A 72,089-nucleotide genomic window follows, 5' to 3' on the forward strand; every position below is an offset into this window, starting at 1 on the left:
AAAATTTTAAAGCCTCCTGTTAGGCCATCATCTACACGGCATAGCCCTGAATTTTCCAATGCGCAGCTCTTTGCAAAAGAGAGATATTGGCAAGGAAAAGCTGTCTTGTACCTTTGCATTTTTCTCCCAAACGAAGGACACTAGAAAGAAAATTTTAAAGCCTCCTGTTAGGCCATCATCTACACGGCATAGCCCTGAATTTTCCAATGCGCAGCTCTTTGCAAAAGAGAGATATTGGCAAGGAAAAGCTGTCTTGTACCTTTGCATTTTTCTCCCAAACGAAGGACACTAGAAAGAAAATTTTAAAGCCTCCTGTTAGGCCATCATCTACACGGCATAGCCCTGAATTTTCCAATGCGCAGCTCTTTGCAAAAGAGAGATATTGGCAAGGAAAAGCTGTCTTGTACCATTGGATTTTTCTCCCAAACGAAGGACACTAGAATGAAAATTTTAAAGCCTCCTGTTAGTGCTATATCTACACGGTATAGCCCTGAATTTTCCAAAGCGTAGCTCTTTGCAAAAGAGAGATATTGGCAAGGAAAAGCTGTCTTGTACCTTTGCATTTTTCTCGCAAACGAAGGACACTAGAAAGAAAATTTTAAAGCCTCCTGTTAGGCCATCATCTACACGGCATAGCCCTGAATTTTCCAATGCGCAGCTCTTTGCAAAAGAGAGATATTGGCAAGGAAAAGCTGTCTTGTACCTTTGCATTTTTCTCCCAAACGAAGGACACTAGAAAGAAAATTTTAAAGCCTCCTGTTAGGCCATCATCTACACGGCATAGCCCTGAATTTTCCAATGCGCAGCTCTTTGCAAAAGAGAGATATTGGCAAGGAAAAGCTGTCTTGTACCTTTGCATTTTTCTCCCAAACGAAGGACACTAGAAAGAAAATTTTAAAGCCTCCTGTTAGGCCATCATCTACACGGCATAGCCCTGAATTTTCCAATGCGCAGCTCTTTGCAAAAGAGAGATATTGGCAAGGAAAAGCTGTCTTGTACCATTGGATTTTTCTCCCAAACGAAGGACACTAGAATGAAAATTTTAAAGCCTCCTGTTAGTGCTATATCTACACGGTATAGCCCTGAATTTTCCAATGCGTAGCTCTTTGCAAAAGAGAGATATTGGCAAGGAAAAGCTGTCTTGTACCTTTGCATTTTTCTCGCAAACGAAGGACACTAGAAAGAAAATTTTAAAGCCTCCTGTTAGGCCATCATCTACACGGCATAGCCCTGAATTTTCCAATGCGCAGCTCTTTGCAAAAGAGAGATATTGGCAAGGAAAAGCTGTCTTGTACCTTTGCATTTTTCTCCCAAACGAAGGACACTAGAAAGAAAATTTTAAAGCCTCCTGTTAGGCCATCATCTACACGGCATAGCCCTGAATTTTCCAATGCGCAGCTCTTTGCAAAAGAGAGATATTGGCAAGGAAAAGCTGTCTTGTACCTTTGCATTTTTCTCCCAAACGAAGGACACTAGAAAGAAAATTTTAAAGCCTCCTGTTAGGCCATCATCTACACGGCATAGCCCTGAATTTTCCAATGCGCAGCTCTTTGCAAAAGAGAGATATTGGCAAGGAAAAGCTGTCTTGTACCTTTGCATTTTTCTCCCAAACGAAGGACACTAGAAAGAAAATTTTAAAGCCTCCTGTTAGGCCATCATCTACACGGCATAGCCCTGAATTTTCCAATGCGCAGCTCTTTGCAAAAGAGAGATATTGGCAAGGAAAACCTGTCTTGTACCTTTGCATTTTTCTCCCAAACGAAGGACACTAGAAAGAAAATTTTAAAGCCTCCTGTTAGGCCATCATCTACACGGCATAGCCCTGAATTTTCCAATGCGCAGCTCTTTGCAAAAGAGAGATATTGGCAAGGAAAAGCTGTCTTGTACCTTTGCATTTTTCTCGCAAACGAAGGACACTAGAAAGAAAATTTTAAAGCCTCCTGTTAGGCCATCATCTACACGGCATAGCCCTGAATTTTCCAATGCGCAGCTCTTTGCAAAAGAGAGATATTGGCAAGGAAAAGCTGTCTTGTACCTTTGCATTTTTCTCCCAAACGAAGGACACTAGAAAGAAAATTTTAAAGCCTCCTGTTAGGCCATCATCTACACGGCATAGCCCTGAATTTTCCAATGCGCAGCTCTTTGCAAAAGAGAGATATTGGCAAGGAAAAGCTGTCTTGTACCTTTGCATTTTTCTCCCAAACGAAGGACACTAGAAAGACAATTTTAAAGCCTCCTGTTAGGCCATCATCTACACGGCATAGCCCTGAATTTTCCAATGCGCAGCTCTTTGCAAAAGAGAGATATTGGCAAGGAAAAGCTGTCTTGTACCTTTGCATTTTTCTCCCAAACGAAGGACACTAGAAAGAAAATTTTAAAGCCTCCTGTTAGGCCATCATCTACACGGCATAGCCCTGAATTTTCCAATGCGCAGCTCTTTGCAAAAGAGAGATATTGGCAAGGAAAAGCTGTCTTGTACCATTGGATTTTTCTCCCAAACGAAGGACACTAGAATGAAAATTTTAAAGCCTCCTGTTAGTGCTATATATACTAGAGATGAGCGCCTGAAATTTTTCGGGTTTTGTGTTTTGGTTTTGGGTTCGGTTCCGCGGCCGTGTTTTGGGTTCGACCGCGTTTTGGCAAAACCTCACCGAATTTTTTTTGTCGGATTCGGGTGTGTTTTGGATTCGGGTGTTTTTTTCAAAAAACCCTAAAAAACAGCTTAAATCATAGAATTTGGGGGTCATTTTGATCCCATATTATTATTAACCTCAAAGACCATAATTTCCACTCATTTTCAGTCTATTCTGAATACCTCACACCTCACAATATTATTTTTAGTCCTAAAATTTGCACCGAGGTCGCTGGATGACTAAGCTAAGCGACCCTAGTGGCCGACACAAACACCTGGCCCTTCTAGGAGTGGCACTGCAGTGTCACGCAGGATGGCCCTTCCAAAAAACACTCCCCAAACAGCACATGACGCAAAGAAAAAAAGAGGTGCAATGAGGTAGCTGTGTGACTAAGCTCAGCGACCCAAGTGCCCGACACAAACACCTGGCCCATCTAGGAGTGGCACTGCAGTGTCACGCAGGATGTCCCTTCCATAAAACCCTCCCCAAACAGCACATGACGCAAAGAAAAAAAGAGGCGCAATGAGGTAGCTGTGTGAGTAAGATTAGCGACCCTAGTGGCCGACACAAACACCGGGCCCATCTAGGAGTGGCACTGCAGTGTCACGCAGGATGTCCCTTCCAAAAAACCCTCCCCAAACAGCACATGACGCAAAGAAAAATAAAAGAAAAAAGAGGTGCAAGATGGAATTGTCCTTGGGCCCTCCCACCCACCCTTATGTTGTATAAACAGGACATGCACACTTTAACCAACCCATCATTTCAGTGACAGGGTCTGCCACACGACTGTGACTGATATGACGGGTTGGTTTGGACCCCCACCAAAAAAGAAGCAATTAATCTCTCCTTGCACAAACTGGCTCTACAGAGGCAAGATGTCCACCTCATCATCATCCTCCGATATATCACCGTGTACATCCCCCTCCTCACAGATTATCAATTCGTCCCCACTGGAATCCACCATCTCAGCTCCCTGTGTACTTTGTGGAGGCAATTGCTGCTGGTCAATGTCTCCGCGGAGGAATTGATTATAATTCATTTTAATGAACATCATCTTCTCCACATTTTCTGGATGTAACCTCGTACGCCGATTGCTGACAAGGTGAGCGGCGGCACTAAACACTCTTTCGGAGTACACACTTGTGGGAGGGCAACTTAGGTAGAATAAAGCCAGTTTGTGCAAGGGCCTCCAAATTGCCTCTTTTTCCTGCCAGTATAAGTACGGACTGTGTGACGTGCCTACTTGGATGCGGTCACTCATATAATCCTCCACCATTCTTTCAATGTTGAGAGAATCATATGCAGTGACAGTAGACGACATGTCCGTAATCGTTGTCAGGTCCTTCAGTCCGGACCAGATGTCAGCATCAGCAGTCGCTCCAGACTGCCCTGCATCACCGCCAGCGGGTGGGCTCGGAATTCTGAGCCTTTTCCTCGCACCCCCAGTTGCAGGAGAATGTGAAGGAGGAGATGTTGACAGGTCGCGTTCCGCTTGACTTGACAATTTTGTCACCAGCAGGTCTTTGCACCCCAGCAGACTTGTGTCTGCCGGAAAGAGAGATCCAAGGTAGGTTTTAAATCTAGGATCGAGCACGGTGGCCAAAATGTAGTGCTCTGATTTCAACAGATTGACCACCCGTGAATCCTTGTTAAGCGAATTAAGGGCTGCATCCACAAGTCCCACATGCCTAGCGGAATCGCTCCCTTTTAGCTCCTTCTTCAATGCCTCCAGCTTCTTCTGCAAAAGCCTGATGAGGGGAATGACCTGACTCAGGCTGGCAGTGTCTGAACTGACTTCACGTGTGGCAAGTTCAAAGGGCATCAGAACCTTGCACAACGTTGAAATCATTCTCCACTGCACTTGAGACAGGTGCATTCCACCTCCTATATCGTGCTCAATTGTATAGGCTTGAATGGCCTTTTGCTGCTCCTCCAACCTCTGAAGCATATAGAGGGTTGAATTCCACCTCGTTACCACTTCTTGCTTCAGATGATGGCAGGGCAGGTTCAGTAGTTTTTGGTGGTGCTCCAGTCTTCTGTACGTGGTGCCTGTACGCCGAAAGTGTCCCGCAATTTTTCTGGCCACCGACAGCATCTCTTGCACGCCCCTGTCGTTTTTTAAAAAATTCTGCACCACCAAATTCAAGGTATGTGCAAAACATGGGACGTGCTGGAATTTGCCCATATTTAATGCACACACAATATTGCTGGCGTTGTCCGATGCCACAAATCCACAGGAGAGTCCAATTGGGGTAAGCCATTCTGCGATGATCTTCCTCAGTTGCCGTAAGAGGTTTTCAGCTGTGTGCGTATTCTGGAAAGCGGTGATACAAAGCGTAGCCTGCCTAGGAAAGAGTTGGCATTTGCGAGATGCTGCTACTGGTGCCGCCGCTGCTGTTCTTGCGGCGGGAGTCCATACACCTACCCAGTGGGCTGTCACAGTCATATAGTCCTGACCCTGCCCTGCTCCACTTGTCCACATGTCCGTGGTTAAGTGGACATTGGGTACAACTGCATTTTTTAGGACACAGGTGAGTCTTTTTCTGACGTCCGTGTACATTCTCGGTATCGCCTGCCTACAGAAGTGGAACCTAGATGGTATTTGGTAACGGGGGCACACTGCCTCAATAAATTGTCTAGTTCCCTGTGAACTAACGGCGGATACCGGACGTACGTCTAACACCAACATAGTTGTCAAGGACTCAGTTATCCGCTTTGCAACAGGATGACTGCTGTGATATTTCATCTTCCTCGCAAAGGACTGTTGGACAGTCAATTGCTTACTGGAAGTAGTACAAGTGGGCTTACGACTTCCCCTCTTGGATGACCATCGACTCCCAGCAGCAACAACAGCAGCGCCAGCAGCAGTAGGCGTTACACGCAAGGATGCATCGGAGGAATCCCAGGCAGGAGAGGACTCGTCAGAATTGCCAGTGACATGGCCTGCAGGACTATTGGCATTCCTGGGGAAGGAGGAAATTGACACTGAGGGAGTTGGTGGGGTGGTTTGTGTGAGCTTGGTTACAAGAGGAAGGGATTTACTGGTCAGTGGACTGCTTCCGCTGTCGGCCCAAGTTTTTGAACTTGTCACTGACTTATTATGAATGCGCTGCAGGTGACGTATAAGGGAGGATGTTCCGAGGTGGTTAACGTCCTTACCCCTACTTATTACAGCTTGACAAAGGGAACACACGGCTTGACACCTGTTGTCCGCATTTCTGGTGAAATACTTCCACACCGAAGAGCTGATTTTTTTGGTATTTTCACCAGGCATGTCAACGGCCCTATTCCTCCCACGGACAACAGGTGTCTCCCCGGGTGCCTGACTTAAACAAACCACCTCACCATCAGAATCCTCCTGGTCAATTTCCTCCCCAGCGCCAGCAACACCCATATCCTCCTCATCCTGGTGTACTTCAACACTGACATCTTCAATCTGACTATCAGGAACTGGACTGCGGGTGCTCCTTCCAGCACTTGCAGGGGGCGTGCAAATGGTGGAAGGCGCATGCTCTTCACGTCCAGTGTTGGGAAGGTCAGGCATCGCAACCGACACAATTGGACTCTCCTTGTGGATTTGGGATTTCGAAGAACGCACAGTTCTTTGCGGTGCTACTGCTTTTGCCAGCTTGAGTCTTTTCATTTTTCTAGCGAGAGGCTGAGTGCCTCTATCCTCATGTGAAGCTGAACCACTAGCCATGAACATAGGCCAGGGCCTCAGCCGTTCCTTGCCACTCCGTGTGGTAAATGGCATATTGGCAAGTTTACGCTTCTCCTCCGACAATTTTATTTTAGGTTTTGGAGTCCTTTTTTTACTGATATTTGGTGTTTTGGATTTGACATGCTCTGTACTATGACATTGGGCATCGGCCTTGGCAGACGACGTTGCTGGCATTTCATCGTCTCGGCCATGACTAGTGGCAGCAGCTTCAGCACGAGGTGGAAGTGGATCTTGATCTTTCCCTAATTTTGGAACCTCAACATTTTTGTTCTCCATATTTTAATAGGCACAACTAAAAGGCACCTCAGGTAAACAATGGAGATGGATGGATACTAGTATACAATTATGGATGGACTGCCGAGTGCCGACACAGAGGTAGCTACAGCCGTGGACTACCGTACTGTACTGTGTCTGCTGCTAATATAGACTGGTTGATAAAGAGATGTAGTAGTAGTATGTATGTATAAAGAAGAAAGAAAAAAAAACCACGGGTAGGTGGTATACAATTATGGACGGACTGCCGAGTGCGAACACAGAGGTAGCTACAGCCGTGGACTACCGTACTGTACTGTGTCTGCTGCTAATATAGACTGGTTGATAAAGAGATGTAGTAGTAGTATGTATGTATAAAGAAGAAAGAAAAAAAAACCACGGGTAGGTGGTATACAATTATGGACGGACTGCCCAGTGCCGACACAGAGGTAGCTACAGCCGTGGACTACCGTACTGTACTGTGTCTGCTGCTAATATAGACTGGTTGATAAAGAGATGTAGTAGTAGTATGTATGTATAAAGAAGAAAGAAAAAAAAACCACGGGTAGGTGGTATACAATTATGGACGGACTGCCGAGTGCCGACACAGAGGTAGCTACAGCCGTGGACTACCGTACTGTACTGTGTCTGCTGCTAATATAGACTGGTTGATAAAGAGATGTAGTAGTAGTATGTATAAAGAAGAAAGAAAAAAAAACCATGGGTAGGTGGTATACAATTATGGACGGACTGCCCAGTGCCGACACAGAGGTAGCTACAGCCGTGGACTACCGTACTGTACTGTGTCTGCTGCTAATATAGACTGGTTGATAAAGAGATGTAGTAGTAGTATGTATGTATAAAGAAGAAAGAAAAAAAAACCACGGGTAGGTGGTATACAATTATGGACGGACTGCCGAGTGCCGACACAGAGGTAGCTACAGCCGTGGACTACCGTACTGTACTGTGTCTGCTGCTAATATAGACTGGTTGATAAAGAGATGTAGTAGTAGTATGTATGTATAAAGAAGAAAGAAAAAAAAACCACGGGTAGGTGGTATACAATTATGGACGGACTGCCCAGTGCCGACACAGAGGTAGCTACAGCCGTGGACTACCGTACTGTACTGTGTCTGCTGCTAATATAGACTGGTTGATAAAGAGATGTAGTAGTAGTATGTATGTATAAAGAAGAAAGAAAAAAAAAACATGGGTAGGTGGTATACAATTATGGACGGACTGCCCAGTGCCGACACAGAGGTAGCTACAGCCGTGGACTACCGTACTGTACTGTGTCTGCTGCTAATATAGACTGGTTGATAAAGAGATGTAGTAGTAGTAGTATGTATGTATAATATAAAGAAGAAAGAAAAAAAAAACACGGGTAGGTGGTATACAATTATGGACGGACTGCCCAGTGCCGACACTGAGGTAGCTACAGCCGTGGACTACCGTACTGTACTGTGTCTGCTGCTAATATAGACTGGTTGATAAAGAGATGTAGTAGTAGTATGTATGTATAAAGAAGAAAGAAAAAAAAAAAACCACGGGTAGGTGGTATACAATTATGGACGGACTGCCCAGTGCCGACACAGAGGTAGCTACAGCCGTGGACTACCGTACTGTACTGTGTCTGCTGCTAATATAGACTGGTTGATAAAGAGATGTAGTAGTAGTATGTATGTATAAAGAAGAAAGAAAAAAAAACCACGGGTAGGTGGTATACAATTATGGACGGACTGCCGAGTGCCGACACAGAGGTAGCTACAGCATTGAACTACCGTACTGTGTCTGCTGCGACTGGATGATAAATAATTATATAAAAAATATATATATATCACTACTGCAGCCGGACAGGTATATATTATATAATGACGGACCTGCTGGACACTGTCTGTCAGCAGAATGAGTTTTTTATAGAATAAAAAAAAAAACACCACACAAGTGAAGTCACACGACGAGTGTTTAACTTTTTCAGGCAATCACAATATAGTATACTATACTACTAACTATACTGGTGGTCAGTGTGGTCAGGTGGTCACTGGTCAGTCACACTGGCAGTGGCACTCCTGCAGCAAAAGTGTGCACTGTTTAATTTTAATAATAATATGTACTCCTGGCTCCTGCTATAACCTATAACTGGCACTGCAGTGCTCCCCAGTCTCCCCCACAATTATAAGATGTGTGAGCTGAGCACAGTCAGATACGAGTGTTTAACTTTTTCAGGCAATCACAATATAGTATACTATACTACTAACTATACTGGTGGTCAGTGTGGTCAGGTCACTGGTCAGTCACACTGGCAGTGGCACTCCTGCAGCAAAAGTGTGCACTGTTTAATTTTAATAATAATATGTACTCCTGGCTCCTGCTATAACCTATAACTGGCACTGCAGTGCTCCCCAGTCTCCCCCACAATTATAAGATGTGTGAGCTGAGCACAGTCAGATATATACATAGATGATGCAGCACACTGGGCTGAGCAGTGCACACAGATATGGTATGTGACTGAGTCACTGTGTATCGTTTTTTTCAGGCAGAGAACGGATATATTAAATAAAACTGCACTGTCTGGTGTTCACTGTGGTCAGTCACTAGTAAACTCTGCACTCTCTACAGTTCTACAGTACTCCTAAGCTCCAGTAAATCAGGTCAATCTCTCTCTCTCTTCTAATCTAAATGGAGAGGACGCCAGCCACGTCCTCTCCCTATCAATCTCAATGCACGTGTGAAAATGGCGGCGACGCGCGGCTCCTTATATAGAATCCGAGTCTCGCGAGAATCCGACAGCGTCATGATGACGTTCGGGCGCGCTCGGGTTAACCGAGCAAGGCGGGAAGATCCGAGTCGCTCGGACCCGTGAAAAAAAACATGAAGTTCGTGCGGGTTCGGATTCAGAGAAACCGAACCCGCTCATCTCTAATATCTACACGGTATAGCCCTGAATTTTCCAATGCGTAGCTCTTTGCAAAAGAGAGATATTGGCAAGGAAAAGCTGTCTTGTACCTTTGCATTTTTCTCGCAAACGAAGGACACTAGAAAGAAAATTTTAAAGCCTCCTGTTAGGCCATCATTTACACGGCATAGCCCTGAATTTTCCAATGCGCAGCTCTTTGCAAAAGAGAGATATTGGCAAGGAAAAGCTGTCTTGTACCTTTGCATTTTTCTCCCAAACGAAGGACACTAGAAAGAAAATTTTAAAGCCTCCTGTTAGGCCATCATCTACATTGCTGTACTCTGCTGCACATGTAAGTGCAAGAGATCCTGAAGCACTCACTCATCATGGGAAAGTACCAATGTGTTTCTTCGTTGGTTGATGGAAGAAACATTTTACAAAAACTCTCCAGATTATTGACTTTTTAAAGTTTTTCTAGGAAACGTTTTAGATGAATGCTTATTAGCCTTTGTCAGTATGGACTTTTGCAAAGTGTCTCTGTGGCGCAATCAGTTAGTGTGCACGGCTATTAACCAAAAGGTTGGTGGTTCAATCCCACCCAGGGACGTAATTGACCTTGTTATTTGATTTTGGTGATCTTTAAGTAGACAAGTCAAAATTTCAAACGCCCTGTTCTGGTGTAGGGTACCTGGCCTTCTCTGATGTAATCAGAGTTAGATTTGATTCAGTGATTTTATAAAAACAGCTAGGAAGCACAATTTAGCAGTGGGTTGCAGAGAAAAAGAAATATGCTGGCAAAAAAAATCCAATTGAGTGATTAAACAGCTCTTAATTTTCTGGCTTTATTTTTATGCTAACAAATTTGTTCTCTGAAAAGTGTCCACAAAGCCAAGTCTCTGATTAACACCTTTGTAAGGATGGTTTTTCACCTATTATAAAATTAAACTTGCTTCATTGGAAAGGCAGCAAGATGCATCCTCATTTCAATGTCTACTGAAATAATACAGGTTGACACCAGGAAACATTAACGCCACTGCATCCTTGCTGCTTTCTCATGTGGAAGTCTGTTTAATGTGAAAACAAGGTGATATCTAATTAGCACACAGGTAAGGAATTAAGAAAATCTTTATTTAAGGGTGAAAATGTTTCTCACAAAATCGTTGCCCCAATGCATCATTGAAATTCAAGCTGGAAAGATGATTTTAATATATCACTTGTACATTTTGTATTGCTCTTCTGGTGACAATGTAGTTTGTTTTTGTCAATTACCATTTTAATAATAGGGTAAAGAAAATTAAGTGGATTTTTAAAAGAAAACAATACTTTCAATATACTATTAAAACAAATTAAAATGGTAAAAGTTATTGTACTTTAATGAAAAATAAAAGAGCAAAAATATCAATCCCAGTTTTGGATTACTTTAATTAACAAAAAAAATGCATATAGCAGAGGATAGTTTTAATCTGCCTACCTCTGGGTTATGGGCCCAGCATGCTTCCATTGCAGTACTCTGCTGCACATGTAAGTGCAAGAGATCCTGAAGCACTCACTCATCATGGGAAAGTACCAATGTGTTTCTTCGTTGGTGGATGGAAGAAACATCTTACAAAAACTCTCCAGATTATTGACTTTTTAAAGTTTTTCTAGGAAACGTTTTAGATGAATGCTTATTAGCCTTTGTCAGTATGTACTTTTGCAAAGTGTCTCTGTGGCACAATCAGTTAGTGTGTACGGCTATAAACCAAAAGGTTGGTGGTTCAATCCCACCCAGGGACGTAATTGACCTTGTTATCAGATTTTGGTGATCTTTAAGTAGACAAGTCAAAATTTCAAACCCCCTCTTATGGTGTAGGGTACCTGGCCTTCTCTGATGTAATCAGAGTTAGATTTGATTCAGTGATTTTATAAAAACAGCTAGGAAGCACAATTTAGCAGTGAGTTGCAGAGAAAAAGAAATATGCTGGCAAAAAAATCCAATTGAGTGATTAAACAGCTCTTAATTTTCTGGCTTTATTTTTATGCTAACAAATTTGTTCTCTGAAAAGTGTCGACAAAGCCAAGTCTCTGATTAACACCTTTGTAGGGATGGTTTTTCACCTATTACTAAATTAAACTTGCTTCATTGGAAAGGCAGCAAGATGCATCCTCATTTCAATGTCTACTGAAATAATACGGGTTGATACCAGGAAACATTAATGCCACTGCATCCTTGCTGATTTCTCATGTGGAAGTCTGTTTAATGTGAAAACAAGGTGATATCTAATTAGCACACAGGTAAGGAATTAAGAAAATCTTTATTTAAGGGTGAAGATGTTTCTCACAAAATCGTTGCCCCAATGCATCATTGAAATTCAAGCTGGAAAGATGATTTTAATATATCACTTGTACATTTTGTATTGCTCTTCTGGTGACAATGTAGTTTGTTTTTGTCAATTACCATTTTAATAATAGGGTAAAGAAAATTAAGTGGCTTTTTAAAAGAAAACAATACTTTCAATATACTATTAAAACAAATTAAAATGGTAAAATTTATTGTACTTTAATGAAAAATAAAAGAGCAAAAATATCAATCCCAGTTTTGGATTACTTTAATTAACAAAAAAAAATGCATATAGCAGAGGATAGTTTTAATCTGCCTACCTCTGGGTTATGGGCCCAGCATGCTTCCATTGCAGTACTCTGCTGCACATGTAAGTGCAAGAGATCCTGAAGCACTCACTCATCATGGGAAAGTACCAATGTGTTTCTTCGTTGGTGGATGGAAGAAACATCTTACAAAAACTCTCCAGATTACTGACTTTTTAAAGTTTTTCTAGGAAACGTTTTAGATGAATGCTTATTAGCCTTTGTCAGTATCCACTTTTGCAAAGTGTCTCTGTGGTGCAATCAGTTAGTGTGTTTGGCTACTAACCAAAAGGTTGGTGGTTCAATCCCACCCAGGGATGTAAGTGACCTTGTGATCAGGTTTTGGTGATCTTTAAGTGGACAAGTCAAAATTTCAAACCCCCTCTTATGATGTAGGGTACCTGGCCTTCTCTGATGTAATCAGAGTTAGATTTGATTAAGTGATTTTATAAAAAACAGCTAGGAAGCACAATTTAGCAGTGGGTTGCAGAGAAAAAAAATATGCTGGCAGAAAAATCCAATTGAGTGATTAAACAGCTCTTCATTTTCTGGCTTTATTTTTATGCTAACAAATTTGTTCTCTGAAAAGTGTCCACAAAGCCAAGTCTCTGATGAACACCTATGTAAGGATGTTTTTTCACCTATTACTAAATTAAACTTGCTTCATTGGAAAGGCAGCAAGATGCATCCTCATTTCAATTTCTACTGAAATAATACAGGTTGACACCAGGAAACATTAACGCCACTGCATCCTTGCTGCTTTCTCAAGTAGAAGTCTGTTTAATGTGAAAACAAGGTGATATCTAATTAGCACACAGGTAAGGAATTCAGAAAATCTTTATTTAAGGGTGAAGATGTTTCTCACAAAATCGTTGCCCCAATGCATCATTGAAATTCAAGCTGGAAAGATGATTTTAATATATCACTTGTACATTTTGTATTGCTCTTCTGGTGACAATGTAGTTTGTTTTTGTCAATTACCATTTTAATAATAGGGTAAAGAAAATTAAGTGGATTTTTGAAAAAAAACAATACTGTCAATATACTATTAAAACAAATTAAAATGGTAAAAGTTATTGTACTTTAAGTAAACATAAAATAGCTAACATATCAATCCCAGTTTTGGATTACTTTAATTAACAAAAAAAATGCATATAGCAGAGGATAGTTTCAATCTGCCTACCTCTGGGTAATGGGCCCAGCATGCTTCCATTGCAGTACTCTGCTGCACATGTAAGTGCAAGAGATCCTGAAGCACTCACTCATCATGGGAAAGTACCAATGTGTTTCTTCGTTGGTTGATTTAAGAAAATTCTTACAAAAACTCTCCAGATTATTGACTTTTTAAAGTTTTTCTAGGAAACGTTCTAGATGAATGCTTATTAGCCTTTGTCAGGATGTACTTTTTGCAAAGTGTCTCTGTGGCGCAATCGGTTAGTGTGTCTGGCTACTAACCAAAAGGTTGGTGGTTCAATCCCACCCAGGGACATAATTGACCTTGTGATCAGGTTTTGGTGATCTTTAAGTAGACAAGTCAAAATTTCAAACCCCATTTTATGGTGTAGGGTACCTGGCCTTCTCTGATGTAATCAGAGTTAGATTTGATTCAGTGATTTTATAAAAAACAGCTAGGAAGCACAATTTAGCAATGGGTTGCAGAGAAAAAAAATATGCTGGCAGAAAAATCCAATTGAGTGATTAAACAGCTCTTCATTTTCTGCCTTTATTTTTATGCTAACAAATTTGTTCTCTAAAAGTGTCCACAAAGCCAAGTCTCTGATTAACACCTTTGTAGGGATGGTTTTTCACCTATAACTAAATTAAACTTGCTTCATTGGAAAGGCAGCAAGATGCATCCTCATTTCAATGTCTACTGAAATAATACAGGTTGACACCAGGAAACATAAAACGCCACTGCATCCTTGCTGCTTTCTCATGTAGAAGTCTGTTTAATGTGAAAACAAGGTGATATCTAATTAGCACACAGGTAAGGAATTAAGAAAATCTTTATTTAAGGGTGAAGATGTTTCTCACAAAATCGTTGCCCCAATGCATCATTGAAATTCAAGCTGGAAAGATGATTTTAATATATCACTTGTACATTTTGTATTGCTCTTCTGGTGACAATGTAGTTTGTTTTTGTCAATTACCCTTTTAATAATAGGGTAAAGAAAATTAAGTGGATTTTTTAAAGAAAACTATACTGTCAATACACTATTAAAACAAATTAAAATGGTAAAAGTTATTGTACTTTAAGTAAAAATAAAAGAGCTAAAATATCAATCCCAGTTTTGGATTACTTTAATAAAAAAAAAATGCATATAGCAGAGGATAGTTTTAATCTGCCTACCTCTGGGTTATGGGCCCAGCATGCTTCCATTGCAGTACTCTGCTGCACATGTAAGTGCAAGAGATCCTGAAGCACTCACTCATCATGGGAAAGTACCAATGTGTTTCTTCGTTGGTTGATCTAAGAAACATCTTACAAAAACTCTCCAGATTATTGACTTTTTAAAGTTTTTCTAGGAAACGTTCTAGATGAATGCTTATTAGCCTTTGTCAGTATCCACTTTTGCAAAGTGTCTCTGTGGTGCAATCAGTTAGTGTGTTTGGCTACTAACCAAAAGGTTGGTGGTTTAATCCCACCCAGGGACATAATTGACCTTGTTATCAGATTTTGGTGATCTTTAAGTAGACAAGTCAAAATTTCAAACCCCCTCTTATGGTGTAGAGTACCTGGCCTTCTCTGATGTAATCAGAGTTAGATTTGATTCAGTGATTTTATAAAAACAGCTAGGAAGCACAATTTAGCAGTGAGTTGCAGAGAAAAAGAAATATGCTGGCAAAAAAATCCAATCAGTACTCTGCTGCACATGTAAGTGCAAGAGATCCTGAAGCACTCAGTCATCATGGGAAAGTACCAATGTGTTTCTTCGTTGGTGGATGGAAGAAACATCTTACAAAAACTCTCCAGATTATTGACTTTTTAAAGTTTTTCTAGGAAACGTTTTAGATGAATGCTTATTAGCCTTTGTCAGTATGTACTTTTGCAAAGTGTCTCTGTGGCGCAATCAGTTAATGTGTACGGCTATAAACCAAAAGGTTGGTGGTTCAATCCCACCCAGGGACGTAATTGACCTTGTTATCAGATTTTGGTGATCTTTAAGTAGACAAGTCAAAATTTCAAACCCCCTCTTATGGTGTAGGGTACCTGGCCTTCTCTGATGTAATCAGAGTTAGATTTGATTCAGTGATTTTATAAAAACAGCTAGGAAGCACAATTTAGCAGTGGGTTGCAGAGAAAAAGAAATATGCTGGCAAAAAAATCCAATTGAGTGATTAAACAGCTCTTCATTTTCTGGCTTTATTTTTATGCTAACAAATTTGTTCTCTGAAAAGTGTCCACAAAGCCAAGTCTCTGATTAACACCTTTGTAAGGATGGTTTTTCACCTATTACTAAATTAAACTTGCTTCATTGGAAAGGCAGCAAGATGCATCCTCATTTCAATGTCTACTGAAATAATACAGGTTGACACCAGGAAACATTAACGCCACTGCATCCTTGCTGCTTTCTCATGTGGAAGTCTGTTTAATGTGAAAACAAGGTGATATCTAATTAGCACACAGGTAAGGAATTAAGAAAATCTTTATTTAAGGGTGAAAATGTTTCTCACAAAATCGTTGCCCCAATGCATCATTGAAATTCAAGCTGGAAAGATGATTTTAATATATCACTTGTACATTTTGTATTGCTCTTCTGGTGACAATGTAGTTTGTTTTTGTCAATTACCATTTTAATAATAGGGTAAAGAAAATTAAGTGGATTTTTAAAAGAAAACAATACTTTCAATATACTATTAAAACAAATTAAAATGGTAAAAGTTATTGTACTTTAATGAAAAATAAAAGATCAAAAATATCAATCCCAGTTTTGGATTACTTTAATTAACAAAAAAAATGCATATAGCAGAGGATAGTTTTAATCTGCCTACCTCTGATTTATGGGCCCAGCATGCTTCCATTGCAGTACTCTGCTGCACATGTAAGTGCAAGAGATCCTGAAGCACTCACTCATCATGGGAAAGTACCAATGTGTTTCTTCGTTGGTGGATGGAAGAAACATCTTACAAAAACTCTCCAGATTATTGACTTTTTAAAGTTTTTCTAGGAAACGTTTTAGATGAATGCTTATTAGCCTTTGTCAGTATGTACTTTTGCAAAGTGTCTCTGAGGTGCAATCAGTTAGTGTGTACGGCTATAAACTAAAAGGTTGGTGGTTCAATCCCACCCAGGGACGTAATTGACCTTGTTATCAGATTTTGGTGATCTTTAAGTAGACAAGTCAAAATTTCAAACCCCCTCTTATGGTGTAGGGTACCTTGCTTTCTCTGATGTAATCAGAGTTAGATTTGATTCAGTGATTTTATAAAAACAGCTAGGAAGCACAATTTAGCAGTGGGTTGCAGAGAAAAAGAAATATGCTGGCAAAAAAATCCAATTGAGTAATTAAACAGCTCTTAATTTTCTGGCTTTATTTTTATGCTAACAAATTTGTTCTTTGAAAAGTGTCCACAAAGCCAAGTCTCTGATTAACACCTTTGTAGGGATGGTTTTTCACCTATTACTAAATTAAATTTGCTTCATTGGAAAGGCAGCAAGATGCATCCTCATTTCAATGTCTACTGAAATAATACGGGTTGACACAAGGAAACATTAACGCCACTGCATCCTTGCTGCTTTCTCATGTAGAAGTCTGTTTAATGTGAAAACAAGGTGATATCTAATTAGCACACAGGTAAGGAATTAAGAAAATCTTTATTTAAGGGTGAAGATGTTTCTCACAAAATCGTTGCCCCAATGCATCATTGAAATTCAAGCTGGAAAGATGATTTTAATATATCACTTGTACATTTTGTATTGCTCTTCTGGTGACAATGTAGTTTGTTTTTGTCAATTACCATTTTAATAATAGGGTAAAGAAAATTAAGTGGATTTTTGAAAGAAAACAATACTGTCAATATACTATTAAAACAAATTAAAATGGTAAAAGTTATTGTACTTTAAGTAAAAATAAAAGAGCCAAAATATCAATCCCAGTTTTGGATTACTTTAATTAACAAAAAAAAATGCATATAGCAGAGGATAGTTTCAATCTGCCTACCGCTGGGTTATGGGCCCAGCATGCTTCCATTGCTGTACTCTGCTGCACATGTAAGTGCAAGAGATCCTGAAGCACTCACTCATCATGGGAAAGTACCAATGTGTTTCTCGTTGGTTGATGGAAGAAACATTTTACAAAAACTCTCCAGATTATTGACTTTTTAAAGTTTTTCTAGGAAACGTTCTAGATGTATGCTTATTAGCCTTTGTCAGTATGTCCTTTTTGCGAAGTGTCTCTGTGGTGCAATCGGTTAGTGTGTCCGGCTACTAACCAAAAGGTTGGTGGTTCAATCCCACCCAGGGACGTAATTGACCTTGTTATCAGATTTTGGTGATCTTTAAGTAGACAAGTCAAAATTTCAAACCCCCTGTTATGGTGTAGGGTACCTGGCCTTTTCTGATGTAATCAGAGTTAGATTTGATTCAGTGATTTAATAAAAACAGCTAGGAAGCACAATTTAGTTGTGGGTTGCAGAGAAAAAGAAATATGCTGGCAAAAAAAATCCAATTGAGTGATTAAACAGCTCTTCATTTTCTGGCTTTATTTTTATGCTAACAAATTTGTTCTCTGAAAAGTGTCCACAAAGCCAAGTCTCTGATTAACACCTTTGTAGGGATGGTTTTTCACCTATTACTAAATTAAATTTGCTTCATTGGAAAGGCAGCAAGATGCATCCTCATTGCAATGTCTACTGAAATAATACGGGTTGACACAAGGAAACATTAACGCCACTGCATCCTTGCTGCTTTCTCATGTGGAAGTCTGTTTAATGTGAAAACAAGGTGATATCTAATTAGCACACAGGTAAGGAATTAAGAAAATCTTTTTTTAAGGGTGAAAATGTTTCTCACAAAATCGTTGCCCCAATGCATCATTGAAATTCAAGCTGAAAAGATGATTTTAATATATCACTTGTACATTTTGTATTGCTCTTCTGATGACAATGTAGTTTGTTTTTGTCAATTACCATTTTAATAATAGGGTAAAGAAAATTAAGTGGATTTTTAAAAGAAAACAATACTTTCAATATACTATTAAAACAAATCAAAATGGTAAAAGTTATTGTACTTTAATGAAAAATAAAAGAGCAAAAATATCAATCCCAGTTTTGGATTACTTTAATTAACAAAAAAAATGCATATAGCAGAGGATAGTTTTAATCTGCCTACCTCTGGGTTATGGGCCCAGCATGCTTCCATTGCAGTACTCTGCTGCACATGTAAGTGCAAGAGATCCTGAAGCACTCACTCATCATGGGAAAGTACCAATGTGTTTCTTCGTTGGTGGATGGAAGAAACATCTTACAAAAACTCTCCAGATTATTGACTTTTTAAAGTTTTTCTAGGAAACGTTTTAGATGAATGCTTATTAGCCTTTGTCAGTATGTACTTTTGCAAAGTGTCTCTGTGGCGCAATCAGTTAGTGTGTACGGCTATAAACCAAAAGGTTGGTGGTTCAATCCTACCCAGGGACGTAATTGACCTTGTTATCAGATTTTGGTGATCTTTAAGTAGACAAGTCAAAATTTCAAACCCCCTCTTATGGTGTAGGGTACCTGGCCTTCTCTGATGTAATCAGAGTTAGATTTGATTCAGTGATTTTATAAAAACAGCTAGGAAGCACAATTTAGCAGTGGGTTGCAGAGAAAAAGAAATATGCTGGCAAAAAAAATCCAATTGAGTGATTAAACAGCTCTTAATTTTCTGGCTTTATTTTTATGCTAACAAATTTGTTCTTTGAAAAGTGTCCACAAAGCCAAGTCTCTGATTAACACCTTTGTAAGGATGGTTTTTCACCTATTACTAAATTAAATTTGCTTCATTGGAAAGGCAGCAAGATGCATCCTCATTTCAATGTCTACTGAAATAATACGGGTTGATACCAGGAAACATTAATGCCACTGCATCCTTGCTGATTTCTCATGTGGAAGTCTGTTTAATGTGAAAACAAGGTGATATCTAATTAGCACACAGGTAAGGAATTAAGAAAATCTTTATTTAAGGGTGAAGATGTTTCTCACAAAATCGTTGCCCCAATGCATCATTGAAAGTCAAGCTGGAAAGATGATTTTAATATATCACTTGTACATTTTGTATTGCTCTTCTGGTGACAATGTAGTTTGTTTTTGTCAATTACCCTTTTAATAATAGGGTAAAGAAAATTAAGTGGATTTTTTAAAGAAAACTATACTGTCAATATACTATTAAAACAAATTAAAATGGTAAAAGTTATTGTACTTTAAGTAAAAATAAAAGAGCAAAAATATCAATCCCAGTTTTGATTACTTAAATTAACAAAAAAATATGCATATAGCAAAGGATAGTTTCATTCTGCCTACCTCTGGGTTATGGGCCCAGCATGCTTCCATTGCAGTACTCTGCTGCACATGTAAGTGCAAGAGATCCTGAAGCACTCAGTCATCATGGGAAAGTACCAATGTGTTTCTTCGTTGGTTGATGGAAGAAACATCTTACAAAAACTCTCCAGATTATTGACTTTTTAAAGTTTTTCTAGGAAACGTTTTAGATGAATGCTTATTAGCCTTTGTCAGTATGTACTTTTGCAAAGTGTCTCTGTGGCGCAATCAGTTAGTGTATATGGCTATTAACCAAAAGGTTGGTGGTTCAATCCCACCCAGGGACGTAATTGACCTTGTTATCAGATTTTGGTGATCTTTAAGTAGACAAGTCAAAATTTCAAACCCCCTCTTATGGTGTAGGGTACCTGGCCTTCTCTGATGTAATCAGAGTTAGATTTGATTCAGTGATTTTATAAAAACAGCTAGGAAGCACAATTTAGCAGTGGGTTGCAGAGAAAAAGAAATATGCTGGCAAAAAAATCCAATTGAGTGATTAAACAGCTCTTCATTTTCTGGCTTTAATTTTATGCTAACAAATTTGTTCTCTGAAAAGTGTCCACAAAGCCAAGTCTCTGATTAACACCTTTGTAAGGATGGTTTTTCACCTATTACTAAATTAAACTTGCTTCATTGGAAAGGCAGCAAGATGCATCCTCATTTCAATGTCTACTGAAATAATACAGGTTGACACCAGGAAACATTAACGCCACTGCATCCTTGCTGCTTTCTCATGTGGAAGTCTGTTTAATGTGAAAACAAGGTGATATCTAATTAGCACACAGGTAAGGAATTAAGAAAATCTCTATTTAAGGGTGAAAATGTTTCTCACAAAATCGTTGCCCCAATGCATCATTGAAATTCAAGCTGGAAAGATGATTTTAATATATCACTTGTACATTTTGTATTGCTCTTCTGATGACAATGTAGTTTGTTTTTGTCAATTACCATTTTAATAATAGGGTAAAGAAAATTAAGTGGATTTTTAAAAGAAAACAATACTTTCAATATACTATTAAAACAAATTAAAATGGTAAAAGTTATTGTACTTTAATGAAAAATAAAAGAGCAAAAATATCAATACCAGTTTTGATTACTTAAATTAACAAAAAAATATGCATATAGCAAAGGATAGTTTTATTCTGCCTACCTCTGGGTTATGGGCCCAGCATGCTTCCATTGCAGTACTCTGCTGCACATGTAAGTGCAAGAGATCCTGAAGCACTCAGTCATCATGGGAAAGTACCAATGTGTTTCTTCGTTGGTTGATGGAAGAAACATCTTACAAAAACTCTCCAGATTATTGACTTTTTAAAGTTTTTCTAGGAAACGTTTTAGATGAATGCTTATTAGCCTTTGTCAGTATTCACTTTTGCAAAGTGTCTCTGTGGCGCAATCAGTTAGTGTATATGGCTATTAACCAAAAGGTTGGTGGTTCAATCCCACCCAGGGACGTAATTGACCTTGTTATCAGATTTTGGTGATCTTTAAGTAGACAAGTCAAAATTTCAAACCCCCTCTTATGGTGTAGGGTACCTGGCCTTCTCTGATGTAATCAGAGTTAGATTTGATTCAGTGATTTTATAAAAACAGCTAGGAAGCACAATTTAGCAGTGGGTTGCAGAGAAAAAGAAATATGCTGGCAAAAAAATCCAATTGAGTGATTAAACAGCTCTTCATTTTCTGGCTTTATTTTTATGCTAACAAATTTGTTCTCTGAAAAGTGTCCACAAAGCCAAGTCTCTGATTAACACCTTTGTAAGGATGGTTTTTCACCTATTACTAAATTAAACTTGCTTCATTGGAAAGGCAGCAAGATGCATCCTCATTTCAATGTCTACTGAAATAATACAGGTTGACACCAGGAAACATTAACGCCACTGCATCCTTGCTGCTTTCTCATGTGGAAGTCTGTTTAATGTGAAAACAAGGTGATATCTAATTAGCACACAGGTAAGGAATTAAGAAAATCTTTATTTAAGGGTGAAAATGTTTCTCACAAAATCGTTGCCCCAATGCATCATTGAAATTCAAGCTGGAAAGATGATTTTAATATATCACTTGTACATTTTGTATTGCTCTTCTGATGACAATGTAGTTTGTTTTTGTCAATTACCATTTTAATAATAGGGTAAAGAAAATTAAGTGGATTTTTAAAAGAAAACAATACTTTCAATATACTATTAAAACAAATTAAAATGGTAAAAGTTATTGTACTTTAATGAAAAATAAAAGAGCAAAAATATCAATCCCAGTTTTGGATTACTTTAATTAACAAAAAAAATGCATATAGCAGAGGATAGTTTTAATCTGCCTACCTCTGGGTTATGGGCCCAGCATGCTTCCATTGCAGTACTCTGCTGCACATGTAAGTGCAAGAGATCCTGAAGCACTCAGTCATCATGGGAAAGTACCAATGTGTTTCTTCGTTGGTGGATGGAAGAAACATCTTACAAAAACTCTCCAGATTATTGACTTTTTAAAGTTTTTCTAGGAAACGTTTTAGATGAATGCTTATTAGCCTTTGTCAGTATGTACTTTTGCAAAGTGTCTCTGTGGCGCAATCAGTTAGTGTGTACGGCTATAAACCAAAAGGTTGGTGGTTCAATCCCACCCAGGGACGTAATTGACCTTGTTATCAGATTTTGGTGATCTTTAAGTAGACAAGTCAAAATTTCAAACCCCCTCTTATGGTGTAGGGTACCTGGCCTTCTCTGATGTAATCAGAGTTAGATTTGATTCAGTGATTTTATAAAAACAGCTAGGAAGCACAATTTAGCAGTGGGTTGCAGAGAAAAAGAAATATGCTGGCAAAAAAAATCCAATTGAGTGATTAAACAGCTCTTAATTTTCTGGATTTATTTTTATGCTAACAAATTTGTTCTTTGAAAAGTGTCCACAAAGCCAAGTCTCTGATTAACACCTTTGTAGGGATGGTTTTTAACCTATTACTAAATTAAATTTGCTTCATTGGAAAGGCAGCAAGATGCATCCTCATTTCAATGTCTACTGAAATAATACGGGTTGACACAAGGAAACATTAACGCCACTGCATCCTTGCTGCTTTCTCATGTGGAAGTCTGTTTAATGTGAAAACAAGGTGATATCTAATTAGCACACAGGTAAGGAATTAAGAAAATCTTTATTTAAGGGTGAAGATGTTTCTCACAAAATCGTTGCCCCAATGCATCATTGAAAGTCAAGCTGGAAAGATGATTTTAATATATCACTTGTACATTTTGTATTGCTCTTCTGGTGACAATGTAGTTTGTTTTTGTCAATTACCCTTTTAATAATAGGGTAAAGAAAATTAAGTGGATTTTTTAAAGAAAACTATACTGTCAATATACTATTAAAACAAATTAAAATGGTAAAAGTTATTGTACTTTAAGTAAAAATAAAAGAGCAAAAATATCAATCCCAGTTTTTATTACTTAAATTAACAAAAAAATATGCATATAGCAAAGGATAGTTTCATTCTGCCTACCTCTGGGTTATGGGCCCAGCATGCTTCCATTGCAGTACTCTGCTGCACATGTAAGTGCAAGAGATCCTGAAGCACTCAGTCATCATGGGAAAGTACCAATGTGTTTCTTCGTTGGTTGATGGAAGAAACATCTTACAAAAACTCTCCAGATTATTGACTTTTTAAAGTTTTTCTAGGAAACGTTTTAGATGAATGCTTATTAGCCTTTGTCAGTATGTACTTTTGCAAAGTGTCTCTGTGGTGCAATCAGTTAGTGTATATGGCTATTAACCAAAAGGTTGGTGGTTCAATCCCACCCAGGGACGTAATTGACCTTGTTATCAGATTTTGGTGATCTTTAAGTAGACAAGTCAAAATTTCAAACCCCCTCTTACGGTGTAGGGTACCTGGCCTTCTCTGATGTAATCAGAGTTAGATTTGATTCAGTGATTTTATAAAAACAGCTAGGAAGCACAATTTAGCAGTGGGTTGCAGAGAAAAAGAAATATGCTGGCAAAAAAATCCAATTGAGTGATTAAACAGCTCTTCATTTTCTGGCTTTATTTTTATGCTAACAAATTTGTTCTCTGAAAAGTGTCCACAAAGCCAAGTCTCTGATTAACACCTTTGTAAGGATGGTTTTTCACCTATTACTAAATTAAACTTGCTTCATTGGAAAGGCAGCAAGATGCATCCTCATTTCAATGTCTACTGAAATAATACAGGTTGACACCAGGAAACATTAACGCCACTGCATCCTTGCTGCTTTCTCATGTGGAAGTCTGTTTAATGTGAAAACAAGGTGATATCTAATTAGCACACAGGTAAGGAATTAAGAAAATCTTTATTTAAGGGTGAAAATGTTTCTCACAAAATCGTTGCCCCAATGCATCATTGAAATTCAAGCTGGAAAGATGATTTTAATATATCACTTGTACATTTTGTATTGCTCTTCTGATGACAATGTAGTTTGTTTTTGTCAATTACCATTTTAATAATAGGGTAAAGAAAATTAAGTGGATTTTTAAAAGAAAACAATACTTTCAATATACTATTAAAACAAATTAAAATGGTAAAAGTTATTGTACTTTAATGAAAAATAAAAGAGCAAAAATATCAATCCCAGTTTTGGATTACTTTAATTAACAAAAAAAATGCATATAGCAGAGGATAGTTTTAATCTGCCTACCTCTGGGTTATGGGCCCAGCATGCTTCCATTGCAGTACTCTGCTGCACATGTAAGTGCAAGAGATCCTGAAGCACTCAGTCATCATGGGAAAGTACCAATGTGTTTCTTCGTTGGTGGATGGAAGAAACATCTTACAAAAACTCTCCAGATTATTGACTTTTTAAAGTTTTTCTAGGAAACGTTTTAGATGAATGCTTATTAGCCTTTGTCAGTATGTACTTTTGCAAAGTGTCTCTGTGGCGCAATCAGTTAGTGTGTACGGCTATAAACCAAAAGGTTGGTGGTTCAATCCCACCCAGGGACGTAATTGACCTTGTTATCAGATTTTGGTGATCTTTAAGTAGACAAGTCAAAATTTCAAACCCCCTCTTATGGTGTAGGGTACCTGGCCTTCTCTGATGTAATCAGAGTTAGATTTGATTCAGTGATTTTATAAAAACAGCTAGGAAGCACAATTTAGCAGTGGGTTGCAGAGAAAAAGAAATATGCTGGCAAAAAAAATCCAATTGAGTGATTAAACAGCTCTTAATTTTCTGGATTTATTTTTATGCTAACAAATTTGTTCTTTGAAAAGTGTCCACAAAGCCAAGTCTCTGATTAACACCTTTGTAGGGATGGTTTTTAACCTATTACTAAATTAAATTTGCTTCATTGGAAAGGCAGCAAGATGCATCCTCATTTCAATGTCTACTGAAATAATACGGGTTGACACAAGGACACATTAACGCCACTGCATCCTTGCTGCTTTCTCATGTGGAAGTCTGTTTAATGTGAAAACAAGGTGATATCTAATTAGCACACAGGTAAGGAATTAAGAATATCTTTATTTAAGGGTGAAGATGTTTCTCACAAAATCGTTGCCCCAATGCATCATTGAAATTCAAGCTGGAAAGATGATTTTAATTTATCACTTGTACATTTTGTATTGCTCTACTGGTGACAATGTAGTTTGTTTTTGTCAATTACCCTTTTAATAATAGGGTAAAGAAAATTAAGTGGATTTTTTAAAGAAAACTATACTGTCAATATGCTATTAAAACAAATTAAAATGGTAAAAGTTATTGTACTTTAAGTAAAAATAAAAGAGCAAAAATATCAATCCCAGTTTTGATTACTTAAATTAACAAAAAAAAATGCATATAGCAAAGGATAGTTTCAATCTGCCTACCTCTGGGTTATGGGCCCAGCATGCTTCCATTGCAGTACTCTGCTGCACATGTAAGTGCAAGAGATCCTGAAGCACTCAGTCATCATGGGAAAGTACCAATGTGTTTCTTCGTTGGTTGATGGAAGAAAAATCTTACAAAAACTCTCCAGATTATTGACTTTTTAAAGTTTTTCTAGGAAACGTTTTAGATGAATGCTTATTAGCCTTTGTCAGTATGTACTTTTGCTAAGTGTCTCTGTGGCGCAATCAGTTAGTGTATATGGCTATTAACCAAAGGGTTGGTGGTTCAATCCCACCCAGGGACGTAATTGACCTTGTTATCAGATTTTGGTGATCTTTAAGTAGACAAGTCAAAATTTCAAACCCCCTCTTATGGTGTAGGGTACCTGGCCTTCTCTGATGTAATCAGAGTTAGATTTGATTCAGTGATTTTATAAAAACAGCTAGGAAGCACAATTTAGCAGTGGGTTGCAGAGAAAAAGAAATATGCTGGCAAAAAAATCCAATTGAGTGATTAAACAGCTCTTCATTTTCTGGCTTTATTTTTATGCTAACAAATTTGTTCTCTGAAAAGTGTCCACAAAGCCAAGTCTCTGATTAACACCTTTGTAAGGATGGTTTTTCACCTATTACTAAATTAAACTTGCTTCATTGGAAAGGCAGCAAGATGCATCCTCATTTCAATGTCTACTGAAATAATACAGGTTGACACCAGGAAATATTAACGCCACTGCATCCTTGCTGCTTTCTCATGTGGAAGTCTGTTTAATGTGAAAACAAGGTGATATCTAATTAGCACACAGGTAAGGAATTAAGAAAATCTTTATTTAAGGGTGAAAATGTTTCTCACAAAATCGTTGCCCCAATGCATCATTGAAATTCAAGCTGGAAAGATGATTTTAATATATCACTTCTACATTTTGTATTGCTCTTCTGGTGACAATGTAGTTTGTTTTTGTCAATTACCATTTTAATAATAGGGTAAAGAAAATTAAGTGGATTTTTAAAAGAAAACAATACTTTCAATATACTATTAAAACAAATTAAAATGGTAAAAGTTATTGTACTTTAATGAAAAATAAAAGAGCAAAAATATCAATCCCAGTTTTGGATTACTTTAATTAACAAAAAAAATGCATATAGCAGAGGATAGTTTTAATCTGCCTACCTCTGGGTTATGGGCCCAGCATGCTTCCACTGCAGTACTCTGCTGCACATGTAAGTGCAAGAGATCCTGAAGCACTCAGTCATCATGGGAAAGTACCAATGTGTTTCTTCGTTGGTGGATGGAAGAAACATCTTACAAAAACTCTCCAGATTATTGACTTTTTAAAGTTTTTCTAGGAAACGTTTTAGATGAATGCTTATTAGCCTTTGTCAGTATTTACTTTTGCTAAGTGTCTCTGTGGCGCAATCAGTTAGTGTATATGGCTATTAACCAAAAGGTTGGTGGTTCAATCCCACCCAGGGACGTAATTGACCTTGTTATCAGATTTTGGTGATCTTTAAGTAGACAAGTCAAAATTTCAAACCCCCTCTTATGGTGTAGGGTACCTGGCCTTCTCTGATGTAATCAGCGTTAGATTTGATTCAGTGATTTTATAAAAACAGCTAGGAAGCACAATTTAGCAGTGGGTTGCAGAGAAAAAGAAATATGCTGGCAAAAAAATCCAATTGAGTGATTAAACAGCTCTTCATTTTCTGGCTTTATTTTTATGCTAACAAATTTGTTCTCTGAAAAGTGTCCACAAAGCCAAGTCTCTGATTAACACCTTTGTAAGGATGGTTTTTCACCTATTACTAAATTAAACTTGCTTCATTGGAAAGGCAGCAAGATGCATCCTCATTTCAATGTCTACTGAAATAATACAGGTTGACACCAGGAAACATTAACGCCACTGCATCCTTGCTGCTTTCTCATGTGGAAGTCTGTTTAATGTGAAAACAAGGTGATATCTAATTAGCACACAGGTAAGGAATTAAGAAAATCTTTATTTAAGGGTGAAAATGTTTCTCACAAAATCGTTGCCCCAATGCATCATTGAAATTCAAGCTGGAAAGATGATTTTAATATATCACTTGTACAATTTGTATTGCTCTTCTGGTGACAATGTAGTTTGTTTTTGTCAATTACCATTTTAATAATAGGGTAAAGAAAATTAAGTGGATTTTTAAAAGAAAACAATACTTTCAATATACTATTAAAACAAATTAAAATGGTAAAAGTTATTGTATTTTAATGAAAAATAAAAGAGCAAAAATATCAATCCCAGTTTTGGATTACTTTAATTAACAAAAAAAATGCATATAGCAGAGGATAGTTTTAATCTGCCTACCTCTGGGTTATGGGCCCAGCATGCTTCCATTGCAGTACTCTGCTGCACATGTAAGTGCAAGAGATCCTGAAGCACTCAGTCATCATGGGAAAGTACCAATGTGTTTCTTCGTTGGTGGATGGAAGAAACATCTTACAAAAACTCTCCAGATTATTGACTTTTTAAAGTTTTTCTAGGAAACGTTTTAGATGAATGCTTATTAGCCTTTGTCAGTATGTACTTTTGCAAAGTGTCTCTGTGGCGCAATCAGTTAGTGTGTACGGCTATAAACCAAAAGGTTGGTGGTTCAATCCCACCCAGGGACGTAATTGACCTTGTTATCAGATTTTGGTGATCTTTAAGTAGACAAGTCAAAATTTCAAACCCCCTCTTATGGTGTAGGGTACCTGGCCTTCTCTGATGTAATCAGAGTTAGATTTGATTCAGTGATTTTATGAAAACAGCTAGGAAGCACAATTTAGCAGTGGGTTGCAGAGAAAAAGAAATATGCTGGCAAAAAAATCCAATTGAGTGATTAAACAGCTCTTCATTTTCTGGCTTTATTTTTATGCTAACAAATTTGTTCTCTGAAAAGTGTCCACAAAGCCAAGTCTCTGATTAACACCTTTGTAAGGATGGTTTTTCACCTATTACTAAATTAAACTTGCTTCATTGGAAAGGCAGCAAGATGCATCCTCATTTCAATGTCTACTGAAATAATACAGGTTGACACCAGGAAACATTAACGCCACTGCATCCTTGCTGCTTTCTCATGTGGAAGTCTGTTTAATGTGAAAACAAGGTGATATCTAATTAGCACACAGGTAAGGAATTAAGAAAATCTTTATTTAAGGGTGAAAATGTTTCTCACAAAATCGTTGCCCCAATGCATCATTGAAATTCAAGCTGGAAAGATGATTTTAATATATCACTTGTACATTTTGTATTGCTCTTCTGGTGACAATGTAGTTTGTTTTTGTCAATTACCATTTTAATAATAGGGTAAAGAAAATTAAGTGGATTTTTAAAAGAAAACAATACTTTCAATATACTATTAAAACAAATTAAAATGGTAAAAGTTATTGTACTTTAATGAAAAATAAAAGAGCAAAAATATCAATCCCAGTTTGGATTACTTTAATTAACAAATAAAATGCATATAGCAGAGGATAGTTTTAATCTGCCTACCTCTGGGTTATGGGCCCAGCATGCTTCCATTGCAGTACTCTGCTGCACATGTAAGTGCAAGAGATCCTGAAGCACTCACTCATCATGGGAAAGTACCAATGTGTTTCTTCGTTGGTGGATGGAAGAAACATCTTACAAAAACTCTCCAGATTATTGACTTTTTAAAGTTTTTCTAGGAAACGTTTTAGATGAATGCTTATTAGCCTTTGTCAGTATGTACTTTTGCAAAGTGTCTCTGAGGCGCAATCAGTTAGTGTGTACGGCTATAAACTAAAAGGTTGGTGGTTCAATCCCACCCAGGGACGTAATTGACCTTGTTATCAGATTTTGGTGATCTTTAAGTAGACAAGTCAAAATTTCAAACCCCCTCTTATGGTGTAGGGTACCTTGCTTTCTCTGATGTAATCAGAGTTAGATTTGATTCAGTGATTTTATAAAAACAGCTAGGAAGCACAATTTAGCAGTGGGTTGCAGAGAAAAAGAAATATGCTGGCAAAAAAATCCAATTGAGTAATTAAACAGCTCTTAATTTTCTGGCTTTATTTTTATGCTAACAAATTTGTTCTCTGAAAAGTGTCCACAAAGCCAAGTCTCTGATTAACACCTTTGTAGGGATGGTTTTTCACCTATTACTAAATTAAATTTGCTTCATTGGAAAGGCAGCAAGATGCATCCTCATTTCAATTTCTACTGAAATAAAACAGATTAACACCAGGAAACATTAACGCCACTGCATCCTTGCTGCTTTCTCATGTGGAAGTCTGTTTAATGTGAAAACAAGGTGATATCTAATTAGCACACAGGTAAGGAATTAAGAAAATCTTTATTTAAGGGTGAAGATGTTTCTCACAAAATCGTTGCCCCAATGCATCATTGAGATTCAAGCTGGAAAGATGATTTTAATATATCACTTGTACATTTTGTATTGCTCTTCTGGTGACAATGTAGTTTGTTTTTGTCAATTACCCTTTTAATAATAGGGTAAAGAAAATTAAGTGGATTTTTTTAAAGAAAACTATACTGTCAATATACTATTCAAACAAATTAAAATGGTAAAAGTTATTGTACTTCAAGTAAAAATAAAAGAGCAAAAATATCAATCCCAGTTTTGATTACTAAAATTAACAAAAAAAATGCATATAGCAAAGGATAGTTTCAATCTGCCTACCTCTGGGTTATGGGCCCAGCATGCTTCCATTGCAGTACTCTGCTGCACATGTAAGTGCAAGAGATCCTGAAGCACTCACTCATCATGGGAAAGTACCAATGTGTTTCTTCGTTGGTTGATGGAAGAAACATTTTACAAAAACTCTCCAGATTATTGACTTTTTAAAGTTTTTCTAGGAAACGTTCTAGATGTATGCTTATTAGCCTTTGTCAGTATGTACTTTTTGCGAAGTGTCTCTGTGGCGCAATCGGTTAGTGTGTCCGGCTACTAACCAAAAGGTTGGTGGTTCAATCCCAACCAGGGACGTAATTGACCTTATCAGATTTTGGTGATCTTTAAGTAGACAAGTCAAAATTTCAAACCCCCTGTTATGATGTAGGGTACCTGGCCTTCTCTGATGTAATCAGAGTTAGAATTGATTCAGTGATTTTATAAAAACAGCTAGGAAGCACAATTTAGCAGTGGGTTGCAGAGAAAAAGAAATATGCTGGCAAAAAAAATCCAATTGAGTGATTAAACAGCTCTTCATTTTCTGGCTTTATTTTTATGCTAACAAATTTGTTCTCTGAAAAGTGTCCACAAAGCCAAGTCTCTGATTAACACCTTTGTAGGGATGGTTTTTCACCTATTACTAAATTAAACTTGCTTCATTGGAAAGGCAGCAAGACGCATCCTCATTTCAATGTCTACTGAAATAATACAGGTTGACACCAGGAAACATTAACGCCACTGCATCCTTGCTGCTTTCTCATGTAGAAGTCTGTTTAATGTGAAAACAAGGTGATATCTAATTATCACACAGGTAAGGAATTAAGAAAATCTTTATTTAAGGGTGAAGATGTTTCTCACAAAATCGTTGCCCCAATGCATCATTGAAATTCAAGCTGGAAATATGATTTTAATATATCACTTGTACATTTTGTATTGCTCTTCTGGTGACAATGTAGTTTGTTTTTGTCAATTACCCTTTTAATAATAGGGTAAAGAAAATTAAGTGGATTTTTTAAAGAAAACTATACTGTCAATATACTATTAAAACAAATTAAAATGGTAAAAGTTATTGTACTTTAAGTAATAATAAAAGAGCAAAAATATCAATCCCAGTTTTGATTACTTAAATTAACAAAAAAAAATGCATATAGCAAAGGATAGTTTCAATCTGCCTACCTCTGGGTTATGGGCCCAGCATGCTTCCATTGCAGTACTCTGCTGCACATGTAAGTGCAAGAGATCCAGAAGCACTCACTCATCATGGGAAAGTACCAATGTGTTTCTTCATTGGTTGATGGAAGAAACATCTTACAAAAACTCTCCAGATTATTGACTTTTTAAAGTTTTTCTAGGAAACGTTCTAGATGTATGCTTATTAGACTTTGTCAGTATGTACTTTTTGCAAAGTGTCTCTGTGGCGCAATCGGTTAGTGTGTCCGGCTACTAACCAAAAGGTTGGTGGTTCAATCCCAACCAGGGACGTAATTGACCTTGTTATCGGATTTTGGTGATCTTTAAGTAGACAAGTCAAAATTTCAAACCCCCTGTTATGGTGTAGGGTACCTGGCCTTCTCTGATGTAATCAGAGTAAGATTTGATTCAGTGATTTTATAAAAACAGCTAGGAAGCACAATTTAGCAGTGGGTTGCAGAGAAAAAGAAATATGCTGCCGAGAAAAAGAAATATGCTGCCAAAAAAAATCCAATTGAGTGATTAAACAGCTCTTCATTTTCTGTCTTTATTTTTATGCTAACAAATTTGTTCTTTGAAAAGTGTCCACAAAGCCAAGTCTCTGATTAACACCTTTGTAGGGATGGTTTTTCACCTATTACTAAATTAAACTTGCTTCATTGGAAAGGCAGCAAGATGCATCCTCATTTCAATGTCTACTGAAATAATACAGGTTGACACCAGGAAACATTAACGCCACTGTATCCTTGCTGCTTTCTCATGTGGAAGTCTGTTTAATGTGAAAACAAGGTGATATCTAATTAGCACACAGGTAAGGAATTAAGAAAATCTTTATTTAAGGGTGAAGATGTTTCTCACAAAATCGTTGCCCCAATGCATCATTGAAATTCAAGCTGGAAAGATGATTTTAATATATCACTTGTACATTTTGTATTGCTCTTCTGGTGACAATGTAGTTTGTTTTTGTCAATTACCATTTTAATAATAGGGTAAAGAAAATTAAGTGGATTTTTGAAAGAAAACAATACTGTCAATATACTATTAAAACAAATTAAAATGGTAAAAGTTATTGTACTTTAAGTAAAAATAAAAGAGCCGAAATATCAATCCCAGTTTTGGATTACTTTAATTAACAAAAAAAAAATGCATATAGCAAAGGATAGTTTCAATCTGCCTACCGCTGGGTTATGGGCCCAGCATGCTTCCATTGCTGTACTCTGCTGCACATGTAAGTGCAAGAGATCCTGAAGCACTCACTCATCATGGGAAAGTACCAATGTGTTTCTTCGTTGGTTGATGGAAGAAACATCTTACAAAAACTCTCCAGATTATTGACTTTTTAAAGTTTTTCTAGGAAACGTTTTAGATGAATGCTTATTAGCCTTTGTCAGTATGGACTTTTGCAAAGTGTCTCTGTGGCGCAATCAGTTAGTGTGCACGGCTATTAACCAAAAGGTTGGTGGTTCAATCCCAACCAGGGACGTAATTGACCTTGTTATCAGATTTTGGTGATCTTTAAGTAGACAAGTCAAAATTTCAAACCCCCTCTTATGGTGTAGGGTACCTGGCCTTCTCTGATGTAATCAGATTTGATTCAGTGATTTTATAAAAACAGCTAGGAAGCACAATTTAGCAGTGGGTTGAAGAGAAAAAGAAATATGCTGGCAAAAAAATCCAATTGAGTGATTAAACAGCTCTTCATTTTCTGGCTTTATTTTTATGCTAACAAATTTGTTCTTTGAAAAGTGTCCACAAAGCCAAGTCTCTGATTAACACCTTTGTAGGGATGGTTTTTCACCTATTACTAAATTAAATTTGCTTCATTGGAAAGGCAGCAAGATGCATCCTCATTTCAATGTCTACTGAAATAATACGGGTTGACACCAGGAAACATTAACGCCACTGCATCCTTGCTGCTTTCTCATGTAGAAGTCTGTTTAATGTGAAAACAAGGTGATATCTAATTAGCACACAGGTAAGGAATTAAGAAAATCTTTATTTAAGGGTGAAGATGTTTCTCACAAAATCGTTGCCCCAATGCATCATTGAAATTCAAGCTGGAAAGATGATTTTAATATATCACTTGTACATTTTGTATTGCTCTTCTGGTGACAATGTAGTTTGTTTTTGTCAATTACCCTTTTAATAATAGGGTAAAGAAAATTAAGTGGATTTTTTAAAGAAAACTATACTGTCAATATACTATTAAAACAAATTAAAATGGTAAAAGTTATTGTACTTTAAGTAAAAATAAAAGAGCAAAAATATCAATCCCAGTTTTGATTACTTAAATTAACAAAAAAAAATGCATATAGCAAAGGATAGTTTCAATCTGCCTACCTCTGGGTTATGTTTCCATTGCAGTACTCTGCTGCACATGTAAGTGCAAGAGATCCTGAAGCACTCACTCATCAAGGGAAAGTACCAATGTGTTTCTTCGTTGGTTGATGGAAGAAACATCTTACAAAAACTCTCCAGATTATTGACTTTTTAAAGTTTTTCTAGGAAACGTTCTAGATGTATGCTTATTAGCCTTTGTCAGTATGCACTTTTTACAAAGTGTCTCTGTGGCACAATCGGTTAGTGTGTCTGGCTACTAACCAAAAGGTTGGTGGTTCAATCCCACCCAGGGACGTAATTGACCTTGTTATCAGATTTTGGTGATCTTTAAGTAGACAAGTCAAAATTTCAAACCCCCTGTTATGGTGTAGGGTACCTGGCCTTCTCTGATGTAATCAGAGTTAGATTTGATTCAGTGATTTTATAAAAACAGATAGGAAGCACAATTTAGCAGTGGGTTGCAGAGAAAAAGAAATATGCTGGCAAAAAAAATCCAATTGAGTGATTAAACAGCTCTTCATTTTCTGGCTTTATTTTTATGCTAACAAATTTGTTCTCTGAAAAGTGTCCACAAAGCCAAGTCTCTGATTAACACCTTTGTAGGGATGGTTTTTCACCTATTACTAAATTAAACTTGCTTCATTGGAAAGGCAGCAAGATGCATCCTCATTTAAATTTCTACTGAAATAATACAGATTGACACCAGGAAACATTAACGCCACTGCATCCTTGCTGCTTTCTCATGTGGAAGTCTGTTTAATGTGAAAACAAGGTGATATCTAATTAGCACACAGGTAAGGAATGAAGAAAATCTTTATTTAAGGGTGAAGATGTTTCTCACAAAATCGTTGCCCCAATGCATCATTGAGATTCAAGCTGGAAAGATGATTTTAATATATCACTTGTACATTTTGTATTGCTCTTCTGGTGACAATGTAGTTTGTTTTTGTCAACTACCCTTTTAATAATAGGGTAAAGAAAATTAAGTGGATTTTTTTAAAGAAAACTATACTGTCAATATACTATTCAAACAAATTGAAATGGTAAAAGTTATTGTACTTCAAGTAAAAATAAAAGAGCAAAAATATCAATCCCAGTTTTGATTACTTAAATTAACAAAAAAAATGCATATAGCAAAGGATAGTTTCAATCTGCCTACCTCTGGGTTATGGGCCCAGCATGCTTCCATTGCAGTACTCTGCTGCACATGTAAGTGCAAGAGATCCTGAAGCACTCACTCATCATGGGAAAGTACCAATGTGTTTCTTTGTTGGTTGATGGAAGAAACATTTTACAAAAACTCTCCAGATTATTGACTTTTTAAAGTTTTTCTAGGAAACGTTCTAGATGTATGCTTATTAGCCTTTGTCAGTATGTACTTTTTGCGAAGTGTCTCTGTGGCGCAATCGGTTAGTGTGTTCGGCTATTAACCAAAAGGTTGGTGGTTCAATCCCACCCAGGGACGTAATTGACCTTGTGATCAGATTTTCCAGCGTGTTTTGTTTGCGCCTTTGCAAATGTCTTACATCGACAAACTTATTTAGTACTATTTTGCAAATAGGGTTAAATTGTTGCAACATTGTGTTCCCTAATTGCTTGATTTTTTAAATGCAACAATTGATAAAGACACCTGATAACTGCTCTGTGGAGTCTTATTTTGCGTCTACTTCTTATCTACATTTAATTCCCTACCTCTAATCAAGGCATTTTTAAATGCTGGGGTCTGCCAGGACGTGAGGCCTACCTAGACTTTAGATCTGAATTTGAATGTACTTGTGAACTAACTTAATTTCCTACTTCTAAATTCATTCCTAAATTCACTACTTACATGAATCCTGTAGTTGGGCATTTTGGGACTTCGATTGTGGGCATTGTTTTGTGTCCAGACCAGCAGCAGGTGGTGTGCATTTGCTGGAAAGGCATCGAAGACCTCCGATATGCTGCATCTCCTGATGTGTGTCTACCTCAAGTGACTGTCAGCAAATGCCTGCTAGATACCCCATTCCAAGCTGATTGTGACATCACGGAACATGCATCATAGAACAGGCATGCTAGAACATGGGTCTTCAACCTGCGACCCTCCAGCTGCTGTGGAACTACACATCCCAGCATGCCCTGCCTCAGTTTTAGCATACCTTAATAGCAAAACTGTGGCAGGGCATGCTGGGATGTGTAGTTTCACAGCAGCTGGAGGGCCACAGGATGAAGACCCATGTGCTAGAGCCAAGCCGCAGGTACATTGAATGCTAGCAAGCTGAATGTTTAAATCCTTTTTGTTCCGCAGCATTCCAATGCGGAAGATTCCATGGAACCAGAGATTATTCCATTGAGAAGGACATGCTGCCTGGATGACTGCACTGTGCAAATTAAGTCACGGAGCCAGTTGGCTTGTGGGTGGCTCTGGTGACTGGGTGGTTGGGTGGGCGGTGTGTCGGAGGTGGAGCACATGCAAATGAATGTGTATCATCCAGCTAGTGAGAGTGAAAACTCATGCAGGAGTGTGCCTGCTTGTCAGTGGGTTATGCACCTTGCCAGACGTCAAATCTACATGGAGCAGCTGGAGGGGACAAGAGCAGGTTTGCAAAATATAGATAGAAGAGCATATATGCTGGCGCATTCTCCATGATTGTGTAAGCTTATGTTTTGGTGCACTGCACTTTCCTCCACTAAGTTTTAGCTATTTTGGTTAAACGCAAGTGTAGTTGCTTCTCGCCCTTTTGGCTGTGATCTTGTATCGTGGTTGAAGAGTCTGCTGGAGGGATTGTTTTCTTCATTGGCGAGAGACTGAAGATATTCCAGGATGGAAGGCTTGGGAACACTATCCGTTTTTAAGTTGTGGAAGAGTTGAAAGACCGGATTGGACTACATTCTATAGTAAAGGATATCTTTGTATTTATTAATCCTCCCTTTATATGTGTCTGTCTTTCAATAAAGCTTCGGGCTTGTGATTCCCTCACCCTCTTACACTCCACACCCATAGCCTTATTAACTGTTGTATTATTGTATTCCATTGAGAAGGACATGTTGCCTGGATGACTACACTGTGCAAATTAAATCACGGAGCCAGTTGGCTTGTGGGTGGCTCTGGTCACTGGGTGGTTGGGTGGGTGGTGTGTCGGAGGTGGAGCACATGCAAATGATTGTGTATCATCCAGCTAGTGAGAGAGAAAACTCATGCAGGAGTGTGCCTGCTTGTCAGTGGGTTATGCACCTTTCCAGACGTCAAATCTACATGGAGCAGCTGGAGAGGACAAGAGCAGGTTTGCAAAATATAGACAGAAGAGCTCTCCAGCCTAGTTTGCTGTCTGTTTCCACTTCTCTTTTCTTGAGCCGCTCCCTTCTATGCCCTTGCGCACTATCCTGACTTCTCCCATCTGCTTACTTTGTGCCTTCCAACGCACAATGCGAACTACAGGTAGTGCTGCAGGGCCCACACCCTTTTACTTGCCACACAGAGCAGCTCTGGAGCTGTTACAGTGCCCAGCTTCTGCAAGAAATCAGCTTGAATGCTTCAGGGGCTGGGGCATAGCCAACATGAGCCCCACACCGAAGGAGGGTGGAGGTGTTTAATGCGAACTAGGGGTCATCCAAGCGCCACAAAAGGCCGCCATGTCCTGCATGCCCCTTTTCTCTTTTCATATGCAGACGAGGGTTGAAGCCAACTTTGACCCACTGCTTGGATGACATCACCATATGCAAATCCATCTGCTGCAGGCCTTCCCCCAGGAATGCTTGCACTAGTTGTTGCATTTGGTTTGTTGTTTGGGGGTGCTTCAGTATTAGGCAGCCTTCTGCCCTCCCATGTTCATCTGAAAATATGTGTTCTCCCTGCAGTTGTTGTCCCCAGATGAGAGTTCCCTTGTGCTGCCTCAGTTGAATCTTCTTTACTTGACAGAGATGTGCCTGAGCAGCGGCCCTCCCTAGCCCTATCCCAAATCATACTTATTTTGCATAGGAGATATCATGGTAATGAAGACTGTTATCCCAGGGTGAGGTTCATTCATTGCATTCTGGGTATGCTGACCCCTGTGATTTCCCCAAATGTGGGAAACTCGACTTCATTATTTGTGGTAGTGGGGGACTGTGTTTGTGCTTTCCTCTGGTCAGCTCTGGTAAAAGTCAGATTTATTTGTCTCAGATCTTCCTCTAGCCTTGTTCTTCTTTCGAGAGTTCCCTTGTGCTGACTCAGTTGGATCTCCTTCACTTGACAGGGAAGTGCCCGAGCAGCGACCCTACCCAGCTCTAGCCCAACTCCTACTTACCTGCCAGGTGAGATACTATGATCATGAAGGTGCTTCTCCCAGGGCAAGGCTCACCCATTGCACTCTGGGTGTGCTGCTCTTGCGATTTCCCCAAATGTGGGAAACTTGACTGCATAATTTGTGTTTCCCCTGGTCGGCTCTCGTATAATTCAGATCTCTTTGTCTCAGGTCTCTCTCCAGCCTAGTTTGCTGTCTGTTTCCACTTCTCTTTTCTTGAGCCGCTCCCTTCTATGCCCTTGTGCACTATCCCAGGATAATTATTGTAGCTGGTCTGCGGGTAACAGCTCTCAGATCCACTTCTAGAAAAAATGCAACAATGTAATTTGAGTGACAAACTGCAGAGAGGAACCCTTTCTGTGACTGCTGCACAGGGATCACACAAACTCTATTCATAGGGCTGACTTCACTTAGGGGAGATGTTCTCGCCCCGCAAAGAAGTGCGAGTATATACCGCACTTACGGTACCATTGGATTTACAGATATTTTCTTGCAATACACTATGGGGGTCATTCTGAGTTGATTGCTCGCTAGCAGTTTTTAGCAGCCTTAAAACGGTGGAGTTAACATATCTCACGTGGAAGGTGGTCATGTTATTAGCCTTGGCTTCGGCTAGGCGAGTGTCGGAATTAGCGGCTTTGTCACATAAAAGCCCATATTTGGTGTTCCATGTGGATAGAGCGGAATTGCGGACCCATCCTCAATTCCTACCAAAAGTGGTCTCATCTTTTCATATGAACCAACCTATTGTGGTGCCTTTGGCTACGCGTGACTTGGAGGATTCCGAGTTACTTGATGTGGTCAGGGCTTTGAAAATTTACGTGGCCAGGACGGCTAGAGTCAGGAAAACTGAAGCGCTGTTTGTCCTGTATGCAACCAACAAGATTGGTGCCCCTGCTTCAAAGCAGGCTATTGCTCGCTGGATTTGTAACACGATTCAGCAAGCGCATTCTATGGCTGGATTGCAGTTACCGAAATCGGTCTAGGCCCATTCCACGAGGAAAGTGGGCTCTTCTTGGGCGGCTGCCCGAGGGGTCTCGGCACTACAGCTGTGTCAAGCTGCTACTTGGTCAGGTTCAAACACCTTTTCAAAATACTATAAGTTTGATACCCTGGCTGAGGAGGAACTCATGTTTGCTCAATCGGTGCTGCAGAGTCATCCGCACTCTCCCGCCCGTTTTGGAGCTTTGGTATAATCCCCATGTTCCTTACGGAGTCCCCAGCATCCTCTAGGACGTTAGAGAAAATAAGATTTTAAACCTACCGGTAAATCTTTTTCTCGTAGTCCGTAGAGGATGCTGGGCGCCCGTCCCAACTGCGGACTACTTCTGCAATACTTGTATATAGTTATTGCTTCAATAAGGGTTATGTTATAGTTGCATCGGTCCTGCACTGATGCTGCAGTATGTTGTTTTTTCGTACTTATAACTGGGTAGTTTATCACAAGTTATACGGTGTGATTGGTGTGGCTGGTATGAATCTTGCCCTGGATTAACAAAATCCTTTCCTCATACTGTCAGTCTCCTCTGGGCACAGTTTCTCTAACTGTGGCATAGAGGCGCATAGAGGGAGGAGCCAGTGCACACCCAGAACTAAAGTCTTTCTTAAAGTGCCCATGTCTCCTGCGGAGCCCGTCTATCCCCATGGTCCTTACGGAGTCCCCAGCACCCTCTACGGACTACGAGAAAAAGATTTACCGTAGGTTTAAAATCTTATTTTCTACTTTATTCTTTTCTATCCTAGTTTATTACGACCAACTCTCATACAAGGAGTTTGATATTCTACTACCTGCATGCAATTTAAATTGCTTAAATTGTTTATATGGTTGATTTGTCCTTCACAACCCATAATCTGCAACTTGGATGTACTTGTGTCATTGAAAATCTTATAATAAAAATGTTTATATATTGAAAAAAAAAGTTATAAGACATATGCATTCAATATTTGAAGAAACAAAATAATATAAAGCTATGTATTGGGTTTCACTAACAAGCACATTGGAAGACTTGACTACTGTTAAAAGACATGTATTACATGGTATAGAGCAGGCCTGGCCAACCTGTGGCTCTCCAGATGTTGTGAAACTACACATCCCAGCATGCCCTGCCACAGTTTTAGCATTCCCTAATAGCAAAACTGTGGCAAGGCATGATGGGATTTGTAGTTTTACAACAGCTGGAGAGCCACAGGTTGGCCAGGCCTGGTATAGAGCCACAAACCACAATGTAGTAAAATAAAAACAAACTTACATGTGTATCAAACCTATGTGAGGCTTACATTGATAGTGCAAGATCAACACTCTATCAACTGTGCAAACTAGACTGCACATAAATGCCATAAAATTTATCTGAGATTTTAGTAAATAAGGCCCGTTGCTGTCCGGGTCACACAGCCGTCACGCCCCGCCCCCATACGGTCCGGTCATGTCTGCGTTGTCCTGACTGTGCCCCCAAAATGGCGGCACAACGCCGCTGGCCCGACTCCTCCTGTCCAGTGACCGCCTCTGCCTGTCAATCAGGCAGAGGCGCTCACAGGGCAGAGATGCTGATCGCATCCTGGCATGTGCCGGTGCACTGTGGCACCAGCACACACGCACTTCAGACCTGATCTCCTGTTGTGTGAATATGCACAGCAGGGATCAGGTCTTAATTAGGCCCTATATACAGCTGTCAGTGAAGCAGTGATGTGCTGATGTCAGTGAAGCAGTGATGTGCTGCTGTCAGCGAGGCAGTGATGTGCTGCTGTCAGCGAGGCAGGGATGTGCTGCTATAAGTGAGGCAGGGATGTGCTGCCGTCAATGAGGCAGGGATGTGCTGCCGTCAATGTTGCAGGGATGTGTTGCTGTCAACGTTGCAGGGATGTGCTGCTGTCAGTGAAGCAGGAATGTGCTGCTGCAGTGAGGCAGAGATATGCTGCCCACTATCTCCCTATCACCCCTGCCTGAGTCACACACTTTCCCTGTCACCCCTGCCTCAGTTACCCACTATCTCCCAGTCACCGCTGCCTCAGTCAACCACTATACCTGCGACCCCTGCCTCAGTCACCCACTATCCCTGTCACCCCTGCCTCAGTCACCCACTGTCACCCTATCACCCCTGCTTCAGTCACCCACTATCCCTGTCAACCCTGCCTCAGTCTCTTACTGTCCCTGTCACCCCTGCCACAGTCATCCACTATCTCCCTATCATCCCTGCCTTATTCATTTATTATCCCTGTCACCCACTTTCTTCCCATACTTACCCAACCCCTTCCTATCACCCCTCCCTCAGTAACCCACTATCTCCCTGTCACCCCTGCCTCAGTCAACCACTATCACTGTCACCCCTGCATCAGTCACCCACTATCTCCCAGTCACCCCGGCTTCAGTCACCCACTATCTCCCACTCATACATGCTTCAGTCACCCACTATCTCCCAGTCATCCCTGCCTCAGTCACCTACTGACACCAGTGCAGATATTTCTGCTGCAGCCTCTCCACTCTCCAGCGTGAACGTCCTGACGACTGAGGAAATCCGCTTCCCAGTTGAGGACTCCGGGAATGAACACTGCCGATATTGCTGGCAGATGACGTTCTACCCAACTGAGGATTTTTGATACTTCCAGCTTTGCCATGCAGTTTCGAGTGCCGACTTGATGATTTGTGTACACTACCGTGGTGGCGTTGTCCGATTGTACTTGAACAGGCCTGTTCTGTACTAGAGGCAGGGCCAGTATCAATGAATTGAACACTGCCCACAATTCCAGAATGTTTATCGGGAGGAGAGATTCCTCCCTGGTCCACCGATGGTGAAGGGTCGTCATCACGGCCATGACCTTGGTGAATTTCTGAGGTGCCGTGGCCAAACCAGAAGGCAGGACCTGAAATCCAAAAACTAACCAGGCACAACACTGCTTAGCTTCCAACATCAGATGAGATTGGACATATCCATTGTGATGCGGCTGTAGATGATTTTTGCTGTTTCTAACTTCTACATCAATGAATAAGTTTCAAAATAGAATGCATCAAGAGAACGGTGTTGGTAGTATAAAACTACCTACAGCACCTGGTATTCCCAGGTGGTCTCACATCCAAGAACAAACCAGGCCTAAGATCAGGTGATATTGGGCATATACAGTGTGGTGTGGCTGTAGATGAGCTTAGTGGTTTCTGTTAGAGTTCTTCTACTTCTAACTACTAGTACATAAATGAATAAGCGGCCGATTTATTAAACCCGGTGAAATTATAATTTGCATGGTGATAAAGTACCAGCCAATCAGCTCCTAATTGCCATGTCACAGGCTGGGTTTGAAAAATGACAGTTAGGAGCTGACTGGCTGGTACTTTATCACCTTGCACTTTATCAGTTCACCAGGCTTAATAGATCTGCCCCAATGTTTCAAAATGGAATGCATCAAGAGAACGGTGTTGGTATTGTAAAAATACACACAGCTCCTGGTATTTCCTGGTGGTCTCCCATCCAAGTACTAAAACCAGGACCAATACTGCTCAGCTTCCATGATCAGGAGAGATTGGGCAAATCCAGTGTGCTGTGGCTGTAGATGAGCTGGTGGTTTCTGTTAGAGCTTTTCTACTTCTAACTTCTGGTACATAAAAGAATACGTGTAAAAATTAAATGTACCAAGAAAAGGGTGTTGGTAGTTTAAAAACACCTAAAGAATCTGATAATACATGGATGGGAGACTGCTTGGTAGTAACAAAGTCCAATACTGCTTTGCTTCAAAGATCAAATGAGATTGGGCATATCCAGTGTGGTGTGGCTTTAGATAAGCTTTGTGGTTTCTGTTAGAGCTCTTCTACTTCTAACTACTGGTACATGGGCCCTCATTCCGAGTTGATCGCTCGGTAATTTTCATCGCATCGCAGTGAAATTCCGCTTAGTACGCATGCGCAATATTCGCACTGCGACTGCGCCAAGTAATTTAACAATGAAGATAGTATTTTTACTCACGGCTTTTTCTTCGCTCCGGCGATCGTAGTGTGATTGACAGGAAATGGGTGTTACTGGGCGGAAACACAGCGTTTTATGGGCGTGTGGATCAAAACGCTACCATTTCCGGAAAAAACGCAGGAGTGGCCGGAGAAACGGGGGAGTGTCTGGGCGAACGCTGGGTGTGTTTGTGACGTCAAACCAGGAACGACAAGCACTGAACTGATCGCAGATGCCGAGTAAGTCTGAAGCTACTCTGAAACTGCTAAGTAGTTTGTAATCGCAATATTGCGAATACATCGTTCGCAATTTTAAGAAGCTAAGATTCACTCCCAGTAGGCGGCGGCTTAGCGTGTGTAACTCTGCTAAAATCGCCTTGCGAGCGATCAACTCGGAATGAGGGCCATTAATGAATATGTATAAGGTTGTAGTTTATCCAATATGCCTTTACTACCTTACCTTACCTCCCCCCCCCTCCTCTCCCCTCCTTATTGCTTCCTTTGTTCTCTCCTCCTCGTGTGTGCGTTATTTGTTTTCTCATACGTCCTAGAGGATGCTGGGATCACATTAAGAACCATGGGGTATAGACGGGATCCGCAGGAGACATGGGCACTTTAAGACTTTCAAAGGGTGTGAACTGTCTCCTCCCTCTATGCCCCTCCTCCAGACTCCAGTTTTAGAATTGTGCCCAGTGAGACTGGATGCACTACAGGGGAGCTCTACTGAGTTTCTCTGAAAAGACTTATGTTAGTTTTTCTTATTTTCAGGGAGGCTGCTGGCAACAGTCTCCCTGCTTCGTGGGACTTAGGGGAGAGAAGTATGACCAACTTCTAGTGAGTTCAATGGCTCTACTTCTGGCTGACAGGACACCATTAGCTCCTGAGGGTGCTGATCGCTGGGTACGCCTAGATGCCCACTCCCGTAGCCTGCCGTCACCCCCTTACAGAGCCAGAAGTCAGAAGACAGGCGAGTAGCAGAAGAACAGATGGCATTCTGAGGTACCACGCAGCGAGCGGAATGCTGTGCGCCATGCTCCCACACAAACACAGGCACTGCAGGGTGCAGGGCGTGGGGGGGGGGCACCCTGGGCAGCATAAATTCCTCACAAAAGGCTGGCAAAAGTGGACATTAGTACCTGAGCACTGTCCTTACCCCACCAGCGTAATTAATTATTTGTTTCTGAGCGGGACAGAAGCGTGCCATTACAGCGGCGGGGCTTCTTCCTCACCTCACCAGCACATCTATAGAGCGTTACAAGTCTATCACTATAGAGTTTATTATTTCCCAGACTGTGTACTTTTGACGCTGGGTTGTGAGCTGAAAAATCCCATTTGTCCCTCTGACAGATTTACTGTAGGTCTATCCCCCATAAGCCTATGTGTCTGTGGGTACTTGGTACATGTGTGTCAACATGTCGGTGGCTGAATGTTTTTCCCAAGAGGAAACTATATTAGGAATGCAGACATATGATGGTGGCCCTGTTGGCACCACCAATAACTGACTGGGTGAAAGTTTCAGTAATATCAGAGTGAGGTTGGATAAATCTGTGTCCCAGACACAGACGTAGAGAAAAGATGTGATGTTCATGGCTATGCTTCTTTTCCCTCAGGCCCAGCAAAAATGTTATTTTGCCCAGTTACTACACACTGATACTGACTCGGATACTGATTCCTATGTCGACCATAATATTTCCTGATTAGATCCAATATTGGCAAGGAGCATTCAGTACATGATTGTGGATATTAAGGACATATTAACATCACCGAGGACCCTGCTGTTCCTGACAAAGGGGTCTATATGTATGTATATATAGATATATAATGAAAGCTGATGTAACGTTCCTCCATCTCTGTTTGAGAAAGTCTGGGCCAGCTCGACAAGATGGTTTCAAATCCCCAAAAGGTTTCCGGTTGTTTATTCATTTCCTGCCGCGGACAGAATAAAGTGGGAGTCACCCCCTGTTCTGCACGGGGCCCTGTCACAAATCCAGCGGATCGTATGCAGGAAGCTACATTATTTCTAGTTATGTAACCACGGGTACATTACTTAGACCTGCCATTACATGCGCATGGGTGAGTAGTAGTATTCAAGAATTGGTCGAATACCTTGTCATCCGATATAGATATCCTGGAGACATGGGATGCTCCTTACGTTGGATCATATCAAGGACACTGCAGCATACTTACGACTGCAAGGGATATAGGACTCTTGAGTTCACGGGCCAATTTCATGGCAGTCTCGGATAGGAGGGCATTGTGGATTCACCAAGGGAATGCTGATGCTGACTCCAAGAAGAAAGGGAGTCTCTTCCCTATGAAGGTGAAGCCTTGTTTGGCGACGGCCTAGTTAATTTGATCTCGGCAGCTCCCGCAGGTAAGTCAACCTTCTTGCCCTATGTTCCCTCTCAACGGATGAAGACGCATCATTATCTAACGCAGTCATTTTGGCCCAATAGATATGCAAGAAGTTAAGATTCTCCTTTCTTTGCAGGTAGAGGAAGGAGAAGAGGGAAGAGGTCTGTAGCCTCTTCAAGATCGCAGGAGCAGAGATCGTCCTCTGCTTCTGCCAAATCCACTGCATGACGCTAGGGCTCTCTTGCAGGAGCCCACACCAGTGGGGGCACGTCTAAAACACTTCAGTCAGTTCTGGATTAATTTGGACCTGGACTCGTGGGTTTTACAAATAGTGTCCCAAGGGTACAAACTGGGGTTTCAAGACGTTCCCCCTCACCGATTGTTCAAATCGGCCTTAGTCAGCAGGGAGAAGGCTTTTATTCAAGCCTCTTCGCGGTCCCGAAGCCGGACGGCTCAGTCAGACCAATCTTAAATCTGAAATCCCTCAATTTCTACCTAAAGAAATTCAATTTCAAGATGGAATCTCTCAGGGTAGGGATCTCCAGTCCGGAGGAAGGAGATTTCATGGTTTTGGTAAACATAAGGATGCCTACTTACATGTTCCCGTTTAGCCACTGCATCAAGCTACCTGAGGTTTGCAATTCAGGATTGTCATTACCAATTTCAGACGTTGCTGTTTGGTCTGTCCACGGCTCCGAGGATTTTCACCAGGGTGATGGCGGAAATGATGGTTCTCCTTCGCAAGCAAGGAGTCACATTTATCCCGTACTTGGATGATCTCTTGATAAAGGCGAGATCCAGGGACCAGTTGTTGCAAAACATTGCACTCTCCCTGACAGTTCTTCAACAACATGGTTGGCTCCTAAACTTGCCAAAATCGCAGTTGGTCCCAATGACGCGGTTGTTGTTTTTGGGAGTGATACTGGACACAGAAGAGGTTTTCTTCCAGTGGAAAGGCTATGGAGATCCAGAGTCTGGTCAAACAAATTCTGAAACCAGCAAGAGTGTTAATCCATCAATGCATTCGGTTGCTGGGGAAGATGGTTGCGGCCTACGAGGCCATTCAGTTTGGCAGGTTCCATGCTAGAGTGTTCCAGTGGAACCTGTTGGACAAGTGGTCCGGATCCCACCTACACATGCACCGGAGGATAATCCTGTCTTCCAAGACCAGAATATCACTCCATTGGCGGCTGCACAGTTCTCACCTCCTAGAGGGGCGATGGTTCGGGATCCAGGACTGGATCCTAGGGACCACGGATGCAACCCTCCGAGGCTGGGGAGCAGTCACAAAGGGGGAAAACATCCAAGGAAGAATGTCAAGTCGGGAAAGTTGTCTTCACATAAATGTTCTGGAGTTAAGGGCCATTTAACAACTGCAGACACAGTACGCACTGGGACGGGTGCCCAGCATCTTCTACGGACTAAGAGAAAAGGATTTACCGGTAGGTATTAAAATCCTATTTTCTCTAACGTCCTAGAGGATGCTGGGGACTCCGTAAGGACCATGGGGATAGACGGGCTCCGCAGGAGACATGGGCACTTTAAGAAAGACTTTAGTTCTGGGTGTGCAGTGGCTCCTCCCTCTATGCCCCTTCTCCATACCTCAGTTTGATACTGTGCCCAGTGGAAACTGGGTGCTTTTCAGGAGCTCTCCTGAGCTTTCTGACAGAAAGTATTTTGTTAGGTTTTTAATTTTCAGGGAGCACTGCTGGCAACAGACTCCCTGCATCAAGGGACTGAGGGGAGAGAAGCAGCCCTACTCTCTGAGTTGCAAGGTCCTGCTTCTTAGGCTACTGGACACCATTAGCTCCAGAGGGATTGGTACGCAGGATCTCACCCTCGCCGTCCGTCCCAGAGCCGCGCCGCCGTCCCCCTCGCAGAGCCGGAAGATAGAAGCCGGGTGAGTATGAGAAGAAAAGAAAGACTTCAGCGGCGGCAGAAGATTTCATGATCTTCACTGAAGTAACACACAGCACTGCAGCTGTGCGCCATTGCTCCCATACACCTCATATACTCTGGTCACTGTAAGGGTGCAGGGCGCAGGGGGGGCGCCCTGGGCAGCAATATAAACCTCTTTTTGCCAAAAATATAACACATATACAGCTGGGCACTGTATATATGTATGAGCCCCCGCCAATTTTACAGTTTAAGCGGGACAGAAGCCTGCCGCCGAGGGGGCGGGGCTTCTCCCTCAGTACTCACCAGCGCCATTTTTTCTCCACAGTACCGCTGAGGAAGCTCCCCAGACTCTCCCCTGCTGAAACCACGGTAGACAAGAGGGTTGAAAAGAGGGGGGGGGGCACATAATTCGGCGCAAATTACATACAGCAGCACCACTGAGCAAACATTAAGTTACTGTGTTATTCCTGGGTTATATAGCGCTGGGGTGTGTGCTCATGTGCTGGCATACTCTCTCTCTCTGTCTCTCCAAAGGGCCTTGTGGGGAAACTGTCTTCAGAAAAAGCATTCCCTGTGTGTGTGGTGTGTCGGTACACGTGTGTCGACATGTCTGAGGAAGAAGGCTATATTAGATAGGAGCGGGAGCAAATTAATGTGGTGTCTCCGCCGACAGCTGATTGGATGGATATGTGGAATGTTTTAAATGCTAGTGTAAACTAGTGATGAGCGGGTTCGGTTTCTCGGAATCCGAACCCGCCGAACTTCAGCTTTTTTTACACGGGGCCGAGCAGGCTCGGATCCTCCCGCCTTGCTCGGTTAACCCGAGCGCGCCCGAACGTCATCATCCCGCTGTCGGATTCTCGCGAGCCTCGGATTCTATCGCGAGACTCGGATTCTATATAAGGAGCCGCACGTCGCCGCCATTTTCTCACGTGCATTGAGATTGATAGGGAGAGGACGTGGCTGGCGTCCTCTCCGTTTATAGAGAAGAGAGTAGAGAGTTAGAGACACTATTTAGTATTTACTAATTTTGGGGAGCATATTAGGACTGGAGTACTACTACTTGCTGATAGTGTGACCAGTGACCATTGACCACCAGTTTAATTAATCCGTTCTCTGCCTGAAAAAAAACGATACACAGTGTGACACAGTCACATACCATATCTGTGCTCAGCCTCAGTGTGCTGCATCATCATATGTAATACAGGTTGAGTATCCCTTATCCAAAATGCTTGGGACCAGAGGTATTTTGGATATCGGATTTTTCCGTATTTTGGAATAATTAGATACCATAATGAGATATCATGGTGATGGGACCTAAATCTAAGCACAGAATGCATTTATGTATCATATACACCTTATACAAACAGCCTGAAGGTAATTTTAGCCAATATTTTTTATAACTTTGTGCATTAAACAAAGTGTGTGTACATACACACAATTCATTTATGTTTCATATACACCTTATATACACAGCCTGAAGGTCATTTAATACAATATTATTAATAACTTTGTGTATTAAACAAAGTTTGTGTACATTGAGCCATCAAAAAACAAAGATTTCACTATCTCAGTCTCACTCAAAAAAGTCCGTATTTCGGAATATTCCGTATTTCGGAATATATGGATATGGGATACTCAACCTGTACTGTATATCTGACTGTGCTGAGTGCTCACTGCTCACACAGCTTAATTGTGGGGGAGACTGGGGAGCAGTTAGAGCAGGAGTACATAAATAATATATTTTAAGTACAGTGCACACTTTTGCTGCCAGAGTGCCACACTGCCAGTGTGACTGACCAGTGACCACACTGACCACCAGTATATTGTGATTGCCTGCTTAGGACGGAGTACTACTTGCTGATAGTGTGACCAGTGACCAGTGACCACCACCAGTTTAATTAATCCGTTCTCTGCCTGAAAAAAAACGATACACAGTGTGACACAGTCACATACCATATCTGTGCTCAGCCCAGTGTGCTGCATCATATGTAATACTGTATATCATTATCTGACTGTGCTGAGTGCTCACTGCTCACACAGCTTAATTGTGGGGGAGACTGGCGAGAAGTTATAGCAGGAGTACATATTTTAAGTACAGTGCACACTTTTGCTGCCAGAGTGCCACTGCCAGTGTGACTGACCAGTGACCACTGACCACCAGTATATTGTGATTGTCTGCTGACCACCAGTATATTGTGATTGTCTGCCTGAAAAAGTTAAACACTCGTCGTGTGGTGTTTTTATAAACGCATTCTGCAGACAGTGTCCAGCAGGTCCGTCATTACATAATATATACCTGTCCGGCTGCAGTACTAGTGTGATATATATATATATATATATTAATTTTATCTCATTATCATCCAGTCTATATTAGCAGCAGACACAGTACGGTAGTCCACGGCTGTAGCTACCTCTGTGTCGGCAGTCGCTCGTCCATCCATAATTGTATACCACCTACCCGTGGTTTTTTTTTTCTATCTTCTTGATACTAGTAGCTTACTTTAGGAGTCTGCAGTGCTGACAGACAGTGTCCAGCAGGTCCGTCATTACATAATATATACCTGTCCGGCTGCAGTACTAGTGTGATATATATATATATATATTTTAATTTTATCTCATTATCATCCAGTCTATATTAGCAGCAGACACAGTACGGTAGTCCACGGCTGTAGCTACCTCTGTGTCGGCAGTCGCTCGTCCATCCATAATTGTATACCACCTACCCGTGGTTTTTTTTTTCCTATCTTCTTGATACTAGTAGCTTACTTTAGGAGTCTGCAGTGCTGACAGACAGTGTCCAGCAGGTCCGTCATTACATAATATATACCTGTCCGGCTGCAGTACTAGTCTGATATATATATATATTTTAATTTTATCTCATTATCATCCAGTCTATATTAGCAGCAGACACAGTACGGTAGTCCACGGCTGTAGCTACCTCTGTGTCGGCAGTCGCTCGTCATCCATAAGTATACTAGTATCCATCCATCTCCATTGTTTACCTGAGGTGCCTTTTAGTTGTGCCTATTAAAATATGGAGAACAAAAATGTTGAGGTTCCAAAAATAGGGAAAGATCAAGATCGACTTCCACCTCGTGCTGAAGCTGCTGCCACTAGTCATGGCCGAGACGATGAAATTCCATCGACGTCGTCTGCCAAGGCCGATGCCCAATGTCATAGTACAGAGCATGTAAAATCCAAAACACCAAATATCAGTAAAAAAAGGACTCAAAAATCTAAAATAAAATTGTCGGAGGAGAAGCGTAAACTTGCCAATATGCCATTTACCACACGGAGTGGCAAGGAACGGCTGAGGCCCTGGCCTATGTTCATGGCTAGTGGTTCAGCTTCACATGAGGATGGAAGCACTCAGCCTCTCGCTAGAAAAATTAAAAGACTCAAGCTGGCAAAAGCACAGCAAAGAACTGTGCGTTCTTCGAAATCCCAAATCCACAAGGAGAGTCCAATTGTGTCGGTTGCGATGCCTGACCTTCCCAACACTGGACGTGAAGAGCATGTGCCTTCCACCATTTGCACGCCCCCTGCAAGTGCTGGAAGGAGCACCCGCAGTCCAGTTCCTGATAGTCAGATTGAAGATGTCAGTGTTGAAGTACACCAGGATGAGGAGGATATGGGTGTTGCTGGCGCTGGGGAGGAAATTGACAAGGAGGATTCTGATGGTGAGGTGGTTTGTTTAAGTCAGGCACCAGGGGAGACACCTGTTGTCCGTGGGAGGAATATGGCCATTGACATGCCTGGTGAAAATACCCAAAAAATCAGCTCTTCGGTGTGGAAGTATTTCAACAGAAATGCGGACAACATTTGTCAAGCCGTGTGTTGCCTTTGTCAAGCTGTAATAAGTAGGGGTAAGGACGTTAACCACCTCGGAACATCCTCCCTTATACGTCACCTGCAGCGCATTCATAATAAGTCAGTGACAAGTTCAAAAACTTTGGGCGACAGCGGAAGCAGTCCACTGACCAGTAAATCCCTTCCTCTTGTAACCAAGCTCACGCAAACCACCCCACCAACTCCCTCAGTGTCAATTTCCTCCTTCCCCAGGAATGCCAATAGTCCTGCAGGCCATGTCACTGGCAATTCTGACGAGTCCTCTCCTGCCTGGGATTCCTCCGATGCATCCTTGCGTGTAACGCCTACTGCTGCTGGCGCTGCTGTTGTTGCTGCTGGGAGTCGATGGTCATCCCAGAGGGGAAGTCGTAAGACCACTTTTACTACTTCCACCAAGCAATTGACTGTCCAACAGTCCTTTGCGAGGAAGATGAAATATCACAGCAGTCATCCTGCTGCAAAGCGGATAACTGAGGCCTTGGCATCCTGGGTGGTGAGAAACGTGGTTCCGGTATCCATCATTACTGCAGAGCCAACTAGAGACTTGTTGGAGGTACTGTGTCCCCGGTACCAAATACCATCTAGGTTCCATTTCTCTAGGCAGGCGATACCGAAAATGTACACAGACCTCAGAAAAAGAGTCACCAGTGTCCTAAAAAATGCAGCTGTACCCAATGTCCACTTAACCACGGACATGTGGACAAGTGGAGCAGGGCAGGGTCAGGACTATATGACTGTGACAGCCCACTGGGTAGATGTATGGACTCCCGCCGCAAGAACAGCAGCGGCGGCACCAGTAGCAGCATCTCGCAAACGCCAACTCTTTCCTAGGCAGGCTACGCTTTGTATCACCGGTTTCCAGAATACGCACACAGCTGAAAACCTCTTACGGCAACTGAGGAAGATCATCGCGGAATGGCTTACCCCAATTGGACTCTCCTGTGGATTTTTGGCATCGGACAACGCCAGCAATATTGTGTGTGCATTAAATCTGGGCAAATTCCAGCACGTCCCATGTTTTGCACATACCTTGAATTTGGTGGTGCAGAATTATTTAAAAAACGACAGGGGCGTGCAAGAGATGCTGTCGGTGGCCAGAAGAATTGCGGGACACTTTCGGCGTACAGGCACCACGTACAGAAGACTGGAGCACCACCAAAAACGCCTGAACCTGCCCTGCCATCATCTGAAGCAAGAAGTGGTAACGAGGTGGAATTCAACCCTCTATATGCTTCAGAGGTTGGAGGAGCAGCAAAAGGCCATTCAAGCCTATACAATTGAGCACGATATAGGAGGTGGAATGCACCTGTCTCAAGCGCAGTGGAGAATGATTTCAACGTTGTGCAAGGTTCTGCTGCCCTTTGAACTTGCCACACGTGAAGTCAGTTCAGACACTGCCAGCCTGAGTCAGGTCATTCCCCTCATCAGGCTTTTGCAGAAGAAGCTGGAGACATTGAAGGAGGAGCTAAGACAGAGCGATTCCACTAGGCATGTGGGACTTGTGGATGGAGCCCTTAATTCGCTTAACAAGGATTCACGGGTGGTCAATCTGTTGAAATCAGAGCACTACATTTTGGCCACCGTGCTCGATCCTAGATTTAAAACCTACCTTGGATCTCTCTTTCCGGCAGACACAAGTCTGCTGGGGTTCAAAGACCTGCTGGTGAGAAAATTGTCAAGTCAAGCGGAACGCGACCTGTCAACATCTCCTCCTTCACATTCTCCCGCAACTGGGGGTGCGAGGAAAAGGCTCAGAATTCCGAGCCCACCTGCTGGCGGTGATGCAGGGCAGTCTGGAGCGACTGCTGATGCTGACATCTGGTCCGGACTGAAGGACCTGCCAACGATTACGGACATGTCGTCTACTGGCACTGCATATGATTCTCTCCCCATTGAAAGAATGGTGGAGGATTATATGAGTGACCGCATCCAAGTAGGCACGTCAGACGGTCCGTACTTATACTGGCAGGAAAAAGAGGCAATTTGGAGGCCCTTGCACAAACTGGCTTTATTCTACCTAAGTTGCCCTCCCACAAGTGTGTACTCCGAAAGAGTGTTTAGTGCCGCCGCTCACCTTGTCAGCAATCGGCGTACGAGGTTACATCTAGAAAATGTGGAGAAGATGATGTTCATTAAAATGAATTATAATCAATTCCTCCGTGGAGACATTGACCAGCAGCAATTGCCTCCACAAAGTACACAGGGAGCTGAGATGGTGGATTCCAGTGGGGACGAATTGATAATCTGTGAGGAGGGGGATGTACACGGTGATATATCGGAGGATGATGATGAGGTGGACATCTTGCCTCTGTAGAGCCAGTTTGTGCAAGGAGAGATTAATTGCTTCTTTTTTGGTGGGGGTCCAAACCAACCCGTCATTTCAGTCACAGTCGTGTGGCAGACCCTGTCACTGAAATGATGGGTTGGTTAAAGTGTGCATGTCCTGTTTATACAACATAAGGGTGGGTGGGAGGGCCCCAAGGACAATTCCATCTTGCACCTCTTTTTTCTTTAATTTTTCTTTGCGTCATGTGCTGTTTGGGGAGTATTGTTTTGAAGGGCCATCCTGCGTGACACTGCAGTGCCACTCCTAGATGGGCCAGGTTTTTGTGTCGGCCACTAGGGTCGCTTAGCTTACTCACACAGCTACCTCATTGCGCCTCTTTTTTTTCTTCTTTGCGTCATGTGCTGTTTGGGGAGTGTTTTTTGAAGGGCCATCCTGCGTGACACTGCAGTGCCACTCCTAGATGGGCCAGGTGTTTTTGTCGGCCACTAGGGTCGCTTAGCTTACTCACGCAGCTACCTCATTGCGCCTCTTTTTTTCTTTGCGTCATGTGCTGTTTGGGGAGTAGTTTTTTGAAGGGCCAGCCTGCGTGACACTGCAGTGCCACTCCTAGATGGGCCAGGTGTTTGTGTCGGCCACTAGGGTCGCTTAGCTTACTCACACAGCTACCTCATTGCGCCTCTTTTTTTCTTTGCGTCATGTGCTGTTTGGGGGGTGTTTTTTGGAAGGGCCATCCTGCGTGACACTGCAGTGCCACTCCTAGATGGGCCAGGTGTTTGTGTCGGCCACTTGGGTCATTGAGCTTAGTCACACAGCTACCTCATTGCGCCTCTTTTTTTCTTTGCGTCATGTGCTGTTTGGGGAGTGTTTTTTGGAAGGGCCATCCTGCGTGACACTGCAGTGCCACTCCTAGATGGGCCAGGTGTTTGTGTCGGCCACTTGGGTCGCTTAGCTTTGTCATCCAGCGACCTCGGTGCAAATTTTAGGACTAAAAATAATATTGTGAGGTGTGAGGTGTTCAGAATAGACTGAAAATGAGTGGAAATTATGGTTTTTGAGGTTAATAATACTTTGGGATCAAAATGACCCCCAAATTCTATGATTTAAGCTGTTTTTTAGGGTTTTTTGAAAAAAACACCCGAATCCAAAACACACCCGAATCCGACAAAAAAAATTCGGTGAGGTTTTGCCAAAACGTGTTCGAACCCAAAACACGGCCGCGGAACCGAACCAAAAACCAAAACACAAAATCTGAAAAATTTCAAGTGCACATCCCTAGTGTAAACTCATTGCACAAAAGATTAGACAAGGCTGAAGCTTCGGGACAGTCAGGGTCTCAACCCATGCCTGATCCTATGTCGCAGGGACTGTCAGGGTCTCATAAGCGCCCACTATCCCAGATTGTTGACACAGATACTGACACGGATTCTGACTCCAGTGTCGATTACGATGATGCAAAGTTACAGCCAAAATTGGCAAAATCCATTCGATATATGATTATGGCAATAAAAGATGTTTTGCACATCACAGAGGAACCCCCTGTCCCTGACAAGAGGGTACATATGTACAAGGGAAAGAAGCCTGAGGTAACCATTCCCCCCTCACACGAGCTGAACGAGTTATGTGAAAAAGCTTGGGAATCTCCAGATAAAAGACTGCAGATTTCCAAAAGGATTCTTATGGCGTATCCTTTCCCATCAATGGATAGGTTAAGATGGGAATCCTCCCCTAGGGTGGACAAAGCATTAACATGCTTATCCAAGAAGGTAGCCCTCCCGTCCCAGGATACGGCTACCCTCAAAGAGTCTGCTGACCGCAAACAGGAGATAACCCTGAAGTCCATTTATACACATTCGGGTACCTTACTCAGACCGGCAATTGCGTCGGCCTGGGTGTGTAGTGCTGTAGCAGCATGGACGGATACCTTATCTGAGGGGATTGATACCCTAGATAAGGATACTATTTTATTGACCCTGGGGCATATAAGAGATGCTGTCCTATATATGTGTGTATGCAAAGTACAGGTGGTGCTGCAGGGCTCACACCCTTTTACTTGTCTTGTAGAGCAACTCTGGAGCTGTTACTGGATCCATCTGCTGCAGGCCTTCCCCCAGGAATGCTTGCACTAGTTGTTGCATTTGGTTTGTTGTTTGGGGGTGCTTCAGTATTAGGCAGCCTTCTGCCCTCCCACATTCATCTGAAAATGTGTTCTCCCTGCAGTTGTTGTCCCCAGATGAGAGTTCCCTTGTGCTTCCTCAGTTGAATCTCCTTAACTTGACGGGGGTGTGCCCGAGCAGCCGCCCTCCACAGCCCTATCCCAACACATACTTATCTTGCATATGAGATCTCTTGATCATGAAGATAGTTCTCACAGGGTGAGGTTCATCCATTACATTTTAAAGTAGGAAGGTACAAATTACATATTCGAATTACATATATGTGCTGGATTCAAATGTTTTCTCCCCTTCCTTTCTCAATTGTGCCCATCAGCAGCTATTCTAATGTTGCTGCCAATGGTTGTGACACATTTTTTTCTTCTGTGGGGTACACTGGACTCCACAAGGATTCACATTGGGGTGTAGAGTAGGATCTTGATCTGAGGCACCAACAAGCTCAAAGCTTTTGACTGTTCCCAAGATACTCAGCGCCCCCTCCTCTATAACCTCGCTTCCATGAACAGGGAGCTCAGTTTGTAGTTGGTGCCTTCAGTAGCAGGCCACTTAACAGGGGGCTGCCTCAGGCATCCTATTCTTAGCTATTAGTTTTGACAAGAAAATAAGAACTTTTTTAATAAGAATCTACAAGGGCTGCAGCAGGCTAGGTCTAATAGACATATTTACAGCAGCTCCATCACTCCCAGCGGCACAGTATACTCCCGTGCCCCGGTTGCTGGGTCACTGCAGCGGAGGCTCCGGTTTCTTCCTAAGGTCAGTCACACACACACCGCCCTCCGGGATCACGAGGCCGCTGATGAAAGGGTGGTAAGGGGCTTCTGTGCCCACACTATACCGTGATCCAGCGTGGCTGTAGGGGGCGGGCCGTGTGCGCACTGGCGTGGACACTGATTACTGGGCAGCTGCTCCACTAGCCACCAGGGACAGTTAAGGAGCAGGGCTCTGGGGGTTTTTCTCCTATATTAACCCCATTTTGTACTACCCGCAGTGCGTTGTGATAGGTAATAGGGCCTGATTCAGGTTGGATTGCAATCGCAATAAGCAATCCAACTGCAAAATTTGCTAAGAGCATACGCATCCGCCTGCAGATAATGCGATCGCCTCTGCCTGTCAATCGGTGCAGGGGGGGGGGGGGGCGAGGGGGGTCAACAACACTCCATTTCCAAGTCGGAGATGGAGCGGTGCGGGGGCAGGGTTTCAATATTGGGTCGGCAACGGAGAAACAGGAGGCGTGGTCAGAGCGGCTGCATGACATCACATGGGCCGGACTCCGCCAGTGGAGCCCCAGCAACATGCAGTAGATTTTGTAGAGGCCGGGGAGGACTTCTGTTCCTGGGAACTAGCTGTGTTGTGCAGCTTTTTTCCTCTGCCCCTACCTCTGGCAAGAAAGGACGCACCTCGCACTTTCTTGTTTCTTTGTGACCGAAAGGACTGCATTTGATAATGCGGAGCTTTCTTATGCTGTGAGGGAACATAAGGTAAAAAAATTGATTTTCCAGCTGTAGCTGTGCGTGTTAATGCTTTGTCCATCCTAGGGGAGGATTCCCATCGTAACCTATCCGTTGATGGGAAAGGATACGCCATAAGAATCTTTTTGGAAATCTGCAGTCTTTTATCTGGAGATTCCCAAGCTTTTTCACATAACTCGTTCAGCTCGTGTGAGGGGGGAAAGGTTACCTCAGGCTTCTTTCCCTTGTACATATGTACCCTCTTGTCAGGGACAGGGGGTTCCTCTGTGATGTGCAAAACATCTTTTATTGCCATAATCCTATATCGAATGGATTTTGCCAATTTTGGCTGTAACTTTGCATCAACGTAATCGACACTGGAGTCAGAATCCGTGTCGGTATCTGTGTCAACAATCTGGGATAGTGGGCGCTTATGAGACCCTGACAGTCCCTGCGACATAGGATCAGGCATGGGTTGAGACCCTGACTGTCCCAAAGCTTCAGCCTTGTCTAATCTTTTGTGCAATGAGTTTACACTAGCATTTAAAACATTCCACATATCCATCCAATCAGGTGTCGGCGGAGACACCACATTCATTTGCTCCTGCTCCTCTCTAATATAGCCTTCTTCCTCAGACATGTCGACACACGTGTACCGACACACCACACACACAGGGAATGCTTTTTCTGAAGACAGTTTCCCCACAAGGCCCATTGGAGAGACAGAGAGAGAGAGTATGCCAGCACACACCCCAGCGCTATATAACCCAGGAATAACACAGTAACTTAATGTTTGTCCAGTAGCGCTGCTGTATGTAATTTGCGCCTAATTATGTGCCCCCCCTCTCTTTTCAACCCTCTTGTCTACCGTGGTATAAGCAGGGGAGAGTCCGGGCAGCTTCCTCTCAGCGGTGCTGAGGAGAAAAAATGGCGCTGGTGAGTGCTGAGGGAGAAGCCCCGCCCCCTCGGTTGCGGGCTTCTGTCCCGCTTAAACTGTAAAATTGGCAGGGGCTCATACATATACAGTGCCCAGCTGTATATATGTTATATTTTTGCCAAAAAGAGGTTTATATTGCTGCCCAGGGCGCCCCCCCTGCGCCCTGCACCCTTACAGTGACCGGAGTATGTGAGGTGTATGGGATCAATGGTGCACAGCTGCAGTGCTGTGAATTACCTCAGTGAAGATCATGAACTCTTCTGCCGCCTCTGAAGTCTTCTTTTCTTCTCATACTCACCCGGCTTCTATCTTCTGAATCTGCGAGGGGGACGGCGGCGCGGCTCTGGGATGGACGGCGAGGGTGAGATCCTGCGTACCAATCCCTCTGGAGCTAATGGTGTCCAGTAGCCTAAGAAGCAGGACCTTGCAACTCAGAGAGTAGGGCTGCTTCTCTCCCCTCAGTCCCTCGATGCAGGGAGTCTGTTGCCAGCAGTGCTCCCTGAAAATTAAAAACTTAACAAAATACTTTCTGTCAGAAAGCTCAGGAGAGCTCCTGAAAAGCACCCAGTCTCCACTGGGCACAGTATCAAACTGAGGTATGGAGGAGGGGCATAGAGGGAGGAGCCAGTGCACACCCAGAACTAGAGTCTTTCTTAAAGTGCCCATGTCTCCTGCTATCCCCATGGTCCTTACGGAGTCCCCAGCATACTCTAGGACATTAGAGAAACTAGAATTTTAATACCTACCGGTAAATCCTTTTCTCTTAGTCCGTAGAGGATGCTGGGCACCCGTCCCAGTGTGTACTGTGTCTGCTGTTATTAAATGGCCCTTAACTCCAGAATATTTATGTGGAGACAACTTTCCTGACTTGACCATCTTCCTTGGACGTTTTCCCCCTGTGTGACTGCTCCCCACCTCGAAAGGGTTGCATCCGTGGTCCCTAGGATCCAGTCCTGGATCCCGAACCATCGCCCCTCTAGGAGGTGAGAACTGTGCAGCCACCAATGGAGTGAGATTCTGGTCTTGGAAGACAGGATTATCCTCCGGTGCATGTGTAGGTGGGATCCAGACCACTTGTCCAACAGGTCCCACTGGAACACTCTGGCATGGAACCTGCCAAACTGAATGGCCTCGTAGGCCGCAACCATCTTCCCCAGCAACCGAATGCATTGATGGATTAACACTCTTGCTGGTTTCAGAATTTGTTTGACCAGACTCTGGATCTCCATAGCCTTTCCACTGGAGGAAAACCTCTTCTGTGTCCAGTATCACTCCCAAAAACAACAACCGCGTCATTGGGACCAACTGCGATTTTGGCAAGTTTAGGAGCCAACCATGTTGTTGAAGAACTGTCAGGGAGAGTGCAATGTTTTGCACCAACTGGTCCCTGGATCTCGCCTTTATCAGGAGAACATCCAAGTACGGGATAATTGTGACTCCTTGTTTGCGAAGGAGAACCATCATTTCCGCCATCACCCTGGTGAAAATCCTCGGAGCCGTGGACAGACCAAATGGCAACGTCTGAAATTAGTAATGACAATCCTGAATTGCAAACCTCAGGTAGCTTGATGCAGTGGCTAAATGGGAACATGTAAGTAGGCATCCTTTAAGTTTACCAAAACCATGAAATCTCCTTCCTCCGGACTGGAGATCACTACCGTGAGAGATTCCATCTTGAAATTGAATTTCTTTAGGTAGAAATTGAGGGATTTCAGATTTCAGATTGGTCTGACTGAGCCGTCCGGCTTCGGGACCACGAAGAGGCTTGAATAAAAACCTTCTCCCTGCTGACTAAGGCTGATTTGAACAATCGGTGAGGGGGAACGTCTTGAAACCCCAGTTTGTACCCTTGGGACACTATTTGTAAAACCCATGAGTCCAGGTCCGAATGAATCCAGAACTGACTGAAGAGTTTTAGACGTGCCCCCACTGGTGCGGGCACCTGCAAGAAAGCCCTAGCGTCATGCAGTGGATTTGGCAGAAGCAGAGGACAATCTCTGCTCCTGCAATCTTGAAGAGGCTACAGACCTCTTCCCTCTTCTCCTTCCTCTACCTGCAAAGAAAGGGGAATCTTAACTTCTTGCATATCTATTGGGCCGAAATGACTGCATCAGATAATGATGCGTCTTTATCCGTTGAGAGGGAACATAGTGCAAGAAGGTTGACTTACCTGCGGGAGCTGCCGAGATCAAATTAACTAGGCCGGCGCCAAACAAGGCTTCACCTTCATAGGGAAGAGACTCCCTTTCTTCTTGGAGTCAGCATCAGCATTTCCTTGGTGAATCCAGATATACAGGTAATGGGGGGAAGGGGATGTGTTCTGCACCAGCTATTAAATTCTAAATATTTGTATGAAGAGGCCCCAATAAATGTCCATCAGTTATATTAAATATTAATTGTAGGACGTTCGGGGGTGCTACCAGAGACAAGTAATGTTATGCAGGAAAGGAGAAGAGAAAAGAATGTCTCTTTTGCTGGCGCACAAATGATGATTTAAAAATTAACTTTTAATAAATTTGTTAAAATTGTCTAAACACGAAATAAAGTACAATAAGTTTGTATAATGTAATTATCATATATAATAAATGGAAATACATTTATTAATATCAAGGTTCGCTACCTGTGTTGTGTCTTTATTATTGATCCAAATTGACTATATCAATTAGTCTGATACTGAATTACTGGACACTATGTAATATTAGTTGAATGTATATTAGTAATTCACTTGACAAATGTCAGAACTTGGCAATAGTTCTACATATCATACACTTACAGCACTCTTTCCACAATATTTTCCCTTTATTCCAGATCAAATGGTATAATCCCCCACAGTAATTATTCCTGTTATAGTATAGTACAGTATGGTTGCTGGGGACGTCTTTAATGAAAAGAGAGGAAACATCTAATGTGTCTCCTTATGGGTAAAATACTTGCAAGCTAAGTGCTATGAATAGCATCAGCATGTAGATAAATGCTGAGTGTTAGGTGAGTAATGCAGATAAATAGGGATATCTAATAATTCTATAGAATAGTGGGTGAATTATTAGATATCCCTATTTATCTGCACCTCTAAGCACACTATTTGACTGTCCACACCCTGCTGTGCCTATTACCCATCTCCTCCACCACCCTCAACACTGACCCACACATCATTCACCCACAAAGATACAATAAAGGTAGTTTGGATAAATTAGCTAAATGAAATGGATTTAACCAATTTATCTAAATGACCATTTTTGGATGTTTTCCAGTGTTTGGGAGCAAATGGTCAATTGTCATTTGCTGCCACATATTAGCATAATTTTGTTTCAACTAGAAAAAATAAATGGACAGATAATCTAAGTGTGGATCCAGTTTAATGCTGATTTCAGAGCCAACTATAGACTTGATTGAGGTACTGTGTCCTCGGTACCAAATACCAATTAAAATAATATTGTGAGGTGTGAGGTGTTCAAAAAAGACTGAAAATGAGTGGAAATTATGGTTATTGAGGTTAATAATACTATGGGATCAAAATGACCCCCAAATTCTATGATTTAAGCTGTTTTTTAGGGTTTTTTGAAAAAAACACCCGAATCCAAAACACACCCGAATCCGACAAAAAAATTTCGGTGAGGTTTTGCCAAAACGCGTCCGAACCCAAAACACGGCCGCGGAACCGAACCCAAAACCAAAACACAAAACCCGAAAAATTTCCGGTGCACATCACTACTTAATTAGAACTTCGGTCAATGTGAATTAACCATTGGACTCAACCATGGTTATCCTTAAAACCCAGGGGTCTATTTAAGATCGATCTTAATCGATGTTGGGCTTCCAGGTTGAAAAAAACACACATTTACTAACATTTTAAAATTTATATAAAAAATCATCTGTTCGTAAATGCAGTGCACATGGTTTTGCCCAACTGCTAACAAAAATCCTGCTGCGATCAACTCAGAATTACCCCCCATGTGCACTGCAGGGAAGGCAGATTTAACATGTGCAGAGAGAGGCCCTCATTCCGAGTTGATCGCTCGCAAGCTGCTTTTAGCATCATTGCACACGCTAAGCCGCCGCCTACTGGGAGTGAATCTTAGCATCTTAAAATTGCGAAAGAAAGATTCGCAATATTGCGAAAAGACATCTCTGTGCAGTTTCTGAATAGCTCGAGACTTACTCTGCCAGTGCGATCAGTTCAGTGCTTGTCGTTCCTGGTTTGACGTCACAAACACACCCAGCGTTCGCCCAGACACTCCTCCGTTTCTCCAGCCACTCCCGCGTTTTTCCCAGAAACGGTAGCGTTTTTTCCCACACGCCCATAAAATGACCAGTTTCCGCCCAGAAACACCCACTTCCTGTCAATCACACTCCGATCACCAGAACGAAGAAAAAACCTCGTAATGCCGTGAGTAAAATTCCTAACTGTATAGCAAATTTACTTGGCGCAGTCAAAGTGCGAACATTGCGCATGCGCAATAATCGGAAAATCGCTGCGATGCGAAGAAAATTACCGAGCGAACAACTCGGAATGACCACCAGAGTTAGATTTGGGTGTGGTGTGTTCAATCTGCAATCTGATTTGCAGTGTAAAAATAAAGCAGTCAGTATTTACCATGCACAGAAACAAATTAACTCACCCAAATCTAACTCTTTCAGCACATGTTATATCTGCCTCCCCTGCAGTACACATGGTTTTGCCCAACTGCTAACAAAATTCCTGCTGCGATCAACTTGGAATTACCCCCATCGATTGATGTTTTCACACTGCTCGTTCCAACCGCAAAAACTATGAAGAGGATGGGGGCATATACGCAGGGTCCATCCTGTGCATGTGCCTACATTTTCTCCGGGTGCCCCGCAGAAAATGCGAATGCCTCTGCCTGTCAATCAGTAGAGGGCGTACCTTCGCAGGTATATCGCGATCATGAGCCATGTCTCCCATTTTTGTCATTATAGGTGCTCTGTGAGCTGCTGACCATGCCCCAGCCCCTCTGTCTCCCGTGAATAGACATTGTGGCTTATTCAGACCAGATCGCTTCAATTTATTTTCACCCAGCGGGCAATCAGGTCTGCACTGCACATGCGTATGCGCCACAATGCGTAGGTGCGACGGTCCGGAGATCACAAGAAGATTGAGAAGAAGAGGGTGTTTGTGTGGGTGGCAACTGAATGTTTCTAGGGAGTGTCCGGAAAAACACTGGAGGGACCCGGCGTTTTGTGGGAGGATTTGTGACGTCACCTCAATGGCTGAGTAAGTGCTGAGCTGTGCAGCTCTTGTGCACATGTGATCACACACCTGCACAGCAAATTTTCCCTTCCGCTGTAGGCGTCAACTACCTGAGCACAGGGATGCAAAAAACACACCCTAGCGATCAGGTCTGAATTACCCACAATGTGCATATTTGCAGAGCAACAAGCTACAGGGAGCCTTCCACCCCCCCCTTCCCCATGACTATGGGACACTGGGGGGGGGGGGGGCTGTTTGGGTTAGCTGGACATTCCCAAAAAAGTGACTGTCCTGCAAAAATTGGGTTAGTTGGGAGGTATGTGCAAATACATTTATTGTTTTGCATGCAGGGTAAATACTGGCTTCTTTGACATTTAGCCACAAATGCTGCACAGTTGAATTACAGTATTACACTGCAATTAACAGTTATGCTAGGACATTCCTTCTCCCAAAATCTACCTCTCTCTGCATGTTACATCTGTCCCACAGTGGCGTGCGGTGAGGTCAGTGGCTAGTGAGGCACTACAGCCATAATGTCCGCTGAATTCTGCCGATGACCCTTAGCCAATGCCCGCTACTGCCTCTGAGCCGATACCCACTGCCACCGCCAATGGCTTACAAACTCTCCCACAATCAACTGACCCTGCCCTCCACCACTAATTTCTATCTCAGTCCGATGCCGCCAATGCCCTGCTCATTGTTCTTGTGATATATTATAAATTTTTAAAGAAAAAAAAAATGAGTGTTTGGGACTGGGAAGGGTGAGGGAGGAGGACATGAATGCACTTTTGTTGTCCAGGGCTTCCATTAACTTAAAGGAGAAGGGTCTGAATGGGTTAAAAAAAAATGTGTGAGGTCCCCCCTCCTTAGTATAACCAGCCTCTTTGAGCCGGTCCTGGTTATTTAAATACTGGGGGGAAAAATGGACAGAGGTTCCCCGTATTTAGACAACCAGCACCGGGCTCTTAGACGGGTCCTGGTTCCAAAAATACGTGGGACAAAAGATGTAGGGGTCCCCCATATTTTTAAAACCAGCACCGGGCTCCACTAGCCAGAGAGATAATGCCACAGCCGGGGGACACTTTTATGTAGGTCCCTGCGGCCCTGGCATTACCCCTCCAACTAGTCACCCCTGGCCGGGGTTCCCTGGAGGAGTGGGGACCCCTTAAATCAAGAGGTTCCTCCCCTCGAGGCACCCAAGGGCCAGGGGTGAAGCCCGAGGCTGTCCCCAGCACCCCTGGGTGGTGGGTGCCGGGCTGATAGCCATAAGTGTAAAAAAAGAACATTGTTTTTTTGTTGTGGAAGTACAAGGCCCAGCAAGCCTCCCCCACTTGCTGGTACTTGGAGAACCTCAAGTACCAGCAGGCGGGGAAATAACGGGCTCGCTGGTACCTGTAGTTCTACAACAACAAAAAAATACCCAAATAAAAACACAAACACACACACCGTGACAGTAAAATTATTGAGACAGGCTGTAGCATGTGGATGCATGTAACCCTATAAAAGTGATGGATTGGGTGACTATTACAATACCCACTGTTGCTGTCTGAAAAATGATGGATTTATAGATTGCTCTGCCGAGATATGTTTTTTTTCTAAAATGCACCACAGGTATGGATGGATAGTATACTTGATGACACAGAGGTAGGTAGAGCAGTGGCCTACTGTACCGTACTGCTATATATTATATTATTTATTATTATTATTATTATTATCCTTTATTTATATGGCGCCACAAGGGTTCCGCAGCACCCAATTACAGAGTACATAAACAAATAATCAAACAGGAAAACAGCAACTTACAGTTGATGACAATATAGGACAAGTACAGGGTAAATAAACATAGCTACATCAGCAGATGACACTGGAATAAGTATCAGGTGGCAGAAGACTGCTGGATTTGGTGCAGCTGAAGATTATTAAAGTAAGAAAAGAGTAAGCACATGAGGGAAGAGGGCCCTGCTCGTGAGAGCTTACATTCTAAAGGGGAGGGGTAGACAGACAGGGGTGAGACAGATGGGGTACATAGAGAGCGTGGAACAGAGGTTTAGGATGAGATTTGGCTGGGTTTGGTGAAGAAGTGGGTCTTGAGAGCCCATTTGAAGTTTTGTAGAGAGGTGGAGAGTCTGAGGGGGAGAGGTAGGGAATTCCAGAGAAGTGGTGCAGCACGTGAAAAATCTTGGAGGTAGGAGTGGGAGGAAGTAATCCGTAGGCAGGAGAGTCGGCGTGCATTAGCAGAGCGAAGAGGACGGGTGGGAGTGTAAAGCGAGATAAGATCAGAGATGTAGATGGGAGAGGAGTGGTTAGGGGCTTTGTAAGCAAGTGTGAGAAGCTTGAAATGGATTCTGAAAGGGAAGGGGAGCCAGGGAAGGACTAGTAAGAGAGAAGAGGTGGACGTAGTGCATTTGGTGAGGAAAATGAGCCGGGCAGCAGCATTGACGATATATTGGAGTGGAGAGAGGTATTTGTCAGGAATGCCAGTCAGGAGGAGATTACAGTAGTCCAGTCTGGAGATGACCAGTGAGTGGATAAGAGTCTTAGTAGCATCCTGGGTCAGAAAGGGTCTGATCCTGGAAATATTTTTTAGATGAAAACGGCAGGTTTGTAAGAGGTGCTGAATGTGTGGTTTGAAGGAGAGGGAGGAGTCAAGGATTACTCCAAGACAGCGCACTTGGGGGGTAGAGGAGATAGTAGTGCCATCAATAGATAATGAGATTGTAGGAGGTGAGGTTATGCGGGAGGGAGGGAAGATGATCAGCTCGATCTTAGACATGTTAAGTTTAAGAAAGCGCTGGGACATCCAGGAAGAGATAGCAGAGAGACAGTTGGAGATACGAGTGAGGAGAGTAGGGGAGAGGTCTGGAGAGGAAAGATAGATTTGAGTGTCATCAGCATAGAGATGATATTGGAAACCAAAAGAACTAATGAGCTTACCTAGTGAGGACGTATAGAGAGAGAAGAGGACCAAGGACAGAACCTTGGGGTACCCCTACAGTTAGTGGAAGTGAGGGGGAGGTGGAGTCATGAGAGGAGACAGAGAATGAACGGTCAGAAAGGTAGGACGACAACCAAGAGAGGGCAGTGTTACGCAGACCAATGGAGTGAAGGATTTGCAGTAGGAGAGGATGGTCCACAGTGTCAAAAGCAGCAGAGAGATCAAGTAGAATAAGTAGAGAGTAGTGTCCCTTAGATTTAGCAGCATGGAGGTCATTGCATACTTTTGTAAGGGCAGTTTCAGTGGAGTGGAGAGGACGGAAGCCAGACTGGAATGGGTCAAGCAGTGAGTGTGAGGAAAGAAAGGAAGTAAGGCGGTTGTAGACAATACGCTCAAGGAGTTTGGAGGCAAAAGGGAGAAGAGAGATGGGTCGGTAGTTGGAGAGAGTGTTTGGATCAAGGGTAGGTTTTTTAAGAATAGGAGAGATGAGAGCGTGGTTGAAGGCAGAGGGGACAGTGCCTGATGAGAGGGAGAGATTGAGAAGGTGGGAAAGATGGGAACAAGCAGAAGAAGAGATGTGGCAGAGGAGGCGGGAGGGGATAGGGTCAAGTGGGGAGGTGGTGAGGGGACAGGAACGAATGAGGGCCATGACTTCCTCTCCAGATGCATGGGAGAAAGATGACAGAGTTGGTGCGAGGGATGGGGAGGGTTGGTAAGGGATGGGAGAAGGCTGGTTACTGATAGTCTGGTGTGATGTGATGTCAGCTCTGGTAAAAGTCAGATTTCTTTGTCTCAGATCTTCCTCTAGCCTTGTTCTTATTTCGAGAGTTCCCTTGTGCTGCCTCAGTTGGATCTCCTTCACTTGACAGGGGGGTGCCCGAGCAGCGACCCTCCCCAGCTCTAGCCCAACTCCTACTAACCTGCCAGGTGAGATACTATAATCACGAAGGTGCTTCTCCCAGGGCAAGGCTCACCCATTGCACTCTGGGTGTGCTGCTCCTGCGATTTCCCCAAATGTGGGAAACTTGACTGCATAATTTGTGTTTCCCCTGGTCGGCTCTCGTATAATTCAGATCTCTTTGTCTCAGGTCTCTCTCCAGCCTAGTTTGCTGTCTGTTTCCACTTCTCTTTTCTTGAGCTGCTCCCTTCTATGCCCTTGCGCACTATCCTGACTTCTCCCGTCTGCTTACTTTGTGCCTTCCAACGCACAATGCGAACTACAGGTAGTGCTGCAGGTCCCACACCCTTTTATTTGCCTTACAGAGCAGCTCTGGAGCTGTTACAGTGCCCAGCTGCTGCAAGAAATCAGCTTGAATGCTTCGGGGCTGGGGCATAGCCAACATGAGCCCCACACCGAAGGAGGGTGGAAATGTTTAATGCGAACTAGGGGTCATCCAAGCGCCGAAAAATGCTGCCATGCCCTGCACGCCCCTTTTCTCTTTTCATATGCAGACGAGGGTTGAAGCCAACTTTGACCCACTGCTTGGATGACATCACCATATGCAAATCCATCTGCTGCAGGCCTTCCCCCAGGAATGCTTGCACTAGTTGTTGCATTTGGTTTGTTGTTTGGGGGTGCTTCAGTATTAGGTAGCCTTCTGCCCTCCCATGTTCATCTGAAAATATGTGTTCTCCCTGCAGTTGTTGTCCCCAGATGAGAGTTCCCTTGTGCTGCCTCAGTTGAATCTCCTTTACTTGACAGAGATGTGCCTGAGCAGCGGCCCTCCCAAGCCCTATCCCAAATCATACTTATTTTGCATAGGAGATACCATGGTCATGAAGATTGTTCTCCCAGGGTGAGGTTCATTCATTGTATTCTGGGTATGCTGACCCGTATGATTTCCCCAAATGTGGGAAACTCGACTGCATTATTTGTGGTAGTGGGGGACTGTGTTTGTTCTTTCCTCTGGTCAGCTCTGGTAAAAGTCAGATTTATTTGTCTCAGATCTTCCTCTAGCCTTGTTCTTCTTTCGAGAGATTCCTTGTGCTGCCTCAGTTGGATCTCCTTCACTTGACAGGGGGGTGCCCGAGCAGCGACCCTCCCCAGCTCTAGCCCAACTCCTACTTACCTGCCAGGTGATATACTATGATCATGAAGGTGCTTCTCCCAGGGCAAGGCTCACTCATTGCACTCTGGGTGTGCTGCTCCTGTGATTTTTCCAAATGTGGGAAACTTGACTGCATAATTTGTTTTTCCCCTGGTCGGCTCTCGTATAATTCAGATCTCTTTGTCTCAGGTCTCTCTCCAGCCTAGTTTGCTGTCTGTTTCCACTTCTCTTTTCTTGAGCCGCTCCCTTCTATGCCCTTGCGCACTATCCTGACTTCTCCCGTCTGCTTAATTTGACTACAACCACCAATATATTCTGCTGCACTATATATATGCAAAGCTAATTCTGCTGGGTAATTACAACTGACTAAAACCACCAATATATTCTGCTGCACTATATCTATATTTGCAAAGCTAATTCTGCTGGGTAATTACAATTGACTACAACCACCAATATATTCTGCTGCACTATATCTATATATGCAAAGCTAATTCTGCTGAGTAATTACAATTGACTACAACCACCAATATATTCTGCTGCACTATATCTATATATGCAAAGCTAATTCTGCTGGGTAATGCAAATTGAAACATTATTGCATAGTATGTGATTTTGAAGTACTTTTTTAAAGTTTTGAATGATATAGACCCAGTTTAATCTTTGTGGAATGCCTGGTTGTTGTTTTTAAGGTAATTTATTGCCTGGCATTTGAGGGGGTGGGGTGTGGTTACAGATTTCAATTATTGGTTTCACTTGTAATAGTCTTCTACTTAAGTCCAATGGTGTAGGCTGTGCAAAGCCGTTTGGCTGTGCATTTATTGATCTAAGCGTGCATTTTTATCAAAGAGTGATAAAATTGACACATAACAGCAGCGTTCAATCAGCGTTAATTTATCTTCAGCTGATATTGATTGTGAATTGACGTTTCTTCTCTTCTTGTCACCTACAGGTAATTACAATTGACTACAACCACCAATATATTCTGCTGCACTATATCTATATATGCAAAGATAATTCTGCTGGGTTATGCAAATTGAAACATTATTGCATAGTATGTGATTTTGAAGTACTTTTTTAAAGTTTTGAATGATATAGACCCAGTTTAATCTTTGTGGAATGCCTGGTTGTTGTTTTTAAGGTAATTTATTGCCTGGCATTTGAGGGGGTGGGGTGTGGTTACAGATTTCAATTATTGGTTTCACTTGTAATAGTCTTCTACTTAAGTCCAATGGTGTAGGCTGTGCAAAGCCGTTTGGCTGTGCATTTATTGATCTAAGCGTGCATTTTTATCAAAGCGTGATAAAATTGACACATAACAGCAGTGTTCAATCAGCATTAATTTATCTTCAGCTGATATCGATTGTGAATTGACGTTTCTTCTCTTCTTGTCACCTACAGGTAATTACAATTGACTACAACCACCAATATATTCTGCTGCACTATATCTATATATGCAAAGCTAATTCTGCTGGGTAATGCAAATTGAAACATTATTGCATAGTATGTGATTTTGAAGTACTTTTTTAAAGTTTTGAATGATATAGACCCAGTTTAATCTTTGTGGAATGCCTGGTTGTTGTTTTTAAGGTAATTTATTGCCTGGCATTTGAGGGGGTGGGGTGTGGTTACAGATTTCAATTATTGGTTTCACTTGTAATAGTCTTCTACTTAAGTCCAATGGTGTAGGCTGTGCAAAGCCGTTTGGCTGTGCATTTATTGATCTAAGCATGCATTTTTATCAAAGCGTGATAAAATTGACACATAACAGCAGTGTTCAATCAGCATTAATTTATCTTCAGCTGATATCGATTGTGAATTGACGTTTCTTCTCTTCTTGTCACCTACAGGTAATTACAATTGACTACAACCACCAATATATTCTGCTGCACTATATCTATATATGCAAAGCTAATTCTGCTGGGTAATGCAAATTGAAACATTATTGCATAGTATGTGATTTTGAAGTACTTTTTTAAAGTTTTGAATGATATAGACCCAGTTTAGTCTTTGTGGAATGCCTGGTTGTTGTTTTTAAGGTAATTTATTGCCTGGCATTTGAGGGGGTGGGGTGTGGTTACAGATTTCAATTATTGGTTTCACTTGTAATAGTCTTCTACTTAAGTCCAATGGTGTAGGCTGTGCAAAGCCATTTGGCTGTGCATTTATTGATCTAAGCGTGCATTTTTATCAAACCGTGATAAAATTGACACATAACAGCAGTGTTCAATCAGCGTTCAATCGAAGTGAAAAAGAAGGAAAACAGAAGCACACCAATCTAACAAAACAAAGAAAACTGAAGAACTAATAACAAATGTGAGTCACTTACTCCTCAGATCACTCACCTCCTGATTGTTGCATCTGATTACATAGCACAGAACTACCTTACTTGGACATTTCATAAACCATCCATTTCACCTACAAATGCCTGTATCTGTATTATTGTAATTTTGTTTTTTAAGCACAGCTGCACCAATGCAATTTTACCTGCAAACACTTAAAACATCTAACATAATTACCATTGCTTCTTAAACCTCTCACAATCCTTTCATTTCTTACACTCCAAATACTTTTCTGCACCCACTTTATCTACGCTTTTGACTCATTTCATACTAAATCTACACCCCTTGAGCCTACACTGCTTTTCTCACCTGCATTTCTGCAATTCTTCTGCTCGGATTGCCTTACAGTCTCCTCTCCTACTTCCACTTTCCCTCAACCTATTTACCTACTTAACACTATGTCAAGGTTTTCTTATACTCCCCACATCACTAAGTGTCTACCTAATAATGTATCTTTAGCCTTCCCCCCTAGTCTCCTCCACCTCCTCCTCTCTCCCCTCCTCTGTCTCCCCTCCATCCCTCTGTTTCCTTCCCCCACCTTTCCTGTTACCCCACTTTCATTCACCTCTGCCCCATGGTCCTGCTACCCCACAACTCAGCCCTGCTCCCTCTCTCCCTTCCCTGTCACCTCCCCACACCCCCATCCACATCACACTGACCTCCCTCCCTGCCCACCTCCTGCAGTTTCCCCTCCTAGCTCAGGCACCCGTACCATCACTACTCTCTCATCATCCCTGCCCTCAAAGTTAATCCCACCTCATCGCTACAGCAACCCTGAAAATCTAATTCACATCTCTCCCACAAACTCATACCCCCTATCCTGTGCCCTCTGGAATGCCAGATCTGTTTATAACAAACTGGTCCCCACTCATGACCTTTTCATTTCCAACTCCCTACACCTACTAGCCATTACTGAAACTTGGATTACGCCCTCTGACACTACTTCTGCTGCTGCTCTCTCTGCTGGGGGCCTTACATTCACACACACCCCGACCTGGGGGTCGCCATGGGGGTGGTGTTGGGGTCCTTTTACCTTCTAGTTACTCCTACCAACTCATACCACCAGAACCATCCCTTATATTCTTTACATTTGAGGTCCACGCCATATGCCTCTTCCAACCAGTTTATCTTAGAGTAGCTGTCATTTACCGCCCCCCTGGCACTGCTTCCAAATTAATCGACAACTTTGCTTCCTGGCTTCCTCACTTCCTCTCTTCTGACATTCCCACCATTATCCTAGGCGATTTCAACATCCCTATTGACATCCCCACACAATCCCCTGCCTCTAAACTCCTTAACCTCACCTCTTCACTTGGTCTCTCCCAGTGGACCTCCTCACCCTCCCATGTGAATGGGAGCTCACTGGATCTGGTCTTCACTCACCGCTGTGATATTTCAGATTTTTCCAACTCCCCATTTCCCCTCTCTGACCACCACCTGCTCTCCTTCAACCTATCTCTCTAGACTTCCCCATCTCTACCTCCTAAGGCTACCATCACTAAGCGTAACATTGAAGCTATTGACACCACATTCCTTTCCTCCCTGTTTGACTCACTTCTCTCTCCTATTCTCTCTCTCTCATGCCCTGAACAAGCCACTTCCACATACAATGCTTCCCTTACTTCTGCTCTTGACTCTGTTGCTCCACCAACCACTATTCACCCTCACAAATTAACACCTCAACCCTGGCACACCAAATGCACCAGATATCTGCAAAAATGCTCACGTACGGCTGAGCGACACTGGAGGAAATCACGCTCT

The 72,089-nt window shown here is 42.2% G+C and overlaps 7 non-coding genes across 7 annotated transcripts; all 7 read left to right on the top strand.

Annotated features, from left to right (window-relative positions):
* The first annotated feature begins 13,542 nt into the window (after positions 1 to 13,542).
* TRNAS-ACU (transfer RNA serine (anticodon ACU)) lies at positions 13,543 to 13,616 on the top strand. Its single transcript has one exon. It is a non-coding gene; the product is annotated as a tRNA-Ser (tRNA).
* Positions 13,617 to 33,883: 20,267 nt separating this feature from the next.
* TRNAS-ACU (transfer RNA serine (anticodon ACU)) lies at positions 33,884 to 33,957 on the top strand. The gene has a single exon. It is a non-coding gene; the product is annotated as a tRNA-Ser (tRNA).
* Positions 33,958 to 37,600: 3,643 nt separating this feature from the next.
* Positions 37,601 to 37,764, top strand: LOC134899154 (U1 spliceosomal RNA). The gene has a single exon (XR_010172836.1). It is a non-coding gene; the product is annotated as a U1 spliceosomal RNA (small nuclear RNA).
* Positions 37,765 to 37,916: 152 nt separating this feature from the next.
* Positions 37,917 to 38,079, top strand: LOC134899275 (U1 spliceosomal RNA). Its single transcript, XR_010172955.1, has one exon. It is a non-coding gene; the product is annotated as a U1 spliceosomal RNA (small nuclear RNA).
* Positions 38,080 to 66,853: 28,774 nt separating this feature from the next.
* LOC134899399 (U1 spliceosomal RNA) lies at positions 66,854 to 67,016 on the top strand. The gene has a single exon (XR_010173075.1). It is a non-coding gene; the product is annotated as a U1 spliceosomal RNA (small nuclear RNA).
* A 670-nt stretch (positions 67,017 to 67,686) lies between these two features.
* LOC134899017 (U1 spliceosomal RNA) lies at positions 67,687 to 67,850 on the top strand. Its single transcript, XR_010172704.1, has one exon. It is a non-coding gene; the product is annotated as a U1 spliceosomal RNA (small nuclear RNA).
* Positions 67,851 to 68,002: 152 nt separating this feature from the next.
* Positions 68,003 to 68,165, top strand: LOC134899618 (U1 spliceosomal RNA). The gene has a single exon (XR_010173271.1). It is a non-coding gene; the product is annotated as a U1 spliceosomal RNA (small nuclear RNA).
* Positions 68,166 to 72,089: the final 3,924 nt, after the last annotated feature.

Source organism: Pseudophryne corroboree, chromosome 3 (assembly GCF_028390025.1).
Source record: "Pseudophryne corroboree isolate aPseCor3 chromosome 3, aPseCor3.hap2, whole genome shotgun sequence".
In the NCBI taxonomy this organism is placed as follows: Eukaryota; Metazoa; Chordata; class Amphibia; order Anura; family Myobatrachidae; genus Pseudophryne; species Pseudophryne corroboree.